Source organism: Patella vulgata, chromosome 2 (genome assembly GCF_932274485.2).
Source record: "Patella vulgata chromosome 2, xgPatVulg1.2, whole genome shotgun sequence".
NCBI classification, from domain to species: Eukaryota; Metazoa; Mollusca; class Gastropoda; family Patellidae; genus Patella; species Patella vulgata.
The window spans coordinates 31,117,671-31,189,759 of record NC_065880.2 but is presented as its reverse complement, the minus strand read 5'-3'; the positions used below and the strand labels follow the sequence as shown (position 1 = coordinate 31,189,759).

The following is a 72,089-nucleotide window of genomic DNA, read 5'->3' as shown; positions in this document are numbered from 1 at the left end:
TACATTTATAAAGAAATTAAGTTTGCCAGATGAATCTAAAGGCATACAATCGTAGCTAAAAATAAACACATCAGAACATCCCAACGTTTTTAGCTACGTAGCTAAACCTGTCATTGTGCCACATTTGATGCTTATATCGCAAAATGAAATTATGAAATTTGCACGATTTCCTACTAGACTAGTCAGGATAGAATTCTTATTATATAAGCAATATTTTATTTCAAGAAAATTGAAAAAGAAAAAGAGAAAATAGTTTATGGCTGGTACCCATTACAGCCCCACATATCGTTCTAAGTGCATCTAATTCTAGATTATTAGTCTGTTCATCGGTGCACCCATCCCAGATAACATTGCAATGATGGAAATGTGGTAAAATGAATGAAACGTACATAGATTTTATATTAAGCCAATATTTAAATGAACGTAGAATTATTTTTTCTTGTTTTATTGATGGTGGAATCTACATGAGAGTGCCATTTGCAGTCAGTTGGCAGGATTAACTGAGATGTTTATGTTTTTGGGCTTATTTTATAAGAATTTGTTGACTGTTAGAGGAGCACTTTTCTTGTAAGAGAGTATCAGTGTTTCCGTTTTGGGAGGGTTAATGGATACCAGTCATCTTTAAGCCTATCTATTCATTTTTATCAAGTCATTATTAATGGGATCGGTATGAGCAGCTGGGTCATCAGTTTTTAGATATAGAGAATGTCGTCAGAAAATAAGGGAATGTTTGAATTTATATCATCTATGATATCATTTATGTAGAAGGGGGAAGTGGTGAGAATAGAGTCCTGCGGAACACCAGCTGTGACCAGTCTGGGCCATTTACAACAACTCTTTGATTCCGGTTGGTTTAATGTCCGTTCCCCTGACCCCAGCCGCCGTAAACAAATTCCGACATGCCAGACCCCCCCCCCCAAAAAAAAAAAGCTTCACTGATGTCACAGAACACTGCTCTTGTATGTTTTCCTTGGTCCGATAGCTTGACAAAACGCATTGGTTAGGTCAGTAAGATGATAACAAGTGGAATCACCGCGAGGAAAGCTACCCTGGGTTTAGTAATAATATAATTGTCTTGTATATGCATTTTCCCGAAGGCTTTTGCAAGAATGCTTTAAAAGATATGGGTCTATATAGTTTCCACAGCCTGTCACCCTTTTAAGGATTCTAGATATCAGGTACGATTTTGCTTTGTAAGGAAATATTAAATATGTCACATAATGGTCAGAGGCGTGCTGGACGGGTAGTCGGGATAGGAAACTGGAAGTGGCTGATAACGCTCGAATCCGACAAGATTTCCTACCAGGGTATAGGAGTGTGTGTGTATGTGTGTGTGTGTGTGCGTGTGTGTGTGGCTATGTGCCCCCACCTCCTTTGGAAAAAATGCTCCTAATTTCGGACAAAGTGCCCTACTTTTCGGAAAAAGTGCCCCCTAATTTCGGAAAAAGTGCCCCTGAATTTTTTAAAAAAGCCCTCGAATTTCGAAAGAGTTACCTCAAATACTTGCCATAATGACAACATTGTGCCATCGTTTCCTGCTGCCCTCCCCTTAGTGTCCAGCGATACTAAACAGCAATTGTGCTCAATGTACGTACATGTACCATCGACCAATCCTCCTTGCGTGTTGGCTCTCACGTTCGGTGGGATAGGAACCCAGTAAACATTGATGTGATGGTGCTCGCCTGATTGTGGCTGGTATCCGATTTTGTCTGATTTCGGTTTCGATTTTAAAACGTTCACAGTTTACGACCATTTATAATCACAATTCCGCATTTAAGCCCATATTTAAGTTGTCGGGGGTGGTGGGTAGCTCTGAGCCCTCGGACCAACGGTTTCGTTGGCTCCCCATCGTGGTGAAGTATACGTGACATGGCGAGAAATCGAAACTAGTTTGATTCCCTATGCCTGCACCCCACTCATTTTCTTCTCGGATTGAGGCCACCATATGTTTCAGTGGATACGAAGATGAATCTCAGTTATTTGAGAAAAAATATGTCAAATTCTTTTTTTCCAATCGGGGCCGATGCGCCCCTGGCCCTTCTGACCAAGTCTGGCGGTCATAGCCCCATTCGGATATTTCCATATAATTTAATCTCTCTTTGTTTTATTTATTTCGCTAAATAGTTTAGGAAAATGAAAAAAGAATCGGTAAACGAAACATGGGCGACGGGATAGCTGTTAGCATACTCAGGACAAATACACTTACTGCTACCAAGAACCCTATTGACATTTATTATGTCACCAGTAACATCTTTGGCCAGGCTTAAAGTAACATTTTTTACAACTGGTGTCTAAATCTTGATCATATTCTTTTTCTGCTTTAAAAGATATGGGTCTATATAGTTTCCACAACCTGTCACCCTTTTAAGGATTCCAGATATCAGGTACGATTTTGCTTTGTAAGGAAATATTAAATATGTCACATAATGGTCAGAGGCGTGCTGGACGGGTAGTCGGGATAGGAAACTGGAAGTGGCTGATAACGCTCGAATCCGACAAGATTTCCTACCAGGGTATAGGAGTGTGTGTGTGTGTGTGTGTTTGCATATAGTACATTGTCAGGATCCGAACTTGACAGCACACCAACCATGTGGGGACCTTTTTCGTTGTGGGGACTTGCGTGCAAGTCCCCACAATGTTTTTTTGCCCAGGTGCTCACAATGTTGTCAATTGTAGTTTTTGTGCAAATTTTGGCATGTCCCCACATGTGAGCAAACATCGGTATCTTTAGACACTCCTTCACACAATTTACAAAGCACATTGCACTCCACCTTATACTTGATTGGGTGTGAGTGATATCCAATCAGAATGAGCCTTACACTGTCTTTAAATACTGACCAATCAACAACTTCGTAGCATACCAAGTCCCCACAGAAGTGGCAATACTTGCAAGATTAAGCACATGACATGGTTATTGAAAGAGATGAACCGGACACCCTGACCTTTTTGCTTAATTTTGAAGCTATGAAGCTGAAATTGTGAGATAATCATCATAAATATATTACAAGATGGCTGTGCAAGTTTCAGCTTGCTAGATTCAATCAAAATGGAGATATTGACTCAATACATTTCGAAGCATACCAAGTCCCCACAAAAGGGCCATACTTGAGCAAGATTAAGCACAACACATGGTTATTGAATGGGATGGACCTGACACCCTGGCCCTTTTGCTTAATTTTGACGCTAGGAAGCTGAAATTGTGAGATAATCATCATAAATATATTACAAGATGGCTGTGCAAGTTTCAGCTTGCTAGATTCAATCAAAATGGAGATATGGACTCAATACATTTCCAACCATACCAAGTCCCCACAAGAGTGGCAACACTTGAGCAAGATTAAGCACATGACATGGTTATTAAATCAGACGGACAGTCCTTTTATCATTATTTTATTCTAATTATTTCAGATCTTCCTCAGAATTAGTCCTCGCGGCTACCCCCCATAAATCGACCCTTCCGCGTTTCCTGGTGCCCTTGAAATTTTTCTGCCGCGACTGGAAATGTGTCAAAATGACACATAAGTGTCATTTGACCTTGACCTTGACATCTGAGGGTCAAACCAAGGTCGTCGTATCCGTTTCGGGATGAGCGAGTTATCTCCCCTTTGACCACAGCATTAAAATCTTAGTTGACTTTTGGGGAAATTTTGTCCGAAAAATATCTTCCGATCGGCCCGGGATTTGTTCACCTGATAGATCGACCCCACATTTGTTCTTCATTTTTTAAAATCGCCAACCAAAAGTCGTGACCTTGACCCGCTAGGGGCCCCACAAATATTTCGGTTTTTGCCCCCTAGGGGCCAAACTGATTAAGTGAGAACCATCGGACCTTGACATTTCGACCTAACATCGGGGCCCGAATGACCCCGATAGGTCAAGGTCATCTGAAAGGGTCAAGGTCACCAATATATCTACCGTCTCGCATGCTCCGGGGCCTCTGTTTGGATCCCACGGCTACGTGACATGTCAAAGGATGGACACATCAATGACCTTTTATTATTGACCTTGACCTTTGATCTGACTTTTGACCTTGGGGTCGAAAAATTCCCAAAAGTTTATGTACCATACAGACATTCGCCAGAAATGCCAAGGTCAAGGTCGCGACCCACAAGCCCGATGACGGGGCTGTCATAGGGGTAAAGTTCATGACCTTGGCTGACATATCACGCCCCTGACGGCAACATAGGTAAAAAGTCGGATTCAAAATCCCGGACTTTGAACAAATCCGATCCCCAGACACGACCCCTCGTCTGTAAACGCCCCGAAGGGATCGTGGGCGAAGTCCCAGGTTGGGTATTCGTGAAGTATATCCATCCCGAAAAGTCCCCCGGTCACATCAAAATGTACTTCCGGCAACCGGAAGTGGGTCAAAAACATTATTGATGGTCATTTGACCTTGACCTTTAAGGGTCAAACCAAGGTCACCACGCGACTCCCAGGGGTCGATTTAGTTTAAAAGGCCGCGACCTCAAGGTCGTCGGATGAGATTTGGACATCAAGTTATCTCCCCTTTAGACCACAGCTGGAGCCCCCGGAAATATGTTTTATTTTTGCCCCCACCTAGCGAACCCCCGGATGAGGTCCTGCATGACCTTGGTGGGTCTATGTCATCTCAAAGGCTAAAGGTCACCCCGCAGACACAAATGTTCATGTCCCTTCTGTCCCTGCTTGTGCAATCAAGCTGAAATTTGCAGAGAATCACCCCATTTACATTACAAGGTGGCTGTGCAAATTTCAGGCTCATTGGATTAATATTAAAGATTTTAGGCCATATATTCCTGTGGTATTTCGATGGTTTTGCTGAACGTGTCGTATGACGGCTTTATACACCAGGAATATATGGTCTAAAATCTTTAATATTAATGCAATGACCCTGAAATTTGTACAGCACCATCATACTATATTTAGGAAGGTTTTGTCCCAATTTCAGCCTGATCACTCAAGAGTTTCAGGGAAGTCCCAGTTCGGGGTATTTCGATGGTTTTGCTGAATGATGGCTTTATACACCAGGAATATATGGTCTAAAATCTTTAATATTAATCCAATGAGCCTGAAATTTGGAGAGTTACCTCTTCAGGTATTGACGGAGGACATATATAAATTTCAAGGAGGTAGGATGACTAGAAGGGCCCAAGGCTGTGGGGCTCAGTTGTGCACTTTTTTGCAATTCCGTCTCTTTTCGCACTATGCGCATGCATGAACCCTGGTCCTTTTTGGAAATATTGCAGCGATGAAGCTGAAATTTTCAGAGAATCATCCTACATGTCTTCCAATGTGGCTGTGCAAATTTCAGGCGCATTGGATTAATATTAAAGATTTTAGACCATATATTCCTGTGGTATTTCGATGGTTTTGCTGAACGTGTCGTATGACGGCTTTATACACCAGGAATATATGGTCTAAAATCTTTAATATTAATCCAATGAGCCTGAAATTTGTACAGCACCATCATACTATATTTAGGAAGGTTGTGTCCCAATTTCAGCCTGATCACTCAAAAATTAAGAGTTTCAGGGAAGGCCCAGTTCGGGGTATTTCGATGGTTTTGCTGAATGACGGCTTTATACACCAGGAATATATGGTTTAAAATCTTTAATATTAATCCAATGAGCCTGAAATCTGGAGAGTTACCTCTTCAGGTATTGAGGAAGAACATATATAAATTTAAAGAAGGTAGGATGACTAGAAGGGCCAAAAGCTGTGGGGCTCAGTTGTGCACTTTTTTGCAATTCCTCGGGAAAATGGCCACCCCTCGTCTTAGGGAAGTCGGAACCGGAAATGAATGATTTGGCAGGCTGCGCACTGTCCTAATTTCAAGTCGAAACCCACGAAGGTACGGATGTTGTGAGCAAACGGGCACGCGTATTTGTTTTTTTAGCCAAAATTAGACGAATTTGGCTCCGAAAAGGGGCCAGTACTCAGCCCCCAATGGTCCCAGGGATCCCAAATTTTGGTGACAGATGGGCGATGGGGTGATGTACCTGCCCTGTAAATTGGGCGTTGATCGGCCTTCTGGAAGGTCCGGGCGTAGCGATAATCCTGCTGAAAAATTGACAAAATCGACTTTTAACGATTTTGACATTTCGACGCCCCCTAGAAAACGCCCATGACTCCGCCCCTATGGGCAAGAGGTCCACGAAATTTGGTGGGCGGCAAGGTCTCTCGTACATGTGGAATTATAGGTACCTCACTGTCGGATCAGAGTCCTACCCGACCTTATGTTCTAAGTGGATGTTAACCAAACATTTTTGTCGATTTCCCCGATTTACGGAGGTTAGGTCCAGTGTCTAGGGCAACCGTGGGGAGTAGGCAACCCCTCCCTAAACCTCTAGGGCCCGCTTCTACCCCCGGCCAACACCCCTTTTTCTCTATGTAACCTTTTTGAAAATACGTCCCCTTCTAATGCCCCAGGGCCCCCAAATTTTGCATTGGGGTCGGCCTGGGGTTGATACAGCTACCCCCTCGGGGTTTCGAACCTAAATGGCACACTTCACTTTGTACTTTCTCGGATACGTCCCAAAAGGTGACACAGAGCATAAGAGGTGACACAAAAGGTCAAGTAGGGTTCTGATCCGACACTTACCTACCTATAATTCGACTTTTACGGGAGAACTTGAATAAAATCGGAACCCCCTGGCCGATCCTGCTCATTTGTGGTGGGCACCTGCCCACGGACCCCCACTGGGCGCCCGCTAAATTTCATGTACCTATTGCCCATAGGGGTTGAGTTATGGGCGTTTTCTAGGGGGCATCGAAATGCCAAAATCGATTTTTTTCCGTTTTCGCCGATTTTTCAATAGGATTATCGCTACGCCTGACCCTTCCAGCGGGCCGGTCGACACCAAACTTTCAGGGCAGGTACCTCAACCGAGCGCAGATCTCTCAGCCAAATTTGGAATCCCCCGGACCCTTGGAGGCTGAGTACGGGCCCCTTTTCGAAGAAAAATTCGTCCAATTTGGCCTAAAAATCAAAATACGCGTGTCCGTTTGCTCACAACATCCGTACCTTCGGGGGTATCAAGGGGAAATTCACTGGGTACCTACCCTAGGACCTTCCGCACCGTTCCATATCACCCACTTCCGGTTCCGACTTCCCGAAGTCGAGGGGTGGCCATTTTACCGAGGTTACCGAAATGAAAAAAAAAAAATTTCGGAAAATCGTAGAATGGTCCGATTTTAATTTTGAGACCAGATTCGGATGCGCAAGAGTCGAAAATGTGGGTGGAGGCGAGTAGCCGGAATTTCAATGAGCAGTTGGATTTTATCAAATCATTTAATTATGTTTCACCTTCAATATCCCCCATTTTCGACCATTGCGCATCCGAATCTGGTCTCAAAATTAAAATCAAACACCTAGTTCCATCTCTATTTTTTTTTACTCTATGTACCCCCGGTTAAATGGCCACCTCTCGCCCCCCCCCCCCCGGGTTGGGCCCTAAAATTTCTCTTTTGGAATTGTGCTTGGGACCATAGGCTAGGTACCCGGTGAGTTTCAAGTTGGTGTGCACGAAAGTAGGGGTTGAGTTATGGGCGTTTTCTAGGGGGCATCAAAATGCCAAAATCGATTTTTTTCCGTTTTCGCCGATTTTTCAATAGGATTATCGCTACTCCTGACCCTTCCAGCGGGCCGGTCGACACCAAGCGCCGATCTCTCAGCCAAATTTGGAATCCACCGGACCCTTGGAGGCTGAGTACGGGCCCCTTTTCGAAGCAAAATTCGTCCAATTTGGCCTAAAAATCGAAATACGCGTGCCCGTTTGCTCACAACATCCGTACCTTCGGGGGTATCCAGGGGAAATTCACTGGGTACCTACCCTAGGACCTTCGGCACCGTTCCATATCACCCACTTCCGGTTCCGACTTCCTGAAGTCGAGGGGTGGCCATTTTCCCGAGGTTACCGAAATGAAAAAAAAAAAATTCGAAAAATCGTAGAATGGTCCGATTTTAATTTTGAGACCAGATTCGGATGCGCAAGAGTCGAAAATGTGGGTGGGGGCGAGTAGCCGGAATTTCAAAGAGCTTACTCCATTTTTAAAATAATTATTAAGGATGTTCCAGTGAAAATGTCGACTTTAGAAATTTGGGCCAAGTCGTCACCTGTATTGACACTACGTTCGATCCCTTCCGGCCGGGCAATCAGTACCAAATTTTACGGGCCTTGGGCAACCTGTGGGTAAGGCTGCCCATCCCTAAACCTGACACCCCCGGCCATGACCACTTTTTCTTTATGTTACCTTTTTTGTAAACCTTGCCTCGGGGGTAGGCCTCGAGGAGATACACTTAAACCTTACCCTTATAGGAGTCCCTACCTCCGTGGCGTTATTTCGTGGGCCCATTCCAGATAAAAAGATGACATAGAGATAGGAAGGTGACATAGAAAAAGGGAAAATGGCCATCGCTCGACTTGCAGAGGTCAGAACCGGAAGATGGTGTTCATGAATCCCGTAAAGTTTCCTAGGTCACCAGTGAATTTCAGACTGATACCTATGAAAGTACGGATGCTGTGAGCATACAGGCACACGTGTGGCGATTTTCGGCCGAATTCGGTCCAATTTCGCTCTGAAAAGGGTCCGTACTAAGCCCCTATGGGCCCGAGGAGGACCAAATGTGGCTGCGCAGGGGCAATCGGCTGATATACTGGCCCTGAAAATGTAGCGCCAATCGTCTTTCGGGAAGGGTCGAGTGTAACAATAATGCATCTGAAAACAAGGCGAAAAGGGAAAAAGTCGATTTTTCGGCATTTCGGTACCCCCTGGAAAAAGCCATTCGGGTGGGGAGCAAATAGGGGTCCGTGGGCAGGAGCCCACCAACTATGGGTACGATCGGCCAGGGGGTTCTAATTTTTTATTAAAGTTCTCCGGCAAAAATCTAATTTATGGTAGGTAAGTGTCGGATCATAGCCCTACTTGACACATTCCCCCTGGTGGGCCTTGAGAAAAATTTTGCCTTTTTCTGAGGGTTAGCGGGGTTAGCCTCAATTCATAAAAAAAGAATTGAGGCCAGAATAATCCCTTTTAACCCCTCTATTGCCATTTCTATGGTAGGTAAGTGTCGGATCATAGCCCTACTTGACACATTCCCCCTGGTGGGCCTTGAGAAAAATTTTGCCTTTTTCTGAGGGTTAGCGGGGTTAGCCTCAATTCATAAAAAAAGAATTGAGGCCAGAATAATCCCTTTTAACCCCTCTATTGCCATTTCTATCCCCGACCTGAACACTTTTCCTCTGTGTAACTTTTTCTCAAATCTTGCCCCCCCTCCCCCTTGCTCCCAGGGCGCTGAAATTTCGCATGTAGGTAGCCCTTGGGTAGACATATGTATGCGAGTGTTATAAGATGTGGCAGGTGAATGGGTTTTTTAAATACTTAAAATAAGTGTGTCAATTTAGGATGTAGTCAAAGGGGAGACAACTGCCTGACCCATTAATGTATGTAGCAAATGACAAAGGTTTATAAGAAGTCCTGGTAATGCCTGTTACTTATGGTGTGTAAGTGTTATGCAACATAATACACCTATCATTACGGGGACGTCCCATAATGCAGCTAATATTGTGTTTTACTCTTAAATGGACTATAAGGCAATGATTTGTGTGGGAGAGAGGAATAACTATGCAAGGCAGACTATATTTGTGGGCAGCTATGCATCTGTTCCCATAATGCATTTGACAAATTCTTATTTAGGTGAAAATCATGTTAATGCTTGTTGTTTATGGTGTGCAAGTGCTATACCCGTCAGTGTGGGGACGTCCCAATAATGAAGATATCGTAGTGATGGAACTATGGGTCTGGTTTCTGTCTAGAGGACTTTTTAATTATTTTGGTCTTCAAATCGGAACAAAATATATAAAAAGATTTTGTATGTGTTCTTCACATAGTTTCCATATTCTTCACGGCTATTTTAGCTTATTTCGCTATTTAGTAACTATCCTATTACTTTATTTAAACAATTAATATTAAATAGTTTAATTGTTAGCCGTAATCTTCAAAAGAACATACCCTTTATGCCTTTTCATTCAAAACTTTCCTCTCCCAGGTAGGGAAATTATTGGTTCTTGCTATGTATCTAAAACTAGGATAGAGTGTATGAGTGTGCTATTCCAATATACCCACCCGTGTGACACTGTCCCCAGTATGATGGCAAGACTGAATAATAGTTTCAGGTCCCCACAATGATCAACAGGCCCCCACAACGATGTCCCCACAATGATAAATATCTTTATTTTCAATTTCATCAGTTTTTACAATATCTAATATTGATTAGAATGTCAAACTCTCTATAAATGCCAAAAATGGTCTTGATTGCATGACGTCCCCATAAGTATTTTCTGAGTCAAGGGTCTGACAAATACCTATATGCCGGTATGTGTGTGTGTGTGTGTGTGTGTGTGTGTGTGTGGCTATGTGCCCCCACCTCCTTTGGAAAAAATGCTCCTAATTTCGGACAAAGTGCCCTAATTTTCGGAAAAAGTGCCCCCTAATTTCGGAAAAAGTGCCCCTGAATTTTTAAAAAAAGCCCTCGAATTTCGAAAGAGTTACCTCAAATACTTGCCATAATGACAACATTGTGCCATCTTTTCCTGCTGCCCTCCCCTTAGTGTCCAGCGATACTAAACAGCAATTGTGCTCAATGTACGTACATGTACCATCGACCAATCCTCCTTGCGTGTTGGCTCTCAGGTTCGGTGGGATAGGAACCCAGTAAACATTTTAAGGCTTCGAATAGAGCTATAATCCCCTTAAACACAAATGTAAAGTATTGTTTTCCAATATGACATTTACTATATTTAGTCACGGACCATAAAATATGGTAAAATTGAATATTGTAACAAGGCACGCCACTATTTTCAATCACGAACCATAAATTGCGGTAAAATGGACTATTGGTTTTCTTAAACCTTGGAATCTACCGCAGGATTTTCGTTAGATTACTTGGTATTGTGTTATGTACGAAAATATAATTATTTACCTATGGCCACTTGTATGTCTACTTCGCTAGTATCACTATGTGACTAACATAAGTTTAAAAAAAAGTTGACGTAAGCTGTAATAATAAACAACATAATATAATCGTCATATCACCTGATTGAATTTTATACATTACTATATCAGTCAGCAATAATGTATTACATGTAGGTATGTATACAAGTTAATCTTGTTAAAGATTCGATCTTATGCAATACTTATAATGATATTGAATCGGTTTCATTAGCTACAGTACCTTATATACTTGTTTTAAAGTCCCGATGCGTCATTTTAAGCAATTACTTGCAAACTAAATTATTGTGAAAGATAAATCACTATTTGCTTGCTATGCAATAAACTCGCCGCCATTTTGTTGTCCACGAAAATTTATTGATAGACCTGTTTTAAATCCAATTAAAACCAAACAGCCGGGGGAAGTATCTAGCGCTGGTATTTTGATTCTGTTTTCTTAATTAAATGTTACATAATCAATCTGAGCATATTATACAGCGTGGGTTAAGCCGTGCGAAATTTCATATTTTAGCGACAAATGGCAATGGTACATCGTTACTTTCATAATACTTTTAAAAATAGTTCTTTTATCTCTTATTTTTCTGCTGGGCGAGTAGAACCTTCAGGTAATTGGAATTCGAAGAAGAGTAGGCGGAAACTCCGCAGTAACCATAGGATCGAAATTTACCATATGATTGTAAGTCTCAAAATGACCAAGTTATTGTGATCATAAGATTTTAAACAACATTCCATCTTCTTATTTTTTCAGTGTTTTATGTGAATGATTTGAAATATTTTAAATCAGTACACGAGTCGTGTACTCTGTGGCTTCGAGTGTCATTTGTAATCAACAAAGAGAAACATGTCCTATAAAACAAAGCGGAAGTAATTTGTAATGGCTGATTCACAAACAACAAAATAATAATTTAAAAAGAAAAAAAAGGTATAGAATAGACTAAGCAGACGTAAATGACTTTCGTTCAAATTTGACTGTTCATGTATTTCATTGAACCTAACTGATTGGAAATTACAATAAATGTTTTAAAAATTGAATATAAATCACTTTATATACATTCATATTACACTAATGTGTACTTTTAGACCCATCTAAGGCCATCTGTATCTTGTGTATTGTCTTATGTTTAAAATAATGTTAAAATAGAGCCTTTAACACATACTGTCTGTACACGGTCATACCTTGTTAACGAATAATCCTATTTATCCTATAATTCAAAGAGTGGTGTTTTTATTGGAACAATGTGGCGTGGTTAGTTTGTCTCTGTCAATCAGGCATCACTATCTTTATCTCAATTCACGAACCATACGATAAAATTGAATAAAACTAAAAAACATGTATCCTCTGATTTTTTTTTTGTGTTTCCGTGTTCTTGTGTGGTTGACTGCTAGATTGCATTTCCTCCATATATTTCATTTATTGTGTCTCAAACTTGCGACGGACAAAATGCTTAAAGATTATTTACCTGAACATAGTAAGTATCACTGTATGACAGTCGTAGCCAACTTAAAAAGCTGACGTGAGATATGATAATAGACACGGTTTTATTGACTAATAATACATGTAGTATCTACTAGTATCAATAAACTAGTAACTGTATACACGGTTTAAAAAGGCGGAACTGACCTACGTGCACGCATCCTGTTTTGAAACATTTAAATACTTGTGCTAAGAATTTAAAAATTAATTTAGTATTTTTCCTTTTTATAAAGTCAAAACTGACAATACTATCAAGAGACGGAATATGGACACATATTTTATTGACCGGATTTTATAAGACTTAAATTCATAATTTGCCCCCTTCCCACCCTGTTAATATTGTGAAGGTTCGTTTATACCTCACTTTCAGGATACATTAAGGTAATCTTAAAATGAGAGAACAACATCAGTTGAATGGTGTAATGTACTGTTTTTCGTTTATTATCATATAAAAATAATGAATAACTTTCATAACAAAATAGATAAAATATTCGATTACAATTATATAATTTTAAACATCGAATATTAGAATATAAAAAGGTTGGGGGTGGGGGGAATTATTTATGAGTTATACTCGCAAAGATAGTCTTGAATAACAAGTCACTCTGGGAGGGCTTGATATTCAAGACTATGGCAGTGAGGGGTACTATTTGTAGTCCCAGGAGGAAACACCTTAATTAGCCTCTGATATATAAGGCACCTTAAAACATGCGCTGTATCACTAATCGTGACTTAGCGCGTAATGGATTCAAACCATATAGATCATAGTATGTACATAATTCACCTGTAGGGTCGGCTCATATTAAAGCTAATGCATGCAATACTGCTAATAATTACGGTACATGAATACATACTTCACACGGCATCTCGAGTCGAGGTCTTAATATGCATATTGTGCTCTAGTAATATTATTCAATATAACGTGTACGGGTAATTTATTTAGCGCATGCTAACGTGTTGCCGAACACTTGAACGATTGACCTACAGGCAAATTATGCATATAAACGGAATACTAAATATATTGTGAATAAATGATTATACACAATGTTTGTAATAAAACATAAAATTAAATACAATTAAAACATAGAAATAAAACAAGAAGTAGAAATCGCTCACCTTAAAATGAGAGAACAACATCAGTTGAATGGTGTAATGTACTGTTTTGGAGAATCGAATGTGAACTGTACTTATATACAATAAATTGTTTATTTGGTTGGTAACCTATAAACAATTGGGGTTTTAATCCAAGTCTAATTAATTATTTTTACAGCATTCGAGTCTCCGAACAATACATAATTATCCAACCTTATAATAATAACTTTATTCTCAAATAACCGTTACAATAAACAGCGTAGAGAAGAAATAGTGTAATCTAATTAATATAACATAATAATAATAACATAATAAATATATATACAATGTGTTGAGTTGATGGGGGAGCAACATAATAATAACATGAATATAATATACAATGTGTTACGTTGAAAGGGAGTTTAATGTCTGTTGAATAATAAATATAAATTTACATATATAAACTATTTAAAGTACTATATTTATAATTATTAAATAGGTTATAAAATGAAATAATATTTCTAAATTTTATTATATTTTTAGGAATTAAGTTAGTTCTGTGTTCACTTAGGGTTGGACATTCGAATATATAATGAAACTCGTCACCTATAAGTTCAAGTGTGCAGATATTGCAGGTTCTCTGTTGTCTTGGAATACCAAGCCATCTACCGGTCTCTATAGGTAGTCTTAAGTTACCTGTTCTAAATCTGCATAAGATATTTCTTGATTTGCCATGTAATTTATGTAAATATGGTTCAAATTTCAATTCGTTTTTAAATAATTTGTAATTTATACATTTAGGGAAACTATTTATATCAGAGTGCCAGTTTTGCTTAAATTGATCTTGGAGTATTAATTTTACTGTGTGTTTTAACCAGGGTACATTTACAAAGTTTTGTGTTGTCCAAATATAGCTTAAACCACATTCATCAAGAATAGATTTTACAAATTTTAACCAAGGATTTGAAACGTTACCATTACCTTTGTTGCTTCTCAGGTAAAGCGTAAATCTCTTAATCTCATAATCTCTTTCTGTGATCATAGTTATCTGACTATCAATTAAACAATGCGTATCTAATTAAACGTCTAAGATAGTATTTTTATAATTTAAAATAAGTTGTGGGTTGTAGGTATTTTACTCTACTACAATATTCCAAAACCTTTGAAATAAATCTTAATATACTCTTCAAAAAAAGTATGGGATATTCAGAAACAATACAAAACTGCGGAAATGCACTGCTGTTTTTATTAGAGGTAACAGTGTACGTTAATAACAGGCCACTTGCCTACACATGAACATAAGCAGTTCATATGGGCGGCTTATCTGACGGCCCCATTTCACTGCAAAGAGATAAACCGTCAAAAGTGAAAATTAACGTATTTGATTTTTGTCTTAATAATGAGTAATTGCTCCACCAATCCTCAGACATTCAGCAATTCGTCGTGGCATGCTCCTAATCAACCGTCAAATCACAATTTAGGGCAATCTGACCCACTCCTCTTGCAGTGCCACGGCCAATTCTTCCAGTGTTGTCGGTTGACGTTGACGAACACGTGTCCCGATCAAATTAAACGTAACACACTAAAGCAAAGATACGCTAAACAGTAAATCTTATGCAAGAGCCGATAGGAAAGCAAACATGGATAGATAAACCAGCACGCGGCCGTTTTCATTAACCCTTCCTTGAAGTGTCAAATTTGACAATGAACCCCTCCCACGTGTATGGCGCTATTGCGTGCCGCGTGCGCAGCTCAGTGGTTCTGTTGGGGCGATAAGTTCTTCATCTTTGAACATACTCCAAAAGCATGTCAAATGTCCATGACTATTTATCATATCGCAACCTGCATAGCTATTTGCATTTCAATATCCCCTACCTTTTTTGAAGAGTATATATATATATTTACACTTTTTACTTCGACACTGTATAAGGAGATTTTAAAATAAAATTGATAAATGCTAATGAAAGGTTACGTTTATAGCCAAATTACAAAATTGATCTATTACCATGCCCTCTGCACGGGACTACAGACAAGGGCTAACCACGTCGGAAAATCCTGACGAACTTTTTAGGCCAACACCGGGATCGAACACTGGACCTACTGGTTAGTGAGTAAACATTTTACTAGCTGAGCCACTGCGGCACCCCTAGATATAATATGTCATTTGCTGTATGTATATTATTGTATAATTAAAGAAATTGTTTAATTTGTCATATAGTTATCAGTGTAGTAGGGTAATGGTATATATCATCAAGCCTAATAACGTCAGCTTTTATTTTATATAAGATGATTATTGTTTTATTCTAATATCTACTATCTTGATACGTTCTTTCAAACGCGGGACTCACTTGTGGGGCCGACAAGGATAGTGTATCTAGTTGGCCGTCAAAACTACGTCGTTGGCAATTTGAATTCGAAGTAGGGATGAAAGTCGCTGCCGGGACAAATTAACACGTAACAACTGAAATGAACATTACCATATTATGTTAGTCTTTAAATATTTAGATCTGACCTTAAACCTAATTCCATTCCATTCTCGGTTTTCAATTTGTTTAATCCCCTAACATGAATGTCTCGCAAAATATGTCACGTTGTGTGTTCATCGCTTAAATAAAAGGGTATGATTTGACAGGGCAGTATATATTCATCGACAATGAAAGGATTAGTCTTGTATAGCTAACCTAATAATCTTTCATATACGTATTGGGTGAAACATGATCATTATCGATGTCCCGTGGTCCGCCCCTTGTAATTGTTTAAAGAACAAAAGATATATTATGTAATAATATTACATTATTTAGTGATACACCATTTACAGAACAATAAATAATTCTAATAATAATATTAATATTATTTGGTGATAATATTACATAATTTACAGAACATTTTTTAGTGATACATTATTTACAGAAAAATAAGTATCTTCGTATTTATTATACTATTATATTACAACACAAATATGCGATAATATTGCATTCAATTTTATAAAAGTTTCTTTTTTTATTTAACCTTTTTCCAATTTTGTTCTGCAATAAATGTAAATAAAATTTAGCACGACAATTTAGTTACTATTTTGAAATCCCCATATAACACTACAAAATAAATACATACGCACACTGCTCTGTTCAGTACTTTCGGGTCATGGCTGTTATAATAATTGCGTTAGAAGGCTGAGTTTATGTGTTTTGGGTTTGCGTACACATGATTATTCGTAAAATATTCCTCTCCCACCCAGATAATTCTTCGAAAATGGGCATACAGAGTGTTACATAGTGGCAGATGTTATTGATAGTTATTGTGCCATCTTGGCACATGAAAGCAGAATTGATTAAAATATCTTTATGTCGGCTATTGACATCCATGGTTGTCCAGATTGTAATGTCCTTTGTCTTGTAAAGCAATCTGTACCGAACGTTTGATCTGGTATATGATGCAATATAGCCAGCTGCATAATCTCTTCGATCATCCTTTGCCTAGAAAGGGTTTATAAGCAGGTATGAAAAGGAGATACATGTAGTTCAGAGAAGGCCATGGGCGCCTTGGGTTGGAATCCGGGCCAGAAAGCCGAGCTGGAATCAAGGCTGCTACAAGACAAGGAACCTGGTAATTATGTATTATTTAAGGAGTCTTGTACATGATATGTTTAAAGAAAAATAAAAATATTATATGAAGTATAACCAGTGTTTTCATCCAGAACCCGATTCAAAGAAACTAAAAGTGTAACAATAGTCCATATTTGTACACTGTGTTAACGTTTTTAACGGTATCTCCATTACTTAATATAAGGACAATCTCTGTCTAATAACCAGAGTCTATACTATACCGGCTGGAACTAAAAGTAGGAAAAAGCAGTTAAGGCTATTCTAATAAGTTTATATTATTAAATATAAGCAAAACAATTCAAAAAGGTAAGAAATACAAAACACCAAATATATATAAATGAAAATGAAATAATAATTGAAATAATAATTACATGTTTGAATTATGAAATATAGAAACTGTTTAGGGAGGTTATCAAAAGCTAGAACTGCAGCTGCAATGAAATACTAATTATAACATCAAACACAGTATAATACATACATACCTAAAAGTAGGAACAGCGGTTAAGGCTCTAATAAGTTGATGGTAAGTGGACAAGTTTCCTGGATTTAGATTTCAAACGTTGCCAAGTTAAAATTATAGAAACTTGTTACTAACTGTTATATCTACATTGAAATAAACATTGGGTCTGCAATAAAATACACAATATAAAGTACACGGGCGACTAGATAAAATAAGGAAATACTACACTGTACAAATATGTAATGCAATAAATAATGCCGTAACATTTTCAGTTTCATATTACATTATTATTGCATTATTGTATTTCGAAAAAAAATAACTACAATTAGACGGGACAACAAATTGTCCTCAAAATATTTGAGTGTTGTTTATCCAAAGAATTGGAATCTAAACTACGTTTAACTATTAATCAATTTATTAATGTAGATAAACTGATTAATCTCCACGGTTTATGACACATCTTATTACATTTACTATCTGTTTCCGATATGTTGTACAGTAGAAATCTGTCAATTGTTGTTATTTTATGTAATATAATTATATAATGTATTTCTAGAAAAATAGCCTGTCTTCATTGAGGGATTGGTGATCGAATGGTTAACGCGTGCGCGTAAGATCATAAGGTATGTCACTGAGTCAAGTGGCGTGGTTTCGATTCCCTGCTTGTTTGCTCCACTTCCTCCGCTTCCTCCCGCTGGTAAAGAACCCTGCGCAAGCGAATTATTGAAATAAGAATTGAATTATATGTTAGTCCTGAAATGACGTAATTTGTGACGAGTGGACGTTAAACCCAATCCCCCCAACCCAATTAGACAGTAGAACTTTAAGTCCCATTCCATTTCATTTATTATAGGTCACAATTTTGTTAAAACTTGAAATGTATGTTTATAACCCTCGTACTCAAATAACGTAAAAATATGATATATCAAGGTTGTGGGCCCTCTAGAGATCACAGTTTTCTTCTGATTTTGAGGAAACTTGAAATATAAGTTTATAACCCAAAGATCTCGGTTCCTGTCGATATTCGCGCATATCGGACCGTAACTTCCTGAATTATGGCCCCTGATTTTACGAAAAATCGTGTTTTTAGCTTGTTTGAATATATCACCGTTACATCCTAAGGCTGGTTGAGTTCGAATTTCGTGAAAATCGGGCCAAAACTGCCGGACAAATTGGCATCAAGGTTTTGAACCCTCTAGAGGTCACAATTTTGATCCGATTTTGATGAAATTTGAAATACATGTTTGTTACCCAAAGATACTGGTACTTTTCGATATTCGCGCGTATCGCATCGTAACTTACTAAATTATGACCCTTGATTGTACAAAAAATCACAATTTTAATCCTTTTGATAATCGCGCATATCCGAACGTAACTTCCTGGATTATGGCGCCTGATTGTTCGAAAAATCGCATTTTTAGTTCGCGGATTCTCTAGAGGTAACTATTTTTTTCCGATTTTTAAAACCGTTTTAATATATCACCATTCCACCATAATGAAGGTTACCGAATTTCGGGAAAATCGAAATGAAACTGCCCGACAAAATGGCCGCTCTTTGTACGCAAATTGTGTAAAAGTATGCAATACGAAGGTTGTGGGCCCTGTAGAGATCACAAATTTTATCAGATTTTGATGAAACTTAAAACATAACTTTATATCCCAATTATCTCAGTCTCTTTTGATATTTGCGCATTTCAGGCCATAACTTTCTGGATTATTGCCCCTGATTGTACAAAAAATTCCGTTTGTTTTTAGCTTGCTCTCTATCCATCTCTTGCAATATGTGGGCGTATCCTTCCTGGCAGCCGCTAGTTCCTGTGGTATTAGCCCACATTGCCATGTAACATTTTTGCTGTGATTATCGCCCAATAGCATGTAATTACGGGACTTAAACACGCTACGCCACTATCGCGGGGTTCGTAGTGTTTGGAAAGAGGAGAACAGGGGGAGATCTACATGGATGGGCTACTAACCTGGCACACCAGGAACACCTCATAAAATAAAGCGTACTCGCTAAACCAGTCATGTCTTAGAAATACAAATCAGTGCAAAAAATAAGCAAGTTAGCATCGTAACCAAGCTTGATGTGTAATTGTATTCTAAACGCATGTTTTATTGCCAGAATCTAAATTCATTTCCGATTTCTTAGTAATCTATTATTCAAGACACGCATGGCTCAACCCTGGCTTGCGAAGACAGGCGTTGATTAGTGAATACTAGCTAAAAGACATTTCCCGGGGATATAGCAGAGGTAAGCCTAGCTATTATATCATTACAATGTTGGTAATATATCCCATACAGTGATATGCTTAGATTTTCAGTAGCCTACATGTTATATATGATATCTGACAGAGGGTAAGTGTATTAAAATAGCATATTCATTTTGGTTGTATTGTGCAGCTAAAGTCTAAATTACTACTAAGTTCTATATTGGTAATGTGATAGTATTTATCGGTAGTTTGTGTCACAGCCTGTAATTAATTCTGATGATACAATACTGTATAAAATAAAAGTGAATTATATCTGATTGATGGGATATATAGAGACTACATTGTCTTTAGTTTGACACAAATTAATATTAATAAGCACAAATTAATTAACTAAAGAACCGTGACCGTGTTAATTAAAATCACACAAAAGGGGGCTTGCGCAAGCATATTTTGTGGAGTTAAATAAAAACAAAGCAGAATTATCTTGATTAAGTTTGTTGAATTATTTTGGGCCCAAAACTGCTTCTTTACATAATTTGTAAAACTGACCCTCATTTAATATCATTTTTATGACCAAAAAAAGCATCTAATTAATGTTGATATTTATTTGGTTTATCGGTTATGTTGTATCACTGTTTTTTAGAGTTATTAATATTTTTCAAAATAGTAACTGTTATTTAAAGACCATGTGACGATGGTCGCCCTCATTTTGATAAGCCTTACGGGTCTTATATGCTTTTGAAATATTCAAAGAAAATCTTAAAGATTTTAAATGCAATGATAATTTTAATGGGGTTGTTGCACAATTGGAATGCGTTTGTAAAGGAGGCGAGTCTTTAACTCAATATCATCCACAGTCTTCGACATTGCAAAAACGACTTATTGGTCAATTCAAATCAACACTGATGTTGTTATCTCACCATGAACAGATGGGCTTCTGATATCCAATATTTAAGACGCAATGAAAATTTTAATAGCTTTCGAGCGCCATTTATAATGAAGCCTTTTTTTGCATAATATATTGAAGTCAGAATAGCACAGTGACATAGGAACCAGTCTGACCTCATTTAGAGCAGGTTATCCAGTCTAACTGGTATAATCAGATGCCAAAGACTGCCATTCCATTTGGACTCTTCGCGTATTTCGCCGAACATAACTGATTAGAAATTAGAGTAAAAACAGAAACGATTGAATGTAAACCATACATTCACATTACATTATTATATGCTTTGCGGTCCATTTGTGTCCATAAGAATAGTGATTTAGCTCCTTTAAGCAATCACATGGATTAAATTAATGCATAGATCTACCCCTTGTATTTCTCAATTGAAAATAGGTTTCCTCGGTTTACGGGGACTAACAGGTTATAGGGAATTATTGGATAAGAAATATTTCCGCGTTTCTTAGTATAAGTTCAAATGCAATTTGAATGCAAACAGAATGAATAAAAGCAGGGGAATGCACGGGATTTTTCTAATTTTCTCGTTTATCTTTATCTAGTGACAGCCAATTCTATTATTGAATTGTGAGATACCCTCTCACCGTCCCATATAATAACTTTTCAACTTCAACGGAATTATCAGTGAAATGAAATTAGATCGATGGTCTGTTATCGCTCGTTACATCAGTCAGATACATCGTGTTTGTCATGTTTGGCGTCACTTCCCGTTTCTTCACGTGCTTGTTACACATCTCGCGTAGCAATGATCTCTGTGTTAAAATTATATTTGGAATGTATTTAACCAGTTCTATCACATATGTAATTATGACTGACACCAATATTGTCCTTTAAATGTCGCTATGGTGACGTGATTTATAAGATTACTTTAAAATAGAGTAAAATATACATATACAGAAAAAAAACCTATAGCTATGGCAAGCAAATGCAGGTAGCTACCGTTTTGTGTCAGTAAGAAAGCATACAATAAAATAAACGGCATTGCACGAGGAATATCCGGTCCGAAATGTTACTTTCTGTTGGAGAAAAAGTCTCGACGTAAGATTAAATCAACATTTCACGTAAAGTTTCAGTGAGTGCTTGTTTATCTGTTTGTTTCCCAAAGAACGTAATATGTGTTCTGAATAAACTAATAATATATTTATCAAAACTTAGGTTTGCAGACAACGAAACATGCGTTCACAAACAGCTTAGTGTTCCAAACAATTGGTTGTCATTTTAATGTTAAATGATGTTTTGAGAAGAATTGACGCAAATGTACATTACTAGGTTCGATAAAGATAGTACCTCAAAAGATAGTTGATAAACAACTCTGATATAAATTATAATGTTTTGATGACAAAGGCACTCAGACTCTATGACTCATCTACAAAGCTCTTAGAAGCTGTAGAGAGAGATTACAAGGTTTCTATTACAGTAGCAACAACACTGAATGGCTATGAGTAGTTTGAAAAAAAAATCGCTGTGGAGTGATTACATAAAGTCGGACGGACGGACACAGTCTTCTAGCTGTTATTTGCATATTTGCTTGTTCCTGAAAATGGCCTTTGCTTATCTTCGCCTTCGTCCCTCTACAACGACAAAATACGTAGATTTTAATCGGAACTCCTTATCTTCGTATTTTTGCCTCAACTTCGATTGGAGAAAATGAGAAGATACAACATAAAAAAGACAAGATTTATATATTCTCATCTGGGTGTTTATTAATTGCTTGGAGATCGCATAAAAACTTGCTCCAGGCAAACAGTTACAGCAAAAACATATACACCTACCTGTGAAAACTAAACGTTATAACCTTTGACTAAAAGTATCAGTGACAGAACTGAGAGAGCTGTTTGCTAATAATACATGTATTCTACTTCCAATTACTACATATCGTTGATAAAAGAAAAAAATGTACTTGGGTTAATATATGTCTAAAAATAACAATTTTATGTTAGTCTTTATAAAATCAATTTAAAACATTTGAAACAACAGCTTTTACTTTTCTTGTCCCTTCAACATGAAACAATTTACCGGTATTAATCAGAAATGTTCCTTCTTCAATGTTTAAAATCCAGACTTAAAAGATGCCTATTTAAACGTTATATTTAGTTTAAAATTGCGTGTAGCAAGCACATAGAGCATACTTTTAAATGTGGAATTGGCGCTATACAAGTGTTTATATTATCCTTATTATTATTAAAAACGAATAAAATGACCAATAACTTCGGGCGATTCTTTTGAAGGTGGGGGCGTTGGGATTAGTATTGGTGGGGTCGGTGTTCTGGTGGCTGACTCTGGTTCACATTTAACAGTATCCCATAGTTCATCATGTTTTGTTTTCACCATGTGTTTTCTAGGTAATGTGGTTTTAACACACGCGAAGCCCCACACCGGATGAACCAGTTTCTCCGGCAACGTCGTCATGCTTAAATGTTCCAAATCCATCTGAATGATATCATCGAAAACGTCACTACCATATTTTCCTCCGAATAATAATAATTTGTGTTCATAAATAGCAACACCAAACATGGCGCGTGTAAAATTGGGGATGGTTGCAATGTGTTCAAATATTTTGAAGTCATGTGATTGAAGCAGTTTTCCTGTTGGGCATATAATTGAAACAACGTCATCTTGTACGACAGAACGTGTGAGTCCACATGGTACCGGAAGTCGCCCAACTGTACAGGATGACTGAATATACGGGTCGTAAATTTGGATAGTTTGAGATGCATGATGCCTGTCCACATATCCACCGTACGAAAATATTTTATTATCGTGGACAGCACAGGACATTCCCCAAACAGCATCTGTTAAATAGCCACCCTTTGACCAGCTATTTGACGACATTATGTATTCCTCCACGCTTGGTGTCACTCTAAGACGTCCATCCTCCGTTTGTCCTATAACCCCTCCAAGAACAAATAAAGAAGACCCAAGGCCAATCATAGCGTGACCTCGTCTTCCAACAAGCATTGGTGCACAAACGTGCCACGTATTCTCGCTGCTTTCATAGAGTGTCAAACCCTGCCTGGAATCCCCACCTCCAGATATGTAAATGTCATTACCGCAACTACAAGCTGTCGTCCCCGAATCGAAACCATATGGTAGGGGTTCCAATGGGAACCATCTTCTTAGAGACATATTCAGTCCATAAACACTTTGCCTTAGTTGGCCTGTACGACCACAATTCGCAGTACCCCCTAATATAACAATGACGTCATCCATCCGGGCATCGTTGCGATATTCAAGACGAGATAGGTTTATTTCATGACGTCTACCAGGATCTTCATGCACGGATTTTGCTTCTTCAATAATCTCCTCGCATTCGCTATTTTCTTTAATTAGTTCGTTGTTGCCAAGAACATACCTCATGTAATGTTGTTGGACATGTGGAAGACGAATATGCTTAAATATTTCTGCTAAAACTGTTTTTCGCATTTTAGGATCTGAATTGGCCCAGGATAAAACGGCATCACAGACTACGTCTTCATTGGGTACTCGAAGATCATTATCCTTAATAAGTGATATGATGTCAGAAGACGACAATGCTTTGAACGCCTTAGTTTGGTACAAAGCCATAAAATTATTCAGAATGTTTTTTCTTGATGTTAGTTCTAATTTGGTTGCTTTTGCTTCGGTTGCGAGTTTTAGCATTTTAAGGCAGTTGTTCATTCCAACGGTTTCAGTTAAATAAGCGTCACATTTGTCTTTCAATGATCTTATTCCTAATAGTGCCGCTACTTTGAGTAGGTCTTCGCTGTTTTTCGGTTTTACTTTACAGGTTCCTGTGTACACAAATTCTAAAACTTGGTTCATAATTTTTACCGAAGCTGCATTGAAAAAAATCTTCTCGGCGACTGACTCGCGCTGACCATTATAAAGTCGAGAATGAAAATACGGTGAAATGGCGGCGAGCACAAAACGATGGCATCTCAGATACTTCCCATCAACAACTAGGACAAGATCTGTGTAGAATCTTTTCCGCCACATGTCTGATATCCCGGAAGTAAATTCCAGACGATGTTTATCCCTGTGTTCATCGCCTTCCTCCATGTTCGTCAAAATGTTCTGAAAAGGATAAATGAATGTGTTGATTGTGTAAATTTCTGTAAAAATGGAAGAATTATAAAATATCGATCCTATTGTTATTTTGCGGAAGGTGGGGGTGGGGGCTTCGTTTGTTTAAAAAAATTATATGTTTGGTTTAGAAGTTGGTAGCTTATAAGCGAATATCTTACAACTCAGACTTGTCTTCCTCTAATATCCAATTTATATCAAATAACATGGTCGTCATTAATATACGTGGTAATTCAATATACTTTAAACTTTAACACCACATAAATATAATTGATTAATACTGATCAGTAGGCCAACATCAAACATTTCATAGTGCAAATTGTTCAAAGTGGAAAAGCTCTAATCAATCAGAGATTATAATCCTTAAAGTCAATGTTTCCCTAATATTCGAAATTAAAAACAAGAATTAGAATTCAATATTTATCAATTCCAATCAATGTTGGTGTTGTTATCTGGCCGTGAAATTATGGGATACTAATATCTAAAATCTAAGACACAATTAACATTTTATAATCAGTACACGAGTCGTGTACCATATGGTTTCGGGTGTCATTTTGTAATGAACAAATAAAAACATATCCTTCAACACAATGTGGAAGTAATTAGTATGGTTGATTCACAAGCGACAAACTAACAATTTAAAAAACGTGTAGAATGCACTAAGCAGACGTAAACGATTGCCGTTCAATTTGAACAGTTCGCGTATTTCACCGATTATAATTGATAAAAAATTACAATATTTTTTTTTTCAAGAATTAATATAAATCACTTTATATACATTCATATTACATCAATATGTGCTTTTAGAACCATTTTTGTCTATTTCAAGGTTCCAAAAAATAGAGCCATACGATCATTAAATTGACAACGGAGTATATTATCCGTAGTGGTCTGTCTTAAATAGACGCCATCGACGGTGGGTCGGACCCCATTAAAGCGGCGTCGGGGAAAGATTCTCTGTGCATTTATATAGGGCTTATAATCGCCTTTAAATTCAAGAGCTATACATTGTGCGTGGTCTCAAATGTATTACTCGATTGAACATCCAAGATGAATACTTTTTAATCAAAGAATAAAATCACATTATTACCTACTTTAAAGCGTCCGAGTTCGTTGTTCTTGAACGATTACCTTGATTTTTTTCTTTTTTCTATCTTTATAAGAATTATTATATTTAAATGATCAAAATAAATTTCTGACACGATATGTTTATCTTACCTATGTCATGTGTTTGATCAGTCAGAATGTTTGTTCACTTGTAACCTCCTCGAAAACTTCTTAATACTGACAGATTTGTTGCATTTCTAGCAGATTAATATCCCATGGATACCGAAAACATATCCCTAGATAATCGGTTTAATGTAATATGATACATTAAAACGTAATGTAGATTAAGAGCCAGTGGTTATAATGTACGAACGACTAATATAAATGCAATTAGCTATATATGCGTTATATTTCACGCAGTTTATATATACTCAATTTCATTTTACTTATTACGTATGACGAGATCAACAGTACTGTAATTTGGTTTTGCAAATATAAAAGTAGGGCCTATACTTTTTGTATTAATTTGAAATAATAATATGATAAAAAGTACAATTTCAAATGTTGAATATTGGCAAATCACTCTCACCAAGAAAATAAAGGAATAACATTTGTGTTCGAAATAACTTTAGACACTCCTACTTGGTGTAATATATTTGCGCGATCGTTGGTTAAACCTTTTGAAACAACCAAAGCATTTGCAAAACTATTACACTGACTTTGAAAATGCCAAATTCTCAAAGTTCGCACTGCAGATATGTCTCTAATCTATCTAATTGGAATATTCACGGTGTAACTATATTATCAAATCACACCAAATCAAATATTAGACCCAATGGAGAGAACTTATATAGGCTTTTGCATGTTGTTCAATCCGTTTCAGGTTTGAATATTTCCATCTTTCTCGATCGATTTTTTCTGTACTCATTTATGCCGCCGTTTGGGCAACATCAATGTTTATTAATGTATTTCACTTTACATCTTATTTTCTTCTAATCTTCTAAACCTACATTGTTTACAATAAATCTGAATTAAAGTAGCTAAGTCCGTAACTCAATATCATCCAAGATCTTAGACATTGGAAACACGATTTATTTTGCAATTTAAATCAGCATTGGTGTTGTGATCTTACCTGGAAAAGATGGGCTTCTGATATCCAATATTTAAGACAATATAAACATTTTACCATTGGTACACGAATCGTGTACCATGATGCCTTTCAGCGCCATTTGTAACAAGGTGCTCAAAGAATGAGGCTAGACATATTTCTCAAGTCATGTCAAACGGTGATATCATGTTCTTATTTGGAGAGCATGCGCAATAAATAATATCGGTGTTGACTGGAATAACCAGACGCTCGAAACTGACTTGCGGTTGAGACTTCTGGCGTATTTTACCGAACATAACTGATGACAATTCACAGTTAAATGGACACGATTGAATGTAAACAGTTTATATAAATTCATATTACATTATTATATGTGTTGCGACCCATTTGTGCCAATTTCTAGGTCCAAAATATTAGCGATTTAGCTCCTTTAAAGCGGAAATTGCAAATTTTCTAAGAAAGTCAAAACGTAATTATTTCTGTCTTTTGCTCAATAGGTTGTCAACTCACAATTATACGATCATAGGTGTCATTCTCACACTCACAACTCATTTACACAGGAAATAATAACACAATTACATCCCTTGTTTTCTATTCTCCACCATGGAGTAGCTTTTTTCAAACGTTTAAAAAAGAAGAGGAAAATGATATTTTTGCCAATTTCCCAGCTGGCAATAGTGAAATATAGGATTAATAGGATTATTCTTTAACAAGGTAGGACTGTTTATGGATATCATCTATTTTCAGGCTTTATTTAAATAAATTTTAAAAATATAACTTAAAAATATGCAGTTTCCACTTTAAGTGAAGAATTACTATGTCTCATATTAACAACTTTAAATCATTTTAATTGATTTTGTACATCCATGTTGTGATTATAGGCCTACACAGGGTTTAGTCGGTCAATTATCGTTACCATCTGATAAACGCAGTTGTATGGCATATTTACTAGTTTAGATGACGATATTTACATGTATTATAAAACAAATTTAATTTATTTAAATATATTACGATATGTTAATATTAACAGCAGCTAATATTTTAAAGCAACTAAATATTAAATTTATGAAATTACTCTTACAGCTCCCAATCCCTACTCCCAAGCAACTTATCATGACCCAGTCCGTCGGTTTTAAAATGGGGTTACCTCCCATTACCGGATATAAATAATAGCGGGAAACTGATGTCAACAAAGCACTAGAGTGTATGTAAGAAAGTTTATGAAACCATTTCATTGTCAATGATATGGATAACGGATTGTTTGAATTTGAATATGCAGACGAACTCGATGCTTTAGCTGCCTTCGATGATGAACGTAAGTTTCTGATATCATGTTTTAGATCTACGTAACTTGAGTTCCTCCAGTGCGAAGTGGGCGTGGCTTATGAGGGAGAAATGGGGTTTAACGTACACTCGACACAAACTAGGTCATTTCGGGACTACCACATGGTTCAATTTTATTTCAATCATTTGCTTGCATGTAGGGGTCTTTAGCAGTGGGAGAAAACCAGAGGACCCGGAGAAAACCCACGAGGTTGGACAGGCGACCCTACTCGCTTGTCACGTACAACCGGGGAATCGAAACCCCGCCAGTTAACTCAATGACAGACCGTATGATACAGTGGCTTATGGTGTTATGAAGTTAATAAAGCCGCCGATCGTCCTTGAGGGATTTTGAATCCCTTGGTAACATTACTGTTGTGAAGTTTGAATTTCTAGGAGGAATGTCAGTGTAAAACAGTTCAATTCCATTCTTTATTTGCAAAGATATTATGAACTGAAAATTTTGCAACACTCAACGTCTTAACGCGTCATCAAGAAGTCGAGACTACAGACGATAAAAACAAACCATTGCCACCTATACATGTAAGTGTTGGGTAAAATCTTTTGATGGTCCTCTTTTTAATCAGATTGAATCCATTGAGGTTGTCGTTGTTCCATAGAGTATAGACTGAAGACCAGGACTTAGTAGCTTATACTTAGATAATAATATATCCTCCTATGTAGGTATTTGACTTGGGTATTGTTTTTTTTTCAAATTTGATCAAATAAAGAGGCAAATTCAGACATTTTAACATTTTTAAGGAGTTTTGAAGATTTAATATTTACAAATTGTATTTCTTTATCTTTTTTACAGCCACAGAAGATGTCTGTAAACCTAAAAGAACTTTAAATTTTACAACACCAAATGCAAAAACCCAGCATGGGAAAGGTAAAACTGGAGATGAGTTGAATTCCAGTTTATTATTAGAACCAGTTTTAAGCCCAGAACCACCTGTAAATGGATCTTTATTGCATGCTAGAACTACAGGAGATAATTCTGTTGGATCTGGTGAGAAACGTGCCAGGAATGAGGATGATGATTTTGGAGATTTACCAACGGACAGTGATGAAGAATTTACTGTGCCTCAAATCAATACACGTTCAGAAATTGGTAGGTTTTAGCTACATGTAGAACATACAAGTTCTTATGTGATTTAAACATCTGAGTGAGTAAGAAAGGTGAAAATCTGCCCCCCAGGTTATAAGGCCTAGAGGTAGCCTACTGGTAGATTCAGGAACATGTATCGTATTGCAATAGTTTTGAATAAGTGACCTCCATTTATTTTCACCCAGAAATCAGCTTTAGTAATGTTAACCAAAGTTTATTAGAGCTACATGTACTTGCATGGTCGTTCATTATGTTTGGAAGTTGTAGTGTACCTGACCTGTCGGCACAGTTAAGACATGTTCATCTCAACTGCTTCAGTAATGATCAGGATATGATCTTACCAATCAATGGCACCAGAGTACTGTATTGCAGTATCTGGTATGGCATGAATGGTGTCTTAGCATTTTTGATCTACTTATTCTTGGTGGACATGTAGCATCTATTTATCTTATGTTTTTTTATACAGTGGTTTTTTAATTTTCATTTAATTGAATAATAAATTAAAATAGCATTTTTAAATTTTTCTTATTGAAATATTCAGTATCAAACAATTATGAATCATATTTTGGATTTTGTTAAAAAAGAGGTTATCAATTTGGAAAGAATATCTTTAGAAAATAATGAATTTGAAATGAATTTACAAAAATGAAGTTGTCTCCCTTGATACATTTATTTCTGTGGGATCACTAAAAGGTAATTTGATTTGATTATCAATATCACTATTGGATTTAAAAAGTCTAATCCTCATTGATTTATAAAGCATTTAATTGAGTTATCTGATGTATGTTGAACTCAAAAGTTGAAGTTTGTGCTTACAATGTAGGGTCGACAGGTTTAAAATGTTGAACAAAGACAAATTATCATCCCATAAAACAATCAAATTGAAATTTCTTATCTGATTTTGATGAAACTTGAAATATAGATTTGTCTCCAAAAGATCTTGGTTCCCTTCGATATTGGCATGTATCGGATCGAAACTTCATGGATTATGGCCCCTGATTGTACAAAGAATCACGTTTTTGACTTGTGGACACCCTAGAGGTGACAACTTTTATTCGATTCAGATAAAACTTGAAATGTATGGCTCATGATTGTATGAACAATCTTGTTTTTAGCTTGCAGTTCCCCCACAGGTCACAATTTTTATCTGATTTAAAAAAAAAACGTTTTACTATATCACTGTGGCATTACACCATAATGATGATTGAGTTCAAATTTCGTAAAATTCATACGCAAATAGTGTGGTACAGTGGATACTCTAAGAGTCACAATTTTGATCCGATTTTGATGAAACTTTAAATTTATGTTTATATCGCATTGATCTCGAATCCTTTCGATATTTGCACATATTTGGTCAGTAACTTCTTAGATTATGGCCCTTGATTGTACAAAGGTCACAATTTTTGTTCAATTTTAAATATATCACCGTTACACCTTAATGATGATTGAGTTTGAATTTCGTGAAAAACTGATCGAAACTGTCAGACAAAATGGCCGCTCCTTGTACGCAAAAAGTGTAAAAGTATGTTATACCAAGGTTGTGGACCCTCTAGAAGTCACAATTTTTATCTGATTTGAATGAAACTTGAAATGTATGTTTATAACCCAATGATCTTGGTTCCTGTCCATTTTCGTGCATATCGGACAGCAACTTACTGTTACTGGCCCTAGATTGTACAAAAAATCACATTATTTTTTTTCACTCTTTGTTTCTCCATCTCTTGCAAAATGTGGGCGTATCTTGCATGGCAACCGCTTGTTTATTTCAGAACCACTGAGTAAACGACAAAGACTTCAGGAAAATAGTAAAGATGTCATTAAAATAAGACCAGCCAAAATTAATGAAAACACAACAAATAGTGACATCTATGATGAAGATTGGCTAAAAGATGATTGGAATGTCAATAATATTATAACAAAACGGAATCAAGCAAAAACTTCTCAGTCTACAAGAGGTATCATGCCCGCATTCTTTAACCTTATTTTATACACCTTCATTGAAATGTGATTGTATATTATCTGGCGTCCATAATTGCTTGTGTATGCGCAAAATGCTAAAGTTAACATCCAGTTGACTTTAAAGGACGTATCACTCTATTTTTTCAAGCCTTGAAATATAGATAAAATGGATCTAAAAGCGCATATTAAAATATGAATCTATGTAAAGTGATTTATATTCAATTTTTGAAAAACATATTGTAATTTCTAATCAGTTAGGTTTGGTGAAATAGGTGAAACGTTTATATATTTACGAAGAAGCCTACATGTATTTCAATAATTGCCAATAGTTACTGTCAGAGTTTTTGCCATTGGACACTCTAGATTACACAGTTTTCTTGTTCACAAGACAAAGACTCCTATTCAACTGTCAAAGTTATCACTCTTGGTCAATTATTAAAATTCTTCTGGACGCTCTAAAAGGTAAAGTTATCATGCGATTAGTAGAAATTGATAAACAGCTTTCATGTTAACGAGACGACAAATCCTATCAATTTTCAACGATTTCAGGCAATTGAAATGTGGTCGTATATTCTTGTCGGTCCGTCTGTCGGAGGCTAAAGTTAATATCCGATTGACTTTAAATTTATACACAGTGTTTAACGTCATGAGACGAGAAAGTCTATTGATTTTCAGCGATTTCGGATAATTACTGCCAGAGTTATGGCCCTTGATCACTTCAAAAAATCTTGTGGACACTCTAAAAGGTATTGTTAATATCCGATTGACTTGAAATTTATATGCAGTGTTTCAGGTCATGAGACGATAAAATCCTATTGATTTTCAACAATTTCCAATAATTATTGCAAAAGTTATGGCCCTTGATCACTTTGAAAAATCTTGTGATGCTCTAGCAGCTAAAATTATCATCCGATTGACTTCAGATTGATACACAGAGTTTAAGGTCTTGAGACGAACAATTATATTGATTTTCAATGAATTTTGATAACTTGAACAGCTAAATCCATGATATTAAATGTTTTGTATACTAAACATTAGCATGGGGTAGAATTTGAAATTGAACTGATGAACCAATACTTTCTATTTTTGTCCCCCGCCTTTCAAAGAAAGCAGGGGACTATTAACCCTTAACCGGTCATTGTCGACTATAGTCACCACAACGTTATACAGCTAAGTGGTCACGGTCGATTAAAGTCGACCACCGCAAGAACATTTTTGATAAGCCGCATTTGAGTATTTAGTTTCGTATTTAATTGATATGCCCATGCATGCGTTTCAGACAGGAATTTGTCTTGTCAAGGGCATTGAGAAAACCATGTCTTTGTTCAACATTTTTTGACGAAAAACGTAATTTAATGATGTTGGGAACGTTAAAGATGCGCAAAATGGTTGAAATATTTATGAATTATTCGATTCGGATTATATCGATGACACCGATTCTGAAGACTATATTTCTGATGAAAAGGATTTAGAATGATTTGCAATTTATGATAGAGAGTGTTGAAAATTAGTGTATAGTTTAATTGCTTGATACTTTTGAAAAAAAAATAAATGTGTGATTAATTAATATGTCATCTATTTGTTTTTGGATTTTGGCGGGGAACATCAGCCTCACTGTTGGCTTGTAAATTTTAGCATTAGATGAAGTATTTAGAGATGACAAATCAAGATTGCTGACTTCTCGACCTTGTGGAAACTTTCTTAACATCACTGGTACTGATGGTAGTAGATTTTATCTTAAATTAAAGGAAGAAGAGGACTTTGATAAAGAGGTAACAGTATAAAGAAACTTTGAAGTTTGAAACAGACATTGACAGCCTGCATTAAGCTTCCTAGTTTTAGAAACAACTAGTATATTTCTAGTTGGACTCGGTACCTATTTTGTCTGGGTCATTGGACTGTTCCCAGCCGATTTATAATATTTGCTTCATTGTTTTTTATTATTGTTTTTATGTAATTCTCTCTTAACGTGCTTGTCAATTATCCCAAATGTATGATACAAATATTTCATTTGATGTTGTTATTTATTCATATCTAAGCAACATTAATTAATAACATTGGTAAAACTGAGAAAGTAATTGTACTGATAAAGTTCCAAAACTAAGTTTAATGTAATGCCCCTGGTTTGGCTTTTAGTTTTTTTTAATCTTGTCCCTTAACAGTGATAGCCTGCTGCATGTCTGTTCAAGGGTATTTAAGGCCACTGAGCATAATAAAGCATATTATAGTAAGAATATCTGCACATGGGCACAATGTTTATTTAGCTCAAATTTTTATATTTCAGATTGTAGAGATTAGTAAAACCAGGAATATATCAGGATTACTGAGTGTTCCATGGGAAATATTACGACAACAAGTAGAACAGGAGGTAATTATATTCTAATTTTACAAAACTAAATTTCCAAATCCTCTAGTTACAAATGTACCTTAGTCATTATGACATCTAAAGATTGACCGTTATACATTATGTCCTAATAACATTATTGCTTTCTATAAAGATTGACTATTATACAAATGTCCTAAACATTATTGCTTTCTATAAAGCTTTTAATAACAATTATAGAGGCGGACTGCTAAGAACTAACACTTCAGATAGGATGCCAAAAAGTCGGTTCTTACTTTAATCCTGTCTTACTTTGGGACATCTAAGCACAAGAATCAGATACAAAATTCTAAACAGGTCATTATTTTAATCACGGGCCATTATCAAAATTCTAGATATTTTAACTTGAATATTTGAATTATCGCCCCCTTTTAGGGCATGTAAGGGGCTAGATCTATTCGTTAAGGCCAACTCAATTTTTGTCAAGGTCACTGAGATGTAAATAAGGTTAGGGCACGTGATTGTTGGTGAGATTGTAGGTTAGGATAATCATTAGGGCTAGGTCCAGGGTTAGGGTAAGGGTTGGGATTCGCACTAGCCCGGTTTCCATCTCGTGACCTTTGACCAAACTTGGAATTGGCCTTATTAAATAGATCTAACTGCATGTGCAGATGACTTTTTCTGCAGAAGTTGTTCATTTTTCATAATACAAGCCTCTATGAGTAATTGAATGTCCAATTGTCCTATTCAGAAGTTACTCAAGTTGAGTTTCTGAAGCTGTTGTCAATGCAACTTCCTACTGCAACCATTATTATACAAGACATCTTAATAAACAATTATCAAAATCAGACTTACTTTGATAAATGACAAAGCTGAAAAACTTTTTAAAAAAAATAGGGAAAATGTTTTTGAATATGATACCCTTAGTTAAATGTTTCCTCCCTTATTTTACTGGGGGTTTAGATCATAAGGTCTGTCAAGTGGCGTGGTTCAATTCCTCACTTATATGTGACAGGGAGTTGGGTTGAACTATATGTTAGTCCACAAATTACCTAGTTTGTGTTGAGTGTACTTTAAGCCCTATATCTCTCTCCTCATCTGACTGGATTTGTCCAAAAGTTGGTTGTGTGTAGGACTGAATGGGTGTCAACCTCAAATATTATATTATATTCATGTTAAGTGACCCCTTTGGTTATTCTTTATTGTTGTTTTATCTTTCAGAGACAAAATAAGATTATTGATGAAGCTAGAAAAATTACTGAAGCTATTAACAGGTATAGTAGCGCACCAGTATTTTTGTGGGACCTTTAGTCCTTGACCTAATGCCCCAGACTGATGGTCACAGACAACTTATGACATTGTCAGGGTACTTTCTAAACATCTATTGTTTTTGCAAATGTTTTTATTGTGAATTTGTAGTAAAGAGATTTTACCAATGATATATAATCTTTCCCCTTGTCAGTGATGCAGGACGGAGGATCTGTCAAGAAAAAGCCTCATGGATGGGGCAAAAAACTTGCTGGTGTGAGTACTTGCTGGTGTGCACATAAAGGAACTCTTGACAGTTGGAATTCGACAAAGAATGTGCAGAAATGTAACTACATGGGCGAAATTTCCTTCATAGTGCAATGCATAGTACGATTGGTACCGAAAAGTAGAACGTTTAAAACCATTTCATCATATCACTCTCTGCATCCTCAGAATTCTGTTAAATATTATCTGTATTTTTGTTATTTTATGACAGGGAAATAGATGATAATTTAGGTCTGGATGGTTTAGACAAAGAAAATGAAGAACCTATAGCTTTATCTGAACCACAGAAATTTTTATGGGTAGAAAAATATGCTCCTTGTAGATATACAGAATTACTCAGTGAAGAGGTAATACAATCAGTACCGTTTATATTGTACGTGGTCAGCTGATCCACAATGGATATTAATGAGGTTTAACATAGTACTGTTGTGCACTGACTAGGCTAACGAAGACGGAGGATATTAAAGATATTCAAATGGAAATATAACTGTATATGGTAAATCTGTGAAGGATCGAGTGGTCTTATGCATGTGCTTTAGACCATAATGCCTGTCATTCAGTGTCAGTTGGTGTGGTTTCGATCCCAAGGAATACTTGATAAGTAATAGGGCTGTCTGCCCAATCTCATGGGTTTTCTCCAGATCCTCCGGTCTCCATCTGCTAAAGACCCATAAACAGAAGCAAATTATTGAAGTAAAATTGTAGCATATCTTACCCCCAAATATGACCTGGTTTGTGTTGAGTGGACGATAAAAATATTTTTCTCTATATGTGTATGTATAAAGACTTTTTAATTCAATATTGTCTGTGCACAATCCTTGATGACCCACCAATTATGTGTAAATATAAAGTGACTTACACTGTATATTTATTTACTCACTGTTCATTTGAAGAGATGGAGTGATATTTGTGCATATCCACATATGGAGTGTTGACAGGGTATTGGAAATCTAGTTTGTATTTGACCGTCCCCCCAATTGCTAATAATAAATATGTATTTTTTTTATATAACAACAAAACAAAATCTAACACAGAAAATCTTATTATAGTTAAAAGGTGGTAACTGGTCCTAATAGGAACTAACTGGTTAGGGTTAGAGGTAAAAACATGTCGTCAAAATGATGTACATTTCAGACTTACTTATGTACATTTGTTATTTAATTGCAGGCTATAAATAGAACATTACTTCATTGGATCAAGCTATGGGATTTTGTTGTTTTTGGTAAAGAATTACCCAATAAAAATAAAGATAAGAAAAAACAGAAAGAAGTAAAGAAATGGAAAAGATTACCTGAATTAACAGATGAGCTAGATAAATTTAACAGACCTTTACAAAAGGTAAATGTTTGTAAAGTAAGGAAAATAACCGATCAAGCTAATGTGTTTATGGGATTTTGAACCAAGGTTTAAATGATTATATTTGCATTTTTTATAGGTTGTATTATTATGTGGTCCACCAGGTTTAGGGAAGACAACTCTAGCACAGATTGTAGCTACACATGCTGGTTATAATGTAGTAGAGATGAATGCTAGGTAAGTTTGTACAGATATTATGTAACATATGCTGGATATTATGGTAATAGAGATGAATGCGAGTTAATTTAATACAAATAGTATGTAATATATTGTGGTTGTTATAATGTAATATAGATGAAATGAAATGGGGTTAAACGTCCTACTGTTCTGCTCCGACTGGGCTAATGAAGACGGGCATATGCCAGGCAGGGTAAGCTTACTCTTCCGGACACCTGTTACCACTGTTTGTCGTGTATTTTGTACACGGTGGACAGTCCATATGCTGATTACACTATTTTGCCTATACCGTTTTTTTAGGACTTCGAATTTTGTCTAATGGTTTGGATTGTTCGTACTTGGTTTTATTTTATTTTTATACAGTGTCTTATGAAGGAAATTTTGCTCGGGCAGCGGCACTATGGCCTACTCATATATCGAATTCCAACTGCCAAGGGATCTTTTGTGTGCACGCCAATGTCTACATGGGACCTCGTTTTTTGTCCCATCCAAATGACTAGACAGCTGTCCCTGTTACGCCCTCCGTCCTGCACCACTGACAAGGAGAAACCACGTCTGAAAATCCCAATAAACTTTCTCAGTCAATGCAGGGATTGAACACGCGTCGTCCAGGCTAGCGAGCCAGTGTCTTAGCCACCGTGGTTTCCAGTAATAACGATAAATACTAGTTAATTTTATACAAATAATATGTAACACATGCTAGTTATAATGTAATGGAGATGGATGCCAGGTAACTTGATACAAATAATATGTAACACATGATTGCTACGTAATTTGATACAAACATTATGTAACACCTGCTGTTAATGTACTAAAGATGGATGCAGGGTAATTTAATACAAATGATATGTAACATATTATGCTGATAACAATGGAAATAGATGAATGCTAGATATTTTAATACAAATAGCATGTAGCATCATGACATGCTGGTTATAAAGTAATAGAAAAGAATGCTAGGTAATTTAATACAATTAATATGGAACAGTCTGGTTATTATGTAAAAGAGATCAATGCTAGCTAAATTTAATCCAAATAAAATGTAACATGATGGTTATAATGTAGTAGAGATGAATGTTAGCTGATTTAGTATATAACACAAATGTATTTTGTCCACCAGATTTTATTCTTTGGACAGCTGTGAGCTGTTTCCCCGACACTCAGCAAAGAAAAAGCAAAAAGTAGTGTGGTCTTTGATGTAAATAATCTACATGACCATTAAATCCTCATTTACTGTGAGAAATTGTTGAAGTTATAACAATTGTTATTTTCTCAAAGCCAAAAATGAGTAACATAATTAAAAACAATTGTACATGTATGTGCTTTACAAATATAAAATGAGATTGAAATCAATGAAATCTAATGCAATATATCGGGCATGAGCCCTTAGCTTTGCCCTTTGTGCAAATAATTGTGATCTAGAGGGTAGATTTCATGCATGTTTTAATTCAATAACATAGGTAGTTTCTCTTGCCTTGCCAAACAATAATTTTTCTGTTGAACAGTGATGACCGTAGTGCCGAAGTATTTAAAAATAAATTAGAGGCAGCTACACAGATGAAAGCTGTTTTAGGAGCTGATCCTAGACCTAATTGTTTGGTGATAGATGAAATAGATGGGGCACCACAGGTTTGTAAAACAATATGATTCTTAGCTAAAATGTTTGTTGTGTGTGTGACAATTTATTTTTTAAGAATATATTATCGCAAGAGAGCTATCAGTGTAATAAATTTATCTATATTTTATTTAAGTGTTATTTTTTTTGCATATATTGCAAAATCTAAAGGAGCAAAGTATAGGATACAGAGTCAAGCTATCAATATGTAAATAAATTTATTAGTTTTCTAGCTTATTCTCATTGTCATCGGTTGGGAGTCCAAAAGTCTTATCTTGCATATTTGACAAAATTCACTTTTTAGTTTCTTCAGAATCAGAATTTTCTAGCGCATATTTTTATTTAGTTGTCATATTCTAAGGCAATAATATTGGATTTTATAATATTGTTTCAAGTTGTTGTATATGAGATGCAAGCAGTTATAAGTGAACTTTTTCTTGAGATACGTCCTTGCTGTATAAAATTGCAAACTACTAGTTTTAAAACAGCACACATACATAATTATACGCCCACATAGAAATATGGTCGTATATTGCCGTTTGTCCGTCCGTTCGACCAACAGTCCGACGTCCACAATTTTTTGTGAAAACTCCACAGACTACATTTATTATCTGATCAGTTTGAAATTTCTATATATTGTTTACATCAGTGTGAGGAAGAATCCTATTGAATTACAGCAATTTCTGTTTGTGGACTCAGACTAGCAATTACTTACCCATTGACTTCAATGTTAAATGGCTGTAACATCACAGACTGTAGCTTTTTGCTCAACATTCCATTAGTTCCAATCTTTATAGACACATTTGGCAATCCCGAATCCCCTCATCATAATTTTGTCGGGGGTTGACCGTTTAGATTTTTTGCTACAGGGATTTCATGTTGACTGAGGTCAAAATCTCACTTCCGACACATTGTTTGCTCTGCAGAAAGACACTTTACACCCCCTACCCCTCAGTTGTAATGTCATCAGTATTGTCCAAATCGGCTATGCTATTGCAAATTTGGTCCCTTTTCTCCAATTCTTGACCAAAAGGTCAACCAAAAAATGCAGGAAGAGGGGAGAAAAAAAATAAGGGAAAAATTGTCTATCAATAACTCGCACTACATTCGCCAATCATGAAATAAGGGGAAATAATTACTAGTCTTAGTCCTTATATCTTTTATAGTTATGACCCTTGTTTTACGACTAAAGTTATCATCCGATCTGTATTAAATTTACTTGCATTATTTGAATTAGTAAAACGAATAAGCTTATCGAATTCCACCAATTTCCGTTAATTACTGCTAGATTTATAGCCCTTGTTTCACTTTTTTGAACCCTTTGTGAACACTGTAATGATAAAAGTACTTCCTGCTATTACCTACAAAAGCATAGATATGTGCCAGCCCTTGTCGACTACCCGGAAGATTTAGCTGCTGTTGGCATGTTTTGTTGACTGGCAACCTATCTTTTACAGAAATATTTGAGATAATCTTTGAAAGATCAACATTTTGCGTACAATTTGACTTGATGTTTTTGTACAATAATATAATTCTTAACCCCTGTGCATTTTTTGACTGAACTATACATTTTGGCAAAACTTGGATACCACATCTTCACTCCCCAATAACAAAATGTAGATTTATTACATTTTCAGCCAGCAATCAATATGTTGTTAGAATTATTATATATTTAGCCAGCAATCACTATCTTATTAAATTTGTTATATTTTTAGCCAGCAATAAATATGTTATTAAATTTAATCCGTAAAACCGACGTGCCACCACCTGGTAAGAAGAAAAGTGATGGTGGTATATTATTGCGTCCTATTATCTGTATATGTAATGATCAGTAAGTTAATATTATTTGTGTCTTTTAATTTGTGTGCTGTTTTTCTTTCTTTTTTTATATATCAGGGCTTAATTTCAGAGTTCATAATAGATTTGTTCAACCTTTGCTCTGTTGGATATGTTAATAATAAGTGCAGGTGGACTGCACCACACATAACCAATTACACAAGACAAACCTACAGATAAGACACAATAAACGGTCAATAAATGCACATAATATTCGATCAAATGAATGGATCTGGGGGCTAGCCGTAAGCATCCACTTCGCTTTACAGTCCCAGGTCTATAGTGTAACTTAACTGCTTTTGGCCAAATATAGGGAACTGCCTAACAAAAAGTGGTTTAAGCTCCAGATATCTTGTTGGATTTAAAAAAAAAAAGCAAAATAAAACCCAAACCACTATTAAAGGAGCTAAACTCAGATTAGAATCAACATTCTATCAGTACTGATGTTGTTATCTTAACATGAAAATCTGGGATCCTAGTATCCAATATTTAAGACACATTGTACATTCTAACTTAATCAGTACACAAGTCGAAAACATTATGGTTTCGGGCACCATTTGTAATGAACAAAAAAACCCAAACATATCCTACAAGACAGTGCAGGATTAATTAGTTGGGGCTGATTCACAAACAACTAAATGATAATAAAATAATGTGTAGAATTGACTGAGCAGGCTTAACGACTGCCGATTAATTTGGGCTGTTCACATATTTCACCAGTCATAATTAATTAGAAATTTCAATTTTGGAATTTAAAATAAATTAATTTATATCCACTTGTATAACATTAATATGTGCTCTTAGCCCCATGTTCGTCTATTTTAATGTTACAAAGAATAGAGCCATACATCCTTTGAGTCATTAATCAACCATTCTACATCAGTGTTTTGTACAATATTGAAGACAGTATTAGTCAATAACTGTTGTGTTTATTTACAGATATGTGACATCATTACGACAACTACGACAATCAGCATTGTTGCTCAGTTTTCCTCAAACAGAATCTTCACGATTAGCATCTAGACTTTACGAGGTTAGTTAAAAAAATTTAATTTGTTTGATTTCTTTTTTTTTTTATTGTTTAGCATTCAAACTTTAAACAGTTGTGGGATTGGATTTGCATACCTGTAATGTGGAGACATACTTGCAATCCCATAAACCACTAGGAAACCCTTCTGGCCTAGTGATGTATGGTTACCCCTTGTTTAGCCAAGGCATTCAATGCCTCCTACAAACCAGTGTTGTTTTATTACAAATTTTAACAAGTTAGCCAGTTTCAAATACATCTAAGGATTAAGCATTTAAATTTAGCAGTAACATTTGTATGTTTTACTAAAATTACCAAATGGATATTCATGTATGCACTGTCAGTGTCACATGGTTTTCTGTAGTGCTGTTTAGCACTGTGATACCACCCCCCACCCCCTGGGGTGAATGGTTTTGGATTCATTACAGCAGGACAGTTAACCAATTCGAGATTTTTCGAACCATTGCAACAATAGTTTTAGCTTATTCATAGCTTTCACTGGAGAAGGGTTACTGTTTAGCTGGGAAGTGAAGAAAAGGTGCTTGGTTTCTTACCTTACTATCTACAATCTTAGCATCCATGTTAATAAACTACAGTTTAGAAAGATCTAAAAATTGTTCAGAATTATCTAATCTAGTTTAAATACAACTGTTTAGTTTTGAGGATGATTATAATATAGTTAATGTTCAGTTGTCATTGTATCATTTAGAAATTAACAGTTTGTTTACTAATTACTGCATAGATCATGTGTTTCTAAATGATGCACTCAAAACTAAACACTTGTATAACAGTGGCTAAGTGTTTACTTAAAGTGTTCAGTTTTGAGTGCAGTGTTTAGAAATGTACATTTTGTTCACTAATTACTACTTAAAGGAGCTAAATTGCTAACATTTGGGACCTAGAAATTGACAAAAGTGGGTCGCAACACATATAATACTGTAATATGAATGTATATATAAACTGATTTACATACAATGGTTTCCGTTTTTACTCCAATTTCAAATCAGTTATGTTCGGCGAAATAAGCCAGCAGTCTCAAGCGAGTGCAAATTTCTAGCATCTGGTTATTCCAGTCTACATACGCCGTTTGATTTGGTGCAATGTGTCTAGCCTCGTCCCTTAAGTCTCTTGATACAACTTGGGCTGAAGTGCATTATGGTGTACCAATGGTAAAATGTTTATTTTGTCTTAAATATTGTATATTAAAAGCCCATCTTTTTCCGGTAAGATCACAACATGAGTGTTGATTTAATTTGACAAATAAATCGTGTTTTCAATGTTGAAGATTTTGGATGATAATGAGTTAGAGACTTAGCTACTTTAAATTGGTAGTTTCTAAATTATGCACTCAAAATTAAACACTTGTAAACTAGACTGCTGTATGGCTATCTTTAGACTACACAACTGATTTTTGGTGATATTAAATTATTTTTTTAGGATTTCTAGACGCAGTTTATTCACTAAACATATTTATTACTAGTGTAGACTATGGATAGTATCCATTTATGATAATATGTTATAATTGTTTCTATAGGTTATACGTCAAGAACATCTTAAAGCAGATATGAATGCCTTGTTAGCATTATGTGAAAGAACAGATAATGACATTAGATCTTGTTTAAATACATTACAGGTATATAAACCACAATTCATCTTAAAATTACACATTTTAGTATCTACAGAAAACAGTTAAAGATGAATTATGTTAGAATTAGATAAGAGCTAGCCATTCTTACTAGAATAGTTCAAAATAGATAAGGAAAAATTAATATATTGAAAATTTTTGTCAAATTACTTTATTCTGTGTAAAGTTTTGAGTGTTTTGACAAAATGTAGTATAGAATATTTATTATCGTAGCAATGGTACTTGACAATCTTGATTATCTATTTGAACGACGGTGGTGTTCTAAAATACTTAAAATCGGAGCCACCCGATGGCCCAGAGAGTTGTTTATCGGCTAGTCATATCAATAAATGTTTAAATAATAATTTATATAACATTTGAAGCCAGAAAAAAAAGACCTGTAATAGGCAGATTTAGCTGTAACATAATGTATCTTTAACTTACTGTCTACACCTAATGGATTTTTTTTTCCGAACACTATAAAGCAAACAATCTTTATATATTAAAAATTGTATTTATATTTACTTTTCTCAGAAACAGAAAACTAAATGAACACAAAAGTTATGCAAATTTTGTGTGAAATAGACACAAAAAATGTAAGATGTAACTTGGTCAATGGATATAGGATTTACACAAACTTTGATTATGTTTGATTAGAAATGAGTATAAATACTATTTGGGGGAAATACAGATCATAGTGTAATGGTAAAGGCATGATTGTGGTGTAGAGACCCTGAATGATATTTGAAGACAACTCATACAAGTTTGTATTACACATATTTATTCTCATGAAAAGTTTGCATTATATACAATTTTTACCGCAGTTTGTTAGAAAGAAGTAAAATAGAGAGAATTTTATAACCTTTATTTAATTTGCCGTCTGTTATTTATTTTATTTAGTTTGTAAGAAAGAATCGTAAAGAATTAACTGTTCAATCAGTTCAGGGTATGAGTATAGGACAAAAAGATGCACATCGAAGCTTATTTTCAACATGGTATGAAATTTTCACAATGCCTAGAGGAAAACAGTAAGTCTCAGTTTAAATTCATTATAGGAAATGTCCAACATTCAGATGTTATTCCTGATACTATGATTCCATCAGAACCAAGTATTCCAAAACAAGGGTGAAAAATTCGGAAATATTTAAGTTCTTAGAATTAAGAGACCATCTAAAGAGGATGGCATTATCTTTGTAGGTGCATTTATTTAAAATAAGCTTGTTATTTGTGTGGTTAGGAACATTATGAGTGAATATTCTCAAACTGCATCCTTGTTCAAGTTCGATAATTAGACTAGCATTCTAATATGGCTGGTATAAGTACAGTTATTATTTTCTTGAAATCATGAAATAGGTAAACAAATGATTACAGGGTATCAAGAATTGACATGCACTTTATATAGAAGAGCAGGAGATGTAAAGTATAAGTCACATTGCAGTTACATTGAGAAGCCACATTATTAACTGTACATTTCATCTTAAACGACATGAAATGTTGATTAAATGGTTTTGTTTTGTTTACATCATAGAAATCGATTCGTGAATTTACGTGATTTATCAGAAGGAAAGACCACAAAAGCAGCCACAGCTACAACACCTGCAGTGAGGTAATTATTTTAATTTGGTTTACAGGCATAGTGGGTTAACTTCGACAATGATACACAACGTGGGAAAATGGGTTACGAATCGGTCAAACGAATTAAATACAACAGTGAAAGAATGCAGAATGTTAAAGTAGTTTACTGAATTGAAAATGAATTTCTTAAATATATAGGTAGCAGCTACTGTAATAGTTATAGGTGGGAATTGTCCACCCAAAGAATATCTTGCAATTGTCTCCCGTGGACTAAAGCAACTGGAGGAAAAGTCTTTCAGATGCAAAAAATGTAATGGACAAATTTATCTCCTGTCATTGTTAAGACCTATTGAAGTGTTATATTTTGTGTTTTCAGGTTTCGGAATATTTTACTGGTAGCTCAGGCAGCTGGGGAATATGATAAAGTTAAACAAGGCTTATTTGAAAATTATCTTGAGGCAAAATCAAAAGATCCTCATCTAGTAGGGGTATGTTTGTCCTTTATTTTGAATGAATTAGATGCAATATCATAATATTACATTGAAATTTCACAGAAATGTTTTTAAAATACGAACCTACTAGACAGCGACATGACTCTACAAACATTTTTGAAATGGTGTTTAACGTCATTCCTTACTGACTCTACAAACAGTAGATTGTTTCCTGAACATCATTTTTATAGACCCACATTTTCATGTGGATGTCTATTTCTTTGTGGACCCAATACAGGTCACAGTTTTTATCCAATTTGACGTAACTTAAAATAAAATAAGAGTTTTATCTCCAGAAGATCTTGGTTCCTTTCGATATTGGCATTTATCAGACCATAACTTCATGGATTATGGCCCCTGATTGTACGAAAAATCCGATTTTGATAAACTTGTTTATAACCCAAAGTTCTAGGTTAATTGCAATATTCACGCATATCGGACCGTAACTTCCTATATTATGGCCCCTGCTTTTTCGAAAAATCTCGTTTTAGCTTGTGGTCCCTATAGAGGTTACAATTTTTATCCTATATAAAAAACAGTTCCATTATATCACCGTTACACCATAATGATCGTTGAGTTCAAATTTCATCAAAATCGGAATCCGCTCCTTGAACGCAAATAGTGTTAAAGTATGTAATATCAAGGTTTTGGACTCTCTAGAGGTCACAATTTTTATCTGATTTTGATGAAACTTAAATCATGTGTTTATGTCACAAAGATTTTAATTCCTTTCCATATTTGCACATATAGTTTAGATATATCATTGTTACACCCTGATTATTGTTGAGTTCGAATTTCGGACGGAAACTGCCCGACAAAATGGCCGCTCTTTGAAAGCAAATAGTGTAAAAGTATTTAATACCAAGGTTGTAGACCATCTAGAAGTCAAAATGTTTATCCTATTTTGATGAAACTTAGAATATATGTCTATATCCCATAGATCTCGCTTCCTTTTGATATTCGCACATATCAGACCAGAACTTCCCAGATTATGGCCCCTGATTGTTCGAAAATTCACTATCTTTTTTTTAACTTGTTCTCTATTCATCTCTTGCAAAACATGGGCATATTTTGCATGGCAACTGCTGGTTAATGTTGCTGGTAGATTAATATTTAGAGTAAGGAAATATTAATGTAAAAATTCTTAGTCTAAAGAAACAATCTTCTTAGGCCATATTAAAGAAATTTTATGTTTCTCAGATACTTCTGTGTCACTTAAAAAGAGCTGCATGACCTGTGTTTATTATTACCACACGCAAATGTTTTTCCTGGGTGACAGTAGTAACTCTATTAAGAAATTTGATTGAATCCTAAAATGTAACTTAGGCGCACAACGATAAATGAAACTGGATAATCATATACCCCCAGCATCAGATTTTTAGGAAGGGTTGTCTGGGAACCAGCATATATTTTTTGTATGGCCTTATGTTCTTTACTTGTTCTGTTTTCTGACTATTCAACATATTTACTTTGCTTGTAATTTGTTGCAGTTAAATTTAGCAAATGAATGGTTAGGTTTTACTGATCTGATACAGAGATACACCAATCACAGTCAAGATTACTCTTTAATGAAATATGTACCTTTTTTACCTGTTACATTTCATCTTCTGTACGCATCTTATACACCACCTAGAATACAGTATCCACATTCACAATTTGAGGTGAGTGAGAAGTTACTCTCTATTTTATTCTTGTTAAATTCAGGGATGCTATACATGCAGGTGGAGGGATGGTGGTATACAGCAAGATCTGTAACCAAAAGATCACACTCATTCTCATGCTGGCTAGTAAATGGTACACTTAAGAAATAGGAGCCAGATAAAAGATGTTGTAATTAATCTACACTTGGTTGAGATTAATATTTTTGATTTAAATTTCAAGCAAAACTATTGAACCATGAAATGAATAGAAGTTTACCAGCTTTTTGATTCAATTACATATGATGAGCTTTATGGGAGAGATTTTAATACATTAAAACGTAAGGTTGATTTTCCTGATATAAAAATATGTGAAACTGAACTTCTGTTTAAAATTATACCATCAAAAGTTATTTTATTTGACTAGATGAGAACAAAACAAACCAAATCTGATAATTTAGTTGGATCTATGATGGCTGATATGTTACCAACTGTTAAAAGATTTGTAAATACAACTGCTATGGTAATGGATGTTATACCACCGCTAATGGACATTATTCAACCCACACTCAGACCTGTAAGTACCCTAGTCATTTAAATATATTTTAATCAGTTTTGAGTTGTTTTTTTTAACCAAGTTTTCCACTTGCTGACAAAGAAATTAGCATTTCGGCAAGCCCCTCTTGCTAAACATTGCAAACTTAAGTCATATTAAATAAAAAGAAATAACAGTATTTGAGTCTCTTCTGTAGTCTCTTGGGTAATTTGTCAATGAACCATTAAACACCATTGAACTATTTTATGACATTTAAACAGGTAAATACCCAACTGTATAGTGCTCGTGAAAAAGAAGAAATGGCTAACTTGATACGAATAATGATAGCTTATAACATGACCTATCATCAGGAAAAACAGGAAGATGGTCAATATAATTATAGCATAGAACCGTAAGTTATACTCAAATATATACCCTTCAGCATATCCCTAGAACCAATTAGATTTGACGTAGAAATTATTTTACATTTAGTCTTTTTCTTATACATTATCAGTTCAGCTTCTAAATATCAGCTTATCTCCATTCCTTAATATAAACAATCTTAAATTTAATAAAACCTTTTTTTAAATAAACATTTTGTTTGTTTTTCTTTTTGTCAAAATACCTTCTTCAATTTGTATGCAAATTCAACTTGACAATTTAACGTCCATTGGTTTTTAGACTATCATCAATGTTCTGTAGATTTTGCTTCTATTATAGACCACCCTGTTTCTATTCTAGATCAATATCTTATTTTTTTAGACTTAGCTGAATTTGTGGTGTGGAATTGATTCTAGTTGTCCTAATTATTTCAGGAAAGTTGATGAAATTATAAAATTTCCGGGAATGAAACAACATCGACAGATGACATATGCTGCTAAACAACTAATAGCTAGAGAGGTAGATATGGTTTTACACATTCAGATTACAAGCATGCCCATTTAAGATAGAGTAGCTCATGACGAAAAGCAATGCCATATACGGTACATGTATAATAAAAGAGCTACTTAGCATAACAAGATTCCTTCTAACATATATGCATGTGATATGGTGGTCGAGTGGTCAGCGCAATGGACTCTGTACTAGAATATCCCAGTTTCAAATCCTGGTATTTTGTTCCTAGCATTGCACACATACCCATTGAAATAATAATTACCATTGTGTTGACAGGAAATTAAACCCCATTCAATTCTATTGATTCTGAACTGATGTGACTAATTTTTTTTTTATTGTCCCCCGCCTTTCGAAGAAAGCAGGGGACTATTAAAATGGGTTCGTCCGTCTGTCTGTCTGTCTGTCTGTCTGTCCGTCTGTCTGTCCTTCTGTCTGTCCGTCTGTCTGTCCGTCACACTTTTTGGGACACAATAACTCTCTTCCTAATTGAGCTAGAATGTTCAAACTTGGTGTATGTGTTTATTAGGTCAATGCCTTGATGGAGTTCGAAGATGAGCATTTTCCGCTTAGGGTAAGCAGAGATAAGCAATTTGATTGGTTGATGCTTTGGGACACGATAACTCTCTTCCTAATTGGGCTAGAATGTTCAAACTTGGTGTATGTGTTGATTAGGTCAATGCCTTGATGGAGTTCGAAGATGAGCATTTTCCGCTTAGGGTAAGCAGAGATAAGCAATTTGATTGGTTGATGCTTTGGGACACGATAACTTTTAATTGAGCTAGAATGTTCAAACTTGGTGTATGTGTTTATTAGGTCAATGCCTTGATGGAGTTCGAAGATGAGCATTTTCCGCTTAGGGTAAGCAGAGATAAGCAATTTGATTGGTTGATACTTTGGGGCACGATAACTCTCTTCCTAATTGAGCTAGAATGTTCAAACTTGGTGTATGTGTTGATTAGGTCAATGCCTTGATGGAGTTCGAAGATGAGCATTTTCCGCTTAGGGTAAGCAGAGATAAGCAATTTGATTGGTTGATGCTTTGGGACACGATAACTTTAGTTCTAATTAAGTGAGATTGATGAAACTTGGTGTATAGTTTCATTACAGTAATACCTTGACTAAGTTTGATAATGAGCATTTTCTGCTCAGGGTAAGCAGAGCGATAAGCAATTTGATTGGTCGTGACTTTGGAAAACAATAACTCTCCTACTTTGATTGTTAGACTATAAGTAAAGATATACTGTTTGATTGTTCAATTCTTTGTAAAAGATAATTTGTGATAAATTTATATGTGTCCTCTAATTATTTTCCTATTTCGGCGGGGGACATCAGCCTCACTGTTGGCTTGTTAAGATTAAATTTGTTTCATTTCAGATTGATTTAGAGAAAATGAGAAGATATGAAGCCAAGTTAACTCCAGTTGTTAATATTCAGCAAGTTTTCAAAAATTTTTCTCTTTGTTCTTTTATCTGTAGAATGTCACAATCCAGTCTGTATACTGGTACATATTCGACATACTGCATCTTCTGTTTTGTTTGCAAATCAAAATTGTGCGATTATTATTAGCGTTACCAGGGACATAATTTTATGTCACAGCAAGGCTGTATGACTTCACAAAGAATACAAACTCTTTTGTGTGGGGAGGGGGAGGGGCATGGGGAAGCATGCACTGCACTTTCAAACTATATTCTAAACTTGATTGTTCCCAACAGTGTTCAAATGTGTTGACTCAATAGATAGAGCAGTTTGGTTCTCATTTATCCCCTACTGTTATTACATTGTTCACGATAGTAGAGAGAGAAAAATGGTGTTTAATGTCCAATCGACCCAAACTAAATCATTTTGAACTAACACATGGTTCAGTTTTATTTCAATTGTTCACTTGCGTGTAGGGGTCTTTAGCAGGGAGAAGAAACCGGATCATGATAGTAGACTAGATTTTCTGTCTTTTATGCATGCCACTGTCAGATTTGGTAATTTAGTTAGATTTTATATCCATTTCCTTTGGTGTCTTAGTCGGTATTGTTATATATTTGAAATGACGTTTCCTTTTAGAATAATTCACATAATGGTACAGTAAAATAACATCATGATTTTAGCATTGTTACTAAATTTTTTTATTTAAATCATTTTTTTCAGAGTAGAAAAGAAATCAGTAGAAAATAAAACAAGTAAAGCATCATCTAGTTCTAGTGATAATCCCTCTTTACCCAATCATCTACAGACATTACAAGCTAAACCTTTAGCTCGTGATAAGGTAACATTTTAATATGATTTATGACATCTGTATCCTGTTTAGTGAGTCCATGTATAAATATTTTGAACAAAGTTAGTTAATGTATTGATAATAAGCAACATACTCATATATGAATTGGGTAAATCATCTAAACATTGCTCCCGCTCCCTCTTTAACATTTATATCAGATGATTCTGTAATTGTGCTCATGATATTGTTAAAAAATTGTTAGTTCAAGAAGTGTCATGGGTTTAACATCAACGTCAAAAGGAAGAGAATTACAAGTCCCAGTCCATTTTTACTCTGAATTATCTCCCTTCGACCGTATAATATCAAGCTAGAAATTTGTGGTTGGGGATCATAAAATAGAGATTTTTATAATCTACAAAATAATTCCCATTTATTTTTAAGGTACCATTTATTCATATGTCTATATTTTATGTGTACGGTTTCTATTTCATTTGTATTAATACTATTAAAATATATTTAGGAGGGGATGTTTCTAAATTGTGAAAACTGGTATCCAAGCCTCTGATTTATTCTACTGCAATAGAATTTGGTTTAAGACATTACACTCACATTCGTGTAATTAACAAATCTGATTAAAATACAGATCTATATGTCGTTTCATTTTTTTTTTATACTTTCGATGGCCTAGACTACATAAAGATCTGATCGGTTGTGGTGAAAGGTCATGTCAGGGCTCATACAAGCGGCTTTTGACCATATGATGTCCGACATTGATTAATCAATCAGCGTTGTCATTTCTACAGCATGCCAAGAACTCGTAACAGACTGTTTCATTGGCTAATCTAATTCCTCACATTGTGTAGTAAAGACAAGTGAAACGAAATTTTTAACTAGAAAAAAAACGAAACAAAATAGAACCTGTGCTTCAATCGGATTGTGTAATTAACAGAAGGGCGATTTAGGTCCTTGTCCTTTGACCTCTTGTATCTGAATTACTGGGATTTCCCTAACCATTAATATTTTATGAGTTTTCTAAAAAAAAATGTGCCCGCTTACTTAATTTCATATTGTATTTAAGGTGGTTAATTTTTTTGGTCATTTTACAAAAACCAAGCGAGAAGTTAAAGTAGAAAAACAACAAGAAAAGAAAGGTAAACTTAACATGCCTTCTCCAGGATACTTATTAACCAATATTTAAACTAAAATATTTTGTTCAAATACACCCAATCCTATCACAGATTTCAGCTTTCAGTTGATGAAATGGCTACATTATTAAGATATTTTAGTTTTAAGGGTTTTGGGGTTTTTTTTTAAAATGAAATGAAAGTGTGTTTAATGTCCGGGCTGATGAAGACAGGCATACGTCATGCAATGTGCTATGAGGGAAATTTTGTTATGCACACACTAATGATTGCACTTGATCTCTGTTTCTTGTACCATCCAAATGACTAGACTCTGAGAAACTTTCTCAACAAAGTTATATTTAATTAGGCATCAATTTTCTACTCGTAGACAGCATCAGACTGGATTATCATTAAATAATAATACATCAATTCAGTGTGTCACAATTCAATATGCAAATTGTAGGAAGGTGAATTACGATGCATCGATTCAACGATCTATTGTGCCAGCACTACTACTGCTGCTATGCAACTAACAAGATTGTGTGTTCTGTGAGTCCAAGAAATTAAGTCATGATGCATTGGAAACATTATGGGAAAGTTAAATATTTTCACATCCGGATTAATTCAATTATCTATTTCTTGCAGATGAGAAAAAGAGTGAGATTCTAGCTACAGATATTTGGTTTCATTTTAAAGAAGGATTTTCTAATGCTGTCAGACGAAATGTTAAAATTCAAGATTTATTATGATCAGAATTTTTTGGGGAATGTGATTCTTGGACAGTGTGGATATATAGGTGTATATTGGAAATATTCTGGTAATAAGTGATTCAATTGATACACATAGATCAAACTCCAATTCATTCACAAACAGAATGTGATTGTTTCTGCTTTTAATGGATCATGTTTGTTTTGTAGTAGTCAGATCTTGATCACAGAACATGATATCCTGATCAGGAATGTATTTTCCACCATGAACTCAGTTGTGAATAAACCAAGAAAGATGAGTTAAAAACTTAAAAAAAACCCCTCTATTTTGTAAAAAAAGTTTCATTTAGTAACCTTCCTATTACAGAAAAACTCAAATAAAATATGTTCCACAACTGCAAATTATTTTGTCCGAACTACATCAACAAATATCTATAAAAAGGCCTATTACATTGTTTATGGAGAAACAGAAAGAGTTCAGATTACATTTGTCCGTCCCGCATCTTAGACCTCAGGATTCAAGGTTTGATAAGACAAACAGTGCATTTCCCAGACTTAACCCCAGATCAACAAAAAGTGCTGGCAGATATTCAGAAAAATATTTGCTCAAGAAATCACAGTGTTACTTTTGTAAAAACAGTTAACATATTCTATGAGATCAAATCAGTACCACATGTCTGTGAATATGTTGCAAGGATTGAAAAATTATGTAAACATTTATGAATTAAGGTGTGCACAGATATGTAAATTTTATGTATTGAGAGGCTGTGTAAATGAAGAATAAATTGTAAATAAAATAAGTGACGTAATTCTTTTCTCAGAACAATTTCAAATCTTGTCATTTCTTGATGCTGAATATAAGTTGTTTTGAGTTAAAACATACATTATGCAAGAGCTAAATTGCGGGTCTTTATTTATGCCAGAAATGTAATCTAAATTATTAATTAGACATTAATTAACCTATCAAGACCATAATCAACTCTCGATGGCATCGTTAGCCTGCGATCATTAGTGGATTATAAGCCGATTTACTGCATAAATTTCCTTCACGATTTAATGGATACTCGAGACTATGCTGTTTATCGTACTGACTTTAGTAATGATGATCAAGGCTAGGCGGAAATTTCAATCGCTTATTTCTTGGTTCATAGTGGATCAATTTGAATGAAATTTTCAGCAACTTCCCTTTACATTATATAGTTTTTAAATATTATAGTGAGAACTGCCAACTTGTTATCTAATCTCCCATAATGTATCTTTCAATAAACTGCTTCTTGTCTTGCATCCAGATTGTGTCCGGTAGATCACTCAATCCAACCCAAGATAAAAGCATTTAATCAGAAAGAAATGAAATGATCCTACTTCTGCACGAACCAGGGCCAATGAAGACGGGCATATGACATGGGGTGTACTATCAAAGAAATTTTGCCTAGACAGCGGCGCTACAGCCTATTCTAATTCAGAATCCCAACTGCCGCTTCTTTTACGGGCATACCAAAGTGTCTAAGGACGTTCTCCGGCTTATTGACAGGCCTGGAAGACCATGTCCTACGAAACATTACAGAAAGCTATATCAGGAAATGTAATTGTGCATCGCCTTATTGACGGTCTGGAAGACTATATCCTACGAAACATTACAGAAAGCTATATCAGAAAATGTAATTGTGTATCACCTTTAACTCAGTATAGGATGTTTAAACTGGTTGGAGTGAATTGTGTATTGCCCACAACTCCTCTATTTGATGTGTTATCTGGTTGGAGTGAATGTGTATTGCCTTTAACTCCCTATGTGATGGTTAATCTAGTTAAGAAAGATTGTATATTGCCCATGACTCCTTATTTGATGTTTAATTTGGTTAAGAGTGATTGTATTTTACCTATGACCCCTTATTTGATGTTTAATCTGGTTGGAATGATTGTTTATTGCCATTAACTCCCTATTTGGTAAGAGTAATTGTGTATCACTTTTTACTCCCTTATGGATGTGTAATCTTGTTGGAGTGATTTTTACAGGTGTATTCCTTGACTGTTGGAATAAACTGTCCTTGATGAATTATGCACGAGTGAGTTTTGCGTGAGTATTGTGATAACCAGCAGTAGAATTGTCCATGCTTGTCGTGAGACGTGAAGTAATGTTTCAAAGGAGAACGGTTGTGTGGTAAAACAAGATTTATGGAGCCAAGATAATATATTTTAGTAAAAGGACTTGTTTATAATGTGTTTCTGGAATATAATGTACTTTAAAATCGAGGAAGAATATATGGGAATGTATGCAGCATTAGAATTTATGCAGAGGTCGTATCTTGTTACACTATGTGATTGTTTCTTATAAAATTTCAATAGCTGACATTGACAGTTGTATTTTGATCCTGATTAAACTTTATACTTGAATATAACTATCAATGTTTCAGTAGTAAGTTTGTCTTGGGCTAAAATAAGATGGTATATATTACTCTGAGTTTTATTATGTTGGTCGATAAAAGCGTGATTAATGATGTGGATATAAAAATGCGTCGTTTCTGAATGCAGTGAATACATAATCCAGGAATGTAGCAGTCATAGCGTGGGTATAAAACTGGATGTAGCAGTCTTTACAAAATTCTTAGATGTAGCAGACATTCCGCAAGTCAGGGATCTGGTAGCTGGTACACAGTCCAGGGATATAGTATCCATATACACAAACCAGGGATGTGGCAACTGGTACACACAATCGAGAGATGTAGCAGTCATTCAGTGGCCTACACAATCCAGGAATGTACATGTAGAAGCCGGGACAGGTAAGTCCCTTTTAATTTAAATATAATAGGTCCGCAAATCCATTTTCGCAGCTGTTTTCTGGAATAGGTTCAGCAATAAATAGTTAAAGTTCAAGGACAGGTATTTCTAGAAATAGATTTTAGTGATATTGTTATATAGTGTGTACGGAGATCCATCACAGGAGAGGGTACATGTATGTCAGTCCGAAGACTGAAATCTAGTCTCCTACTAGTCTCCTAGTGCTGACCGCAAAATCAGCAAGCGGTTGCTGTGTAATATACACCAACATTTTCTTAGAGATGGACGACAACTGTTACTGTTTAAAATGATAGAGCCCTCCCTTTCATTGTCCCAATGTTTCATATCGAATTCAAATGAACATCTGTTAAAAACTATAGCCATTATCAAGTTAAGAAGGGTTTTTGGCAAGTGAGGGGAACTCAAGAACAGAAGCTTGCGCAACGCTGAATATCAATAGGGTTCGTCAATTTTTTTCGGGCGATCATCAAATTTTTCGGGAATTGGCAGGAAAAAATGTTAAAATTCTTCTATTCCGCAAAATGAAGTGCCGGGACTTTCACTGTCCATTGAGTTGGGTGATGCAATTGCCAATGGAGTTTAATGTTTCAGGAAAAAACATAATTCTGATTTTGATTCAGGTTGTCTACATGTAGTTCTGAAACCCAAACTGCAATTCCAGAAATTTCGCTCCGCTAGGCGCTACTTGCCGTTAATTTTCGAGATTTTACTTCGGTTATTTTGTGGTAAAGTCATGTAGGTTCATTTTTCAGGCGCTACCGCTGTAGTTTTCGTACAAAAAAAAATTATACCACTACCCCAAGGAAAATCAGCCCGCGCGCCAATTGTGATTTTTTTTTTTGCGAATGTTGATCTGCAAACCAATTCTCATCTACTGTCGTTATAATGCATCGTTGATAAATAAAACAAAAACATCGATATCGATGAATAATAATAATAATAATAATGCTTTATTACACGAGTATGGTAAAGCATACAATACAAAGTTTACAGAGGTTTCTAAAAGTATATTAAATTATATTAATAATGCTTGTAAGGTATATATTAGGTCTTACATAGCAAATGGTATTTAATGTCTATTGTTAAACATTTCATATACGAACGTTGCACCATCTTGTATACTTTTATCAGCGTTCATTACATGCATTCTTGAATTATACAAACTAGTTTTAATGTGGTGATGAATTAAAAACTTTTCCCGAAGATTATTGTGGGTGGAGCAATGGAGAAGACTGTGCGTTTCATCTTCTACTTTTCCGCTAGTACAATTTTTACAGATCCTCTTATCCCTGTGGACGAAAGGTTTTTTTATGCCTTCCTATCTCTATTCCGGCTCAGTGCCTGGCCTTTTTATTCATCTGGTAGATCCAGGTATTTCTCAGTATCATAATTTGTCTTAATTTTATAATAAAAATCATTTTTGTGTTAGATTTTAGGTAATTATTTAAGTTTTTAACAATTCGTCCCTTTTCAATATATTTCTAAGACTGAACATATCCCTCAATCTTTGTTTGAACATCTGTAGAAAAGCGTCTGTATTGAAAGACTGAGAGATAGGTTGTTCATACAACTCACCCAGTCCAGTCCCCTCTAGAACATATCTAACTTGATTACTCCATTTAATTCAGGCATTTTTCATTTCGTCCAGAGCTGACTGAAGTAGGGGGTTGGCTTGTTTTGATTTTGATTCGATCCATAACAGTGATAAGAGTCATGTTCTGTCATGCTTGAATTTGTTCTCGGACATCATAAAGTTGGTGGAGGGTGGGTGGGTCCTGCTTGTACGTGACAAGGAGTAGGGTCGTCTGTCCAACCTCGTGGTTTTTCTCCTGGTCCACTCGTTTCCTCCCACTGCTAAAGACCCCTACATGCTGGCGAATTATTGAAATAAAACTGAACCGCATGTTAGTCCCGAGTGGACTTTAAACCACATTTCTCTTTCTTAGCCCCTAAATACACCCAGCATTGTGCGTAGGGGTCACGTACAATCAGGGAATCGAAACCACGCCAGTTGACTCAATGACAGACCTAATGATACAGCGCGAAAGCGCTAACCATTCGGCCGTCCACCCCAACCCCACCCCCAGAACAGTAGGACATTAAACCTACTTTCATTTCATTTACTATAAATAGAAAGGGGTTTTCCAAAATCACTTTCATTCATAACCACTGAGCGGTGGCCGATACGTGTGCATGAATACATTTCACACACCAAAATGACTTATAATCGACGAAGCTGTAAACCGTTTCAGTATGTCAGAATACAAAGGGTTTTATTGCACGCGAAAATAGAATGATGCCGGCTTTTTGTTCTTTTTCCGGTTTTTTCGACCGGGGAACTACTTTTTCTCACTATTGCGCACTTGTCTAGAGAAAGCAGACATCAACCGGTAAATTATGATCGCGGTTTAGTTCGATTCTGGCGGTCAGGGTAAGGACAGGTGGAATATATACAAGCGGGAGATTGAAGATCGGGTTTATAATATTTGTTTCGGCATTCATATAATCTCGGTTATTGACAGGCATAAAGAACCGACTAGAACAACGTGCGATGCCGTCTGCAGACTGTCCGCCGGATACATATAATGACGGTATTGACAAGTGCTCTCCGTGCTCAACAATTTGTAACAATACCAAGGCAAGAGGGACATTATCCGATTGTCTAAAGGAATCATCGTGTGCAGGTAAATCAATTTGTTACATTGGATGTTTATTCGTAATTATAATGGTGTCTTTTTAAAGGTGAGTGAGGTTTACATGTGATAGAACAAGGTAATCCCTACGGAGTTTATGATGCACCAGGTACCTCCCAAAGAGTAATGTTTGAAGGTTTATGAATTTCATACTTCATTAAAAGATCTGTGTACAGTTGGGGCCAGTTATGGTTCTTTGACACCCTAATCAAAGAATACGCGTAATTAATTAATAGTTATATAGCGCAAAGTTTGGATATTCAACAAAAGTCGAATATTGCTTTATATCTTTAATACCGGTACATAATGCGTCTAAACGGGACTGATTGTTCGAATGTCGTACTATATAGAACATGTTAACTGATTCACGATCAAAACATTAAATCTATGATCGATGTAGCTTAATAACCAGTTTCTCGGTTTAAAACAACGTTGTATTTACTATATTATAATTCAATTAGAAACTGATAATAGGGATAACGTGCAATAAACTAAAGTAACTACAATGTAGCACGTCGGTGTGTCAACTATAGTTGAGTATATCAGTGGGAGTGGTAAAAACTTAGTGTAGAAGTTCGATAGTAAACACTTTCAATGTTCAAATGCTTTAGGATACGTTTCTATCAGTGGGAGTGGTAACACTTTCTGTTTAGAGTTTAGCCTACATGTATCGTAGCTTGACTAGAGATAGAATCTCACTGTAAACAATCGATAATCGTCTATATTTTATAAAGCAAAAAATATGATCACAGTCCTGGAATTGTTACCGTATTGTGTTAAAATACCTGTATTTTATTTATTCGATATGTTTTATTACAGCATATTACGAACGAGTGTCTAGGACCACAACGACCTTACCTAGCAATGATCCAGGTATGAAATAAATATGTATGAGTAACAAAGTATTCATTTATTACAAATTCGTGAACTATGATCTTTAACAGTTGTAATCTTGTAATTGGCACTCTCGAATCTTAGTCTATATACTTAAAAAACATATCGAACTGTTTTATGTTATTTATTTTTTTAAGATTCTACAGGGCTACCTCATTGGGTAATTATACTTGTCGTCGCTCTTGGTGTAATTATACTTGGAGCCTGTGTTTACGTGGCCATTCGCTGGTGGAAGAAACGGAGAGTAGACCGCAATGTTCGGTATACTGTTCAAGCGACTGAGGAGCACCCAGAAGTACTTTCCGACTCGGGCGTATCAACTGGTGGGTCAGATCTTTCTAATGGTTCAAGTTCTGGTTCAGTACCTGTATCCACCCCCTCCACCTCAGGGGAATCTGGAACTAATGTCACAGGGATGTCCGAAATGGGGGACCAGAAGAGATACATGTTTGCTATTTCAGGTACATTGTATCATACAAAATATTCATCTAATATTATAGTTATAATATCAGCGAATAGTTTATAATCATGTTTGCATATCGTAGCCTTTCACATTCGATTAGGAGACTAGAGGCGACCCAAAGAAAAATCCTATTATTAACTGCACTGTGTGACTTGGGTCACTTACTAGGGAACATGAAAATAAATGTATAATAACGGGTAATTAAAAACTCACTTATTATAAGTGTATAATATAAACGTACATGTACGTCATTTTAACGCGTGGTCATATTATATATTTGTTTGATCAATTTGTCACACAGGTAAAACAAACAAACCTTATCGTTAAGCTTGTAAAAAATAAAAGTATGCAAAATATAACCCACTGTCGAATAGATAGAGTGCACGCTCGTAATACGACATTTACAAAACTGTGACAGCAATGGCAAAATGTCAAGATTATTAAACGTACATGTATTTTTTTATTTTTCAGATGCCCAGGACCAATAAATATAAAAGAGATTGTTCTACTTAATAGTATGGAATGTTATTCGTGAATATTACAATGCTTTACAATAATATTACACACATAGATTATTTTGGTTATTTAGTCTCTTCTTACATGTATTTGTGCTAAGAAGGGGGGTGGGGGAGTAACGTCCACTCGAGACAAACTAGGTTATTTTGAGACTAACATGGTTCATTTCCAATACAATAATGCGCTTGCGCGTAGAGGTCTTAAGCAATGGGAGGTCCCGGAGAAAACCCACTAGGTTTAACGAGCGACCCTACTCCCTGTCACGTTCAAGCAGAGAATCGAAACCACATCACTTGATTCAATGTCAGACCTTATGATGCGACACGCACACGTTAACCATTAGGCCACCTAACCCCCCATTCGGGATGTCAAGACATATTTTATTCAAACCACTCAGCACATACAGTAATAATTACTTTATCCACACAACATTTGTAAGATACCTCTTTAAAAATTAGAACTCGACAGATTTTATAGGCCTTTGAATTACGGCAGCTATTGTTTAATATTTAATAACTCTAAGTATTTATTTTTGTCTGTATTGATTACTGGAACTTTGGTATTATTCACCGGTTTCCTCCCACTGCTAAAGACCCCTCTGGTATTATTTAATTGTGCAATTGTTAGTATAAACATGTCATAGTCTGTAACGCTTAGATAAGTTTCACCATCGCATGACTTTGTGATTCATTCACTATCACAGATAAATAGAATATTAGAGAGAAATTAAGATGGGGTATTTCCTGTTTTATTCATGCTAATAAAATATCAAAAGAGTTATGTTTAGGCTGACCTTAAAAATATCTTTGTTTCACCAAACCCGACCCACAATCGAGGAGAAGGGTCGGTAGGTCGGGTTTTTTTTCAGATTTTTTTTTTTAAGAGCTAATTTGACAGCTTGATAATTTTCCGGGTGCAAACATTCGTCTTCTTTTATTGGCAAACAAATCAATGACATCGGGATTTTTCTTGATGCACGACTCGCACACAAATTGCGACAAACTCACGTTTGAAACTCCCTCAACACGTTTTTAACGATCGTGCGGGTTGTGCCTTTATTTTTCTCGAAAACGGATATTGAAAATATCGTCGTCATGTTTAAAACGACGCCCCACAGACATAGAGGCAGAATCATTTCGTGGGAATGGACGTGCTTTCGTCTGCAACCATTTTGTTGAGAAGCGACACCTATGACGCTTTCGTCTTGATCAACCAGTTTCAATAATGAATCAAACCATAGCCATAGTAAAGGGAAATAACTCTCGTGATATATTTCAGGTTGACACACAAAATAAAATAAAAAGATCGCGGAAAAGTGCAATAAAATAATTTAAGTCGGGGGTGGTTTTAGTTAGTCGGTCGCGTTAGGCGAAACAAAGATATTTTTAAGGTCAGCCTTAGTGATGGGTGGTGCCCATACCCATCCGCTCAATACGTACTGCTTAGGTCATTTTGTGATTGACAAAAGGGTTTAGGCATTGGTTAATCTGACCTGGTCAGCGTATTTTAGGCATAATAATTGTTTTTATTATACGCCCATATTGAAATGTGGTCGTACATTGCCGTCGCCCTCGTCTGTCCGTCCGTCCACAAGCTCTAGAGACTAAAGTTAATATCCGATTGACTTTAAATTTATACATAGTGTTTATGGTCATGCGATAATTACTGCCAGTTATGGCCCTTGATCACTTTAAAAAAATCGTGTGGACGCTGTATGGGCTAAAGTTAATATCCGATTGGCTTAAATTTATACACAGTGTTTACGGTCATGAAACGAAGAATCCTATTGATTTCAACAATTTCCGATAATTACTGTCTGAGTTATGGCCCTTGATCACTTTAAACTGTCTTGTTGGTGCTCTGGAGACAAAAGTTAATATCCGATAGACTTTAGATTTATGAACACAATGTTTACGTTGATGAGACGAAGTAGTCCGATAATTATTGCCAGAGTAATTTTAGTATCTGATAAACTTTAAATTTATACACAGTGGTTACGATCATGAGACGAAGAAACCTATTGATTTTCAACAATTTCCGATAATTACTTCCCGAGTTACGGCCTTTAATCACTTGAGAAACCTTGTGGACACGCTAGAGGCTAAAGTTAATATACAGTTCTGAAGGTCAGGAGACAAACAATCGAAACAAATTCTAATGATTTCTGATAATTATTTAATGGGTTATTACACGTAATCAGATTTTAGTGTTTTGTAAATGTTTTCATTGCTGACAAAAGAAAAAATATCCGACAACCCTTGTTGACTGCCCAGACGACTTAGCTGCTGTGGGCGTATGTTTCGTTGCCTGGCTACCTATCTTTATATATATTTTATATCTATTGCAATTGAACAACCTATTTTTAACTTATTGTGATATTTCTTATGATCTGGAATAATATTATATTTTATATCTATTGCAATTGAACAACCTATTTTTAACTTATTGTGATATTTCTCATGATCTGGAATAATATTATGTTATATTAATTACAAACTAGCTAACATTAACTAATAGTGCAATCAATGTACATAATATAATTATGCAATGTAACGTGACGTGCCTCGAATCAAACAACTGCTTGCCATTTATATTATGTAGATGTATTAAATTGAGGGGTTTTTTTAGCATTAGATTATACAGATGTATAACCACGCGATTGATGGGGAATTTATGAACGGGAAATGTTCTACTTTTATTATATCGTTAAGACAGTTGAATGCAGCTACTTTTAAAAAAAAAATTTAAAAAAATTTAAAAAAAAAAGAAAACTTACATGTAGTCTTTTAAAAAAAGTTTCGTGTACCTACATTTTTGTCCACGGAAATTATTAAATAATTATTCATGAATAATATGGAGAATTCATGACCGCGTTGTACAATGTGTGTATTTTGTCTATAGTACGGCGATTTCGGCTGAAAAGAATAGGGTCGGTTGGATAACCGTAAACACAGGTATTATTTTTTTACCCTAATTAATAAGTTGATTATGTAATGATGCACATCAAGGATTAATTCTTCGTTAGATGAATTATACAATAAAATAAGATGATTGTAATATAGGATAGTTAGATAGTCAGGGCCATTTTGATTATTTGGGATAAACCAAGTATTTATTTTCCTGGGTATTAGTTTTAGTACATGTATATATATTTACATCCAACTTCTACTCGTTGCCACTGGTAACCTTTGATAAAACTGTCCTGTTTAATCGCAATACATGCTTAAAAGTATCCGTGTATCAGTAATGTACAGAAAGAGTACTGTTCATTTCTGATACACGGATACTTTTAAACCGTGTTAGATACCTATCAAGCAATCAGTAGCGGACGTTTAGTCCGATCCAGATCGCAAATGAAGACCATGGCTCTAACCAATGTACATGAAACAACTAGTCAAAATAGTAACAAAACAAAATCGGGGGAACTACATGGCAGTTCAAAAACATATACAATGACATTAAATTAACATAACAACATATTACAAAAATCAATTATTATACATATCAATTGGCATCTATTTTATAATTTGGTTTGATTTATATTAATATGCAAAATATATATATTAGAATATTGAATAATTATTTTAATTAATTGTGATGATAGAAGGCGCAGTTCTCTTGCTGGACACTTCACAGGCATTGATAATTAGCAGGATGAAAAAAACGCCTAGAAAGTCATAAACTTTATTACAAATAAATTTCAACGGAAGAACCATCCGCCGATGCATACTTTCACCAGGAATGACCCACGTTTCGCATTTCCTTTACACTACATTTAATAATATCGCAGTCCTCTACGCCATAGATAAGATGTTTTGACGGTGTTGTCTAAACAAACACGTGATTGTTTTACGCTCAGAGTATCATAGCAAGACGCACGTGTAAATACTACTCAGGTCGTCTCTCCACAGCGAAATCATTCTACCATGAAATGTAACGTGAGGCTCAGAAAGGGATAAATAATGAAAGAGCAGAAAGTATTTGTCACTTTTCGGTTGAAACGACTCGATGATAAATACTATTTTTCACATGTTGGTTCACAATACTCGATAGAAATGTGATGTAAGTAACTTATTAGCACCTTTCCTCGGTGTATCGGTGAATATCAGGACAGTTTTGGTCGGGGGCCGCCTCGGCTTCGCCTCGGCTGGGCCCCTCGACCAAAACTGTCCTGATATTCACCGGTACACCTCGGAAAGGGTGCTAATAACTACAACATATATATATCAATCTGACATTCCTGAAATGCAACCAAAGTTGTTTGTTACATGTACATCTATTTTCGTTTTGTTTTTGTACATACGTAGATTCTTGACAGGATGATAGTTTTCGGGTTTGTGTGTCCTGTTTATTTAAATGAATGAATGATATATGTTGAAGCGCACTGAAAAATGGTTGTAGATATCAAGTCTTTCAAATACTACACGTGTATGATGTAATAATATGATGTAGAAATATGTAATAAGTCATTATTGTATTGCTACCATAAAAATATATAAGTGACGAGCGTGAGATTATTATGTTTCTGGTTATGTTTAAAAACTATATATATACTATTCAAAAAAAGTAGGGGATATTTGATTTTGGGGGCATAATACTAAAATATGCAAATGACTACGAAAAAAGTCACTATAGAACCTAACAGAAGAAACATTTCCAGTTACATGTGACGCCCAAACGCACCAATAGCTACCGCATGGAATGCAGGTGATGCTTGGGATCATCATGGGGGTCCAACCCAAGATTTGCACGACTCTGACTTTGAATGTTACAGTCATTGTGGCATTGAATTCCAGGGTGGAAACATCAGTTTAATTGTTTTAGTGACCAGAAAACAAATTTTGATATGCGTCGGCTTACCCAAAATGAAAGGTTACGTGCCCTTGGCATGCTACAGATCGGCACAACACAGGCGGTTGTGGCGCGGACGATGAATGTTTCTCAGTCTGTCATAAGCAGGCTATGGTCCAGATACCGTGATACACAATCTGTACAGGACAGACCACGCTCAGGTCGACCAAGGGCGACAACTCAAGCCCAGGATCGATTTATCCGTACCTTGGCCTTGAGAAATCGTGTCATCACAGCAAATCAGATCAGCGCTCGTCTTCAAACAGACACTGATGTGAGAGTGAGTGGCCAGACGATTCGGAATCGACTGCATAGGGGTCACCTTCGCGCCCGACGTCCTCGCGTGATCCCTTGTTTGAGAGATCATCACATTCAGGCAAGACGTCGTTGGTGTAGGGATCGTCAACACTGGGATAATCGACGCTGGAGCAATGTGATGTTTTCAGATGAGTCAAGGTTCACTGTTGGACAGACTTAGGAGGGTGTGGCGTCGTCGAAACGAGCGCTTCCAAGACGTTAACGTCATCAGACATGATCGATTTGGGGGTGGTTCTGTTATGGTGTGGGGAGGCATCACTGTTGTTGGAAGAACGGCTTTACATGTTGTTGCAGGGCGTGTTACAGGCCAGTACTACCGGGACAACATCTTGGCAGTCCATGCTGTGCCGTTCGCACGACGTCATGGCCGCCGTTTCATCTTCCAGGATGACAACGCAAGATGTCACAGGGCCAGGATCGTTACAGGTTACCTCCAACAACAGAACATCACCACATTACCTTGGCCAGCACTGAGTCCCGACCTCTCCCCCATCGAGCATGTCTGGGACATGCTTGGACAGAGGTTTCGTCAACGTCAACAACGTCCTGCCAATGTCCAAGAACTTGATGCTGCGTTGCAACAGGAATGGGACAATCTGGACCAAAATGACCTTAGACGTCTCATTAGGAGTATGCCACGTCGGATCAATGCTTGTTTGGCAAACAGAGGAGGATTTACCCGTTACTGACTTGGTTGTGATGCTGTGGTAACTTTGCTGTTTGACCCCGGGTATCATTTTACCCTTATAATGGTCAGTCTGTGCCTTACTTAGTCTAACGATCATTTGGAATAAATCGATGAATGTGAACTTCATTTCATTTTGTCATTTGTTTCTTCGTCAGTTTCATTAGGTGACTTTAATAACACTAAAAATCAAATATCCCCTACTTTTTTTGAATAGTATAATCAAATATCCTCTACTTTTTTTGAATAGTATACTATTCAAAAAAAGTAGGGGATATTTGATTTTTAAGTGTTATTAAAGAAAAGATTCTATTTTGATAGCATATTGTCGGATTTATGATCATATTTTGAAGGGGGTTTATGTCTTTAAATAAATAAATAAACACGCTAAGAAATGTTGACGAATATTTCGATTGGAATGACGTAAGTAGATAATTGTTTTAGACGATAGCGCGTGCTCCAGTCGGTATCACGTCATTTGGGACTCACGTCATTTGGGACTCAACATAAACGACATTTGGGACTCAGTTGACGACGTTTGGGACTTGATTGGCGTCAATTGGGACTCAACACAAACGACATTTGGGACTCAATATAAACGACAGTTGGGACTATTTATTTATGAGATATATAGTAACAGCTGTCTTAGTTGTCTTTCGTTTTATTTAGTTGATCGGCGATTGTTGAGACCGCGATTAACACTGCTAGTTCTCCTTTGTTTTGTTTTATCTGCGAGTATAAAACTTGACAATAATATATTGTTGAAAATTTGTGTTTTTCTTTTATCAAATAGTAAACGAGCTTGATTGGCCGACCACTGCTAATGTTTTTTCGTGAAACGGTATAACTGCAATCAACACACGGCCGCCATTCTCGATGATTGACAACTCACGTTTTTCCTCATCCACCAAAGAACCGTTAGGTTTCTTTGAACATACTGTAATAACATTGGGATTATCAGCTTTAATTATCCCGCTTTGATCGTTGCCATTTCTTATATTTTCCACAAAAAAACTGCCTTGTACGCACTAATTTATCAATTGGTATTGCCATCTACGACAAGCATGTCAACGTGCAGCTCACGGATTATCGTTAACAATTTGTAGGGGCTTGTAAAAAAAGATTGCATGTCGTGTAAATATTTATTTTGTTTTTTGTGTAGGTCATTTTGAAATAAATTCATCAGCATATTATTCGTTTTAAATAAATATATAATTTTTATGAGAAACGATGATTATCAAAGAACCGTAAGTGCAACTAATGTTTTATCGTTTGGTTGAGCCTTTTACTAACCACGTGTTTCATGTTAATAAATATTTTCTTTCGTGTTTTGAATTTCTAATATTTATTTCTAATAAATTATCCCGAGTCCCAAACGTCGTTAACCCGAGTCCCAAATGACGTATACCAAAGTCCCAAACGTCGTATACCCGAGCCCCAAATGTCGTGGTCATATTTTTTTGAGTCCCAAATGACGCGAGTCCCAAATGACGTGAGTCCCAAATGACATGTAACCCTACAGTCGAATGCAATTATTTAGAAGTTGGTTACACTCGCTCATTAAGGGCGTCGTTAACTACGGTTTACGGCCAAATAAATTTCGGGATGTCATTATTTTACCTTCCGTATATAAATCGAAACGGAGTATCAGACGAATGTCGGACTTTGCTGAAAAATGTACCGACGTATGACCCGAAAAATACGGTAATTTTGGGGGAGTTTGAAACAGATCGACAGCAGTCGGCACGCTGCCAATTCTATAGTATTACGGTCATATGATGTCATGTAATTTTGTAGGAATATTATTGACATAAATTTGAATACCGTACGGGTTTTAAACATGAAATATAACGAGGTGCACCTATTTTTTTTTTTACATATGAATTTGAATATATTTTGTTGACACATGATTCTTAATTGTGTTTCGAAAACGTCTGCTTAAATTACGGTAAGAGTTATGCCCTTTTATTTTCGGGAAAAAATGTCCGTCATGAAATTTTTTGAAATCCCATCACTAGTAGTAACCCACAGTATAATAGATAGACGTTAGATTGTGTAATATTCAATGAAATGAAATGAAATGGTGTTTAACGTCCTACTGTTCTGCTCCTAACCTGGGCTAATGAAGACGGGCATACGCCATACAGTGTGCTATGAGGGAAATTTTGCCCGGACAGCGGCACTACGGCCTACTCTTATATCGAATTCCAACTGCCAAGGGATCTTTTACGTGCATTCCAATGTATACACGGGACCTCGGTTTTTCGTCTCATCCGAAGGACTAGACAGCTATCCTTGTCAGGCCCTCCGTCCTGCATCACTGACAAGGGGGAACCACGCCGGAAAATCTGGATGAACTTTCTCGGCCAATGCAGGGATCGAACACCCGACCTCCAGGCTAGCGAGCTAGCGTCTTACCCACTTAGCCACGTGATCCCCGTGTAATATTCAAACAACTAATGAGAAAATAATATGATCACCAGTTACAAAATATTTGCCCCCCCCCCCCCCAAGTTTATAGTGGTTGGCAATACAAGTATAATTCAATTGGTCAAAAAATGGGCACTACTCGGGCATATAGCCACGGCACCACCTTAAAGGAGCTAAATCGCTAACATTTGGGACCTAGAAATTGACACAAGTGGGCCGCAACTCATATAATACTGTAATATGAATGTATATAAACTGATTTACATTCAATGGTTTCCGTTTTTACTCTAATTTCAAATCAGTTATGTTCCGCGAAATAAGCCAGCAGTCTCAATCGAATGCAAATTTCTAGCGCCTGGTTATTCCAGTCTACATACGCCGTTTGGTTTGGTGCAATATGTCTAGCTTCGTTCCTCGAGTCTCTTGGTAGAACTGGGGCTGAAACGCATTATGGTACACGTTTCGTGTACCAATGGTAAAATGTTTATTTTGTCTTAAATATTGGATATCAGAAGCCCATCTATTTCCGGTAAGATAACAGCATCAATGTTGATTTAAATTGACAAATAATTTGTGTTTTCAATGTTGAAGATTTTGGATGATATTGAGTTAGAGACTTAGCTACTTTAAGGTACCCTCAAACTTTTTAGAAGCAAAGGTATCCTCAGCTGAAGTAAATATTTCACAAATTAACCAAAATTTCACGGGATTCAAAGTTGCTAAGTCTTTAACTCAGTATCATGATCGTCACCCAGTCTTCGACAATGCAAACACGACTTATTAGCCAATTTGAATCAATATGAAGTTGTTGTCTTACCGTGAAAAGATGACCTTCGGGTATCCAATATTTAAGACACGATAAAAAATTTTAAACTTGGCACACGAATCGCGGACAAGAATACTTTCGGGCGCAATTTGTAATGAGCGACTCGATGAACGAGGCTAAACATATCCCAAAAGTGAAGGTTACGGGAGTAGACTGGAATAACCAGACGCAAAACTTAATGGTCAATTTAAATCAACATTGATGTTATCTTACCGTGAAAAGTTGGGCTTCTGTTATCCAATATATAAGACAAAATGAAAATGTTAAAACTGGCACACGAACCGCGTGCCAGAATGCTTTCGAGTGCCATTCGTATGAAGCGACTCGATGGACGATGCTAAACATATCCCATGTAGGAGAATACCACCCGTGTAGATTGGAGTAACCAGACGCCAAAGACTGCCATTCAATTCGGACTATTAGTGTATTTCGCTGAACATAACTGATTAGAAATTACAGTAAGAACTGTAAATCATTTTTCTTCGCATTATTTCCTTAGATAGAGAGAGAGAGACAGAGAGAGAGGGAAATGGGGTTTAACGTCCACTCGACACAAACTAGGTCATTTCGGGACTAACACATGGTTCAATTTTATTTCAAGAATTCGCTTGCGGGTAAGGGTCTTTAGCAGTGGGAGGACCCGGAGAAAACCCACGAGGTTGGACAGGCGACCCTACTTCTTGTCACGTACAACCGGGGAATCGAAACCACGCCAGTTGACTCTATGACAGACCTTATGATACAGCGGACACCTGATAACTATTCGGCCATCCAGCCCTCCCCCCCCCCCCATTTCCTTAGAACAGGTCACTATATATGTATACCAGATCATAATAACTCTCAAAAGATTTTTTTTTATAAATTACTACTCCTTAATGCTGTCATTTACATTGAAACAGGGAGTATGAGCTATGAAAAGAAATGGGTTTGCCCGATTGTATCTTGAGTAAACTTGTTTTTAAGCCTGTACAGTGCATGTCATTGGATCTATTTGAAACCTTTCTTTCACCAACACATTATCCCCTCTTCCATATTGATATATCTGTTCATAACTAATCGTAGCGTGAAGTAGTAAATATCGCAGGGTGTGAAGCCGGTTTAAGACCGCTAAGTATCTAATGACAGTGGTTTTAATTTGAGAGACTATATTTAAATAATTGGTGTTTTATGTGTTTCACTACGAAGGATGCCAGCCGTCATATATGGACGATTTAGCTGTCGCATAATGCCTGTTTATTTAAGTTTTATAAGAGATTGTCATGAATATTAAATCCTAACCTTCAAGAAAACTAAACCCAACTGGTTAAAACCACCTCTAAAATGTCCACTTATGGTACACAAACATAGTTATATCCGTGTACAAAAATATAGTTATATCCGTACAAAAATATATCGTACAAAAAAATCGTTATAACTGTACGGAGAAACAATACTATTTAACAAAGTATTTTCGATAATGCTAAGGAACTGACATTTATAAGGACGAATTACCACTGAGATTTTGACGATCTAAGGGCATAGTTTTAAGAAATCGTACCGATTAACTCGACTAACTAATACAATAACAAATTAAACCCAAGCACACAAATATCTAGACAAATATGTTACTTGACATATCTTGACCTATTTGTCCCTGAGTGAGAAAGGAGCACCCGCAATCATCACCCCTGGCATATTTAGCTGCATATGGTATAGGATACTGTGTTCAACTAAAGTTATATTAATTATATTCGGTCACCAAGTTTTATCAAAATTCATTGTGTATGTCTTATTACAGATACATACATGCATTAAGAAGCAGTAGACTTAGATGCACCCGAAACATGACTTCAACTCTTAACTGTAGGGCCTATATTCGCTGACACATATTCTATATCTCTGCTATCCTATCAAATGCCAAATGGTTAAGAAAGTGAGCTAACCTCTGTCAAATTTTAATGTGTAATAAAGTAATAATAGGATGCCACAAAAATGTGAATTTGGTTACTTATACGACCCCTGTTTTGGGGACCAAGTAACCACAAATATCTGCGTTTGTGCTACAGTTTGGATGCCCCATATATATAGAAATAGGCCAACGCGTTGGTGGGATATTGCATCATTCAAGTACAATCGTAGCGCGTTTCTTAAAAGAAACACCATGACCTACATACCTGTGTCTCTTATGTTCAGAATGTATGACTTATTGCATATGCAAAGCTTCAACTCACGTTCCATAAAGAATTAGTCCAATCGTTTTCGAAATCTACATGTACTTGAAATAATACACGTAGTAATTAGGCGTATTTGACGAGAACAGCCAGTTAAACGGTTCATGTCTGACCGACATACTTCGTTATCAATGTCTGTCTTTCCTAGAGACCATACCTCTTAATTGAACTAAATAATCTAAATGCTATTTTGGTGGATTTAACTTTAATAAGTGTAGTATCCCAGGGTGTCCATTGCATTTCTAACCCCGAAATGACCTGGTTTGTGTTGGGTGGAAGTTACCCCCCCCCCCCGTCTCTCTCTCTCTCTCTCTTTCTTCTCTCTCTCTCTCTTCCCCCTTTAATATATTGATGGCATGATGACGCATCAGTAAGTAAATTCCGGTATTTATATCCATTTGGAAAAACCTATAAAAAAGGGATTGGTTTTACTAAATATTACGAGAGTCAGGTAACAATAGCACAATAGCTATTCATTGCTCCTAGCTGTATATTGATTCATCAAGATTTAATCTCGTGACTGAACGGATGCTGTGAAATTTATTAGATACTATTTGGATAACTAAGACTGATTTTAATTTGGTCGTTAAATAATAAGATTGAAATTGGTGCCAAATGTTAGCTAATTATGAGACTGTTCTAAAAATATCAAATCTGACTGGGTTTAGTGGGGCAAACCCCTAATCTGACCACTTAATTTGCCTCATAAGTAATATGACTGAAACTGGTGCCAAATGTTAACTATGTATACTCTTCAAAAAAAAGTAGGGGATATTCAGAAACAATACAAAACTGCGGAAATGCACTGCTGTTTTTATTAGAGGTAACCAGTGTATGTTAATAACCGGCCAATTGCCTACACATGAACATAAACAGTTCATATGGGCGGCTTATCTGACGGCCCCATTTCACTCGCAAAGAGATACACCGTCAAAAGTGAAAATGGACGTTTTTGATTTTTGTCTTAATAATGAGTAATTGCTCCACCAATCCTCAGACAATCAGCAATTCGTCGTGGCATGCTCCTAATCAACCGTACAATCACGATTTGGGTCAATCTGACCCACTCCTCTTGCAGTGCCATGGCCAATTCTTGTAGTGTTGTCGGTTGACTTCGACGAACACGTCTCCCGATCAAATTAAGCGTAACACGCTAAAGCAAAAATAGGCTAAACAGCGAATCTTATGCATGAACCGTAAGGAAAGCAGACATGGATAGATAAACCAGCACGCGGCAGTTTTCATCAACCCTTCCTTGAAGTGTCAAATTTGACAATGAACCCCTCCCACGTGTATGGCGCTATTGCGTGTCGCATGTGCAGCTCAGTGGTTCTGTTGGGGTGATAAGTTCTCCATCTGTGAACATACTCTCA

General features: G+C 36.0%; 1 protein-coding gene and 1 long non-coding RNA gene across 2 annotated transcripts; both read left to right on the top strand.

Annotated features, from left to right (window-relative positions):
* Nucleotides 1-28,160: 28,160 nt before the first annotated feature.
* LOC126811074 (chromosome transmission fidelity protein 18 homolog) lies at nucleotides 28,161-53,119 on the top strand. The gene is made up of 24 exons (XM_050536546.2): nucleotides 28,161-28,299; nucleotides 29,122-29,418; nucleotides 31,185-31,370; nucleotides 33,010-33,146; nucleotides 33,659-33,742; nucleotides 34,919-34,971; nucleotides 35,442-35,577; nucleotides 36,398-36,568; nucleotides 36,666-36,763; nucleotides 38,269-38,392; nucleotides 40,094-40,209; nucleotides 41,154-41,247; nucleotides 42,776-42,874; nucleotides 43,766-43,893; nucleotides 44,394-44,471; nucleotides 44,817-44,928; nucleotides 46,422-46,592; nucleotides 46,996-47,145; nucleotides 47,385-47,515; nucleotides 47,919-48,003; nucleotides 49,372-49,430; nucleotides 50,137-50,254; nucleotides 51,282-51,354; nucleotides 51,973-53,119. The coding sequence occupies exons 1-24, from the start codon at nucleotides 28,230-28,232 to the stop codon at nucleotides 52,074-52,076; spliced, it is 2,874 nt and encodes a 957-aa protein (XP_050392503.1). The 5' UTR covers nucleotides 28,161-28,229; the 3' UTR covers nucleotides 52,077-53,119.
* A 3,850-nt stretch (nucleotides 53,120-56,969) lies between these two features.
* LOC126811097 (uncharacterized) lies at nucleotides 56,970-63,908 on the top strand. Its single transcript, XR_008786196.1, has 5 exons — nucleotides 56,970-57,514; nucleotides 58,343-58,396; nucleotides 58,555-58,878; nucleotides 59,352-60,177; nucleotides 60,792-63,908. It is a non-coding gene; the product is annotated as an uncharacterized LOC126811097 (long non-coding RNA).
* Nucleotides 63,909-72,089: the final 8,181 nt, after the last annotated feature.

Bases quoted from the DNA above. Each gene is read 5' to 3' on its own strand.
- LOC126811074 (XM_050536546.2), top strand. From the start codon at position 28,230: ATGGATAACGGATTGTTTGAATTTGAATATGCAGACGAACTCGATGCT. The intron at 33,743-34,918 runs GTAATTATATTC...TTTATCTTTCAG, and splicing joins GACAACAAGTAGAACAGGAG to AGACAAAATAAGATTATTGA. The intron at 34,972-35,441 runs GTATAGTAGCGC...ATTTTATGACAG, and splicing joins ATTACTGAAGCTATTAACAG to GGAAATAGATGATAATTTAG.